At 36.5% G+C, this 69880-nt stretch overlaps 8 protein-coding genes, 1 long non-coding RNA gene and 1 other non-coding gene across 11 annotated transcripts in view; 6 read left to right on the top strand and 4 right to left on the bottom strand.

The window, feature by feature from the left end:
* Positions 1-2483, bottom strand: part of LOC130710704 (ABC transporter B family member 11-like) — a 6026-nt gene extending 3543 nt beyond the window's left edge. Inside the window, exons 1-7 of the mRNA XM_057560053.1 lie at positions 2316-2483; positions 1577-1941; positions 1329-1383; positions 1062-1237; positions 723-944; positions 405-643; positions 1-316 (exon numbers count right to left, since the gene is read on the bottom strand). The exon at positions 1-316 is cut by the window's left edge and continues 210 nt beyond it. Coding sequence (XP_057416036.1) covers positions 1-316; positions 405-643; positions 723-944; positions 1062-1237; positions 1329-1383; positions 1577-1873 — 1305 coding nt within the window. The 5' untranslated portion in view covers positions 1874-1941; positions 2316-2483. The remainder of the gene's footprint in view (positions 317-404; positions 644-722; positions 945-1061; positions 1238-1328; positions 1384-1576; positions 1942-2315) is intronic.
* Positions 2484-9266: 6783 nt separating this feature from the next.
* Positions 9267-9482, top strand: LOC130716428 (small nucleolar RNA U3). Its single transcript, XR_009012041.1, has one exon. It is a non-coding gene; the product is annotated as a small nucleolar RNA U3 (small nucleolar RNA).
* A 4383-nt stretch (positions 9483-13865) lies between these two features.
* Positions 13866-23471, top strand: LOC130711506 (uncharacterized). Its single transcript, XM_057561173.1, has 17 exons — positions 13866-14272; positions 14841-14923; positions 15988-16107; positions 16592-16681; positions 16778-16893; positions 17364-17463; positions 17597-17668; positions 17750-17797; positions 17883-17960; positions 18038-18157; positions 18300-18405; positions 20569-20732; positions 21001-21135; positions 22257-22387; positions 22723-22785; positions 22878-22956; positions 23053-23471. The coding sequence occupies exons 1-17, from the start codon at positions 13963-13965 to the stop codon at positions 23113-23115; spliced, it is 1878 nt and encodes a 625-aa protein (XP_057417156.1). The 5' UTR covers positions 13866-13962; the 3' UTR covers positions 23116-23471.
* A 1238-nt stretch (positions 23472-24709) lies between these two features.
* Positions 24710-36226, bottom strand: LOC130713244 (uncharacterized). The gene is made up of 8 exons (XM_057563029.1): positions 36120-36226; positions 34620-35206; positions 27575-27738; positions 27385-27487; positions 26025-26164; positions 25452-25814; positions 25265-25327; positions 24710-25148 (listed from the first exon to the last, which is right to left on the bottom strand). Exons 1-8 carry the CDS (start codon positions 36224-36226, stop codon positions 24912-24914), a joined length of 1764 nt encoding a protein of 587 aa, XP_057419012.1. The 3' UTR covers positions 24710-24911.
* A 634-nt stretch (positions 36227-36860) lies between these two features.
* On the top strand, positions 36861-41577 carry LOC130711003 (uncharacterized). Its single transcript, XM_057560431.1, has 4 exons — positions 36861-37017; positions 37573-37925; positions 38431-40341; positions 41258-41577. The coding sequence occupies exons 2-4, from the start codon at positions 37576-37578 to the stop codon at positions 41265-41267; spliced, it is 2271 nt and encodes a 756-aa protein (XP_057416414.1). The 5' UTR covers positions 36861-37017; positions 37573-37575; the 3' UTR covers positions 41268-41577.
* Positions 41578-42763: 1186 nt separating this feature from the next.
* Positions 42764-44648, top strand: LOC130711011 (late embryogenesis abundant protein D-29-like). Its single transcript, XM_057560441.1, has 2 exons — positions 42764-43869; positions 44309-44648. The coding sequence occupies exons 1-2, from the start codon at positions 43095-43097 to the stop codon at positions 44440-44442; spliced, it is 909 nt and encodes a 302-aa protein (XP_057416424.1). The 5' UTR covers positions 42764-43094; the 3' UTR covers positions 44443-44648.
* A 6526-nt stretch (positions 44649-51174) lies between these two features.
* On the top strand, positions 51175-55685 carry LOC130711008 (CBL-interacting serine/threonine-protein kinase 1). 2 transcript variants are annotated; one of them, XM_057560438.1, is made up of 12 exons: positions 51175-51759; positions 52039-52101; positions 53298-53369; positions 53469-53576; positions 53967-54047; positions 54129-54308; positions 54402-54614; positions 54754-54858; positions 54961-55077; positions 55180-55242; positions 55337-55411; positions 55494-55685. In XM_057560438.1, the coding sequence occupies exons 1-12, from the start codon at positions 51541-51543 to the stop codon at positions 55563-55565; spliced, it is 1368 nt and encodes a 455-aa protein (XP_057416421.1). In that variant the 5' UTR covers positions 51175-51540; the 3' UTR covers positions 55566-55685. The 2 variants fall into 2 exon arrangements, with proteins under 2 accessions (XP_057416421.1, XP_057416419.1); XM_057560436.1 differs by having other exon boundaries at positions 54751-54858.
* Positions 55686-56981: 1296 nt separating this feature from the next.
* On the bottom strand, positions 56982-60195 carry LOC130711004 (probable GTP diphosphokinase CRSH, chloroplastic). Its single transcript, XM_057560432.1, has 4 exons — positions 59728-60195; positions 57881-58813; positions 57407-57691; positions 56982-57252 (listed from the first exon to the last, which is right to left on the bottom strand). The coding sequence occupies exons 1-4, from the start codon at positions 60115-60117 to the stop codon at positions 57118-57120; spliced, it is 1743 nt and encodes a 580-aa protein (XP_057416415.1). The 5' UTR covers positions 60118-60195; the 3' UTR covers positions 56982-57117.
* A 1281-nt stretch (positions 60196-61476) lies between these two features.
* Positions 61477-64807, bottom strand: LOC130711010 (pyruvate dehydrogenase (acetyl-transferring) kinase, mitochondrial-like). Its single transcript, XM_057560440.1, has 6 exons — positions 64368-64807; positions 63520-63760; positions 63202-63382; positions 62902-63049; positions 62259-62472; positions 61477-61959 (listed from the first exon to the last, which is right to left on the bottom strand). The coding sequence occupies exons 1-6, from the start codon at positions 64470-64472 to the stop codon at positions 61901-61903; spliced, it is 948 nt and encodes a 315-aa protein (XP_057416423.1). The 5' UTR covers positions 64473-64807; the 3' UTR covers positions 61477-61900.
* A 1292-nt stretch (positions 64808-66099) lies between these two features.
* LOC130711013 (uncharacterized) lies at positions 66100-67384 on the top strand. Its single transcript, XR_009010534.1, has 3 exons — positions 66100-66325; positions 66645-66715; positions 66792-67384. It is a non-coding gene; the product is annotated as an uncharacterized LOC130711013 (long non-coding RNA).
* The last annotated feature ends 2496 nt before the right edge of the window (positions 67385-69880 follow it).

The raw sequence follows: 69880 nt of genomic DNA, 5'->3' as shown, positions 1-69880 counted from the left end.
GGCCTGCGGATCATAGAATCTCTCTAACAAGCTAACAACTGTGGATTTTCCACTCCCACTTTGCCCTACTAGAGCTGCAGTAGTACCACTTGGTATTGAAAGAGAAAATCCATTGAATATCAGTTCATCTGGTCTTGTAGGATAACTAAAACAAACCTCCCTGAGTTCTATATCCCCACGAATGTCTTCAGGCTGCAGACCAGTAGCATCATCAGCATCAATTTCTGGTTTCCTATTAATTGTCTCAAAGAGCTTATAAGCTGCAGCTTTTCCAGCAGCAAAAGCACTCAAGCTTGGAGATGCCTGCCCAAGAGAGCTGGGATCGGAAATAGAAATAAGGGGAAGAAATTAAATTTAGAAATTATAAGCTCATATCAAGAATGAAAAAGGAACACATAACTTACGTGGAGCCCATCAATACAGAAAAAATTACAGTGACAACAGTCCCTCCAGTATATCCTTTATCTATTACCAGTTTCCCACCAACCCATACAGCCAAACCGTAACTGGCGATAAAGAGAAAAAAGAGTATACTAAACCCCCAACCAGAAGCTATCGCTTCTTGCACGCCAGTCTTGTAAGCTATGTTTAAGGACTCATTATATTTTGCTATAGAGTGCTTCTCCCCAGTGAATGATGCAACCTGGATTGGGAAATGCAGTCATTTATATAATCTGCAATAACAGAAAGAAAAATTCGAGTTCTTTTGGCAGTGTGCGTACAGTTCGGATAGAACCTATGGTTTGCTCCACTACACTTGCTGCTTTAGAATAAGCTGTTTGTCCCTTGGATGATGCTTTTGTAATAGCCATGCTTGACGTAGCACCAGCCAAGATAAGAAGTGGAATAATTGATAGCATGATAACGGTTAGAAGCCACCCCTTAGTGAATGCTATGATAAACCCTCCAATGAAAGTTGCCACAAACTGAATAAATTGTCCGACCTGAAATGAGAGGGAAACAACAAAATTTTCCTTGAACTTTCCTTCTTTTCCTTTTTCGCTAGTTAGGGGAAAATAAAAAGGTGATTATTTAAGACTTGTATGGTGAATGATTAATACCTTCTCACCCATGGCATCTTGAATAAGAACTGTATCACCGGACATCCTTCCAACAACCTCTCCAGTATTAGTTTCCTTATCAAAGAAGCTCACATCTTGCCTCAGAATATTTTGAAGGTACAAGCCTCTAATTCTTGCAGCCTGTCTCTCACCAGTAATCATCCAGCAAGACAATTCTGATATGCAAAGCAAGCATTTCTTTGGGTCATAATGAGCCAAACTGATTAGTTAGATTGTAAGAACTAGCAGAGAATCTGATTTACTTACGCAAAAGTCCTTCAATAAATGCACCAACAGCCAAGTATACAAATTTCAGAGATACCTACACACAACAAGTCGTTATGAAGTGTTGAGAAATTCTGAGTTTCAAGTTCTAAAAGTTCACTTCAATGTCAAACTAATATTGCTGTATTAAACAGGTGCCATGAAGGATGTTGATGGTATACCAGAAGAACCCCAAAGCATGACCAATTTCACAAATATGGAATTGTGGTAAAGAGATTAGTTAGATTTACCTTGGAAACATCATCAACGAGTTCTTTGGTGTTTTTAGATCCTCCAAATGCATCGATCATGTCTCCAAGTATAAAAATCATCAAGGGCATGGTGACTCCACTGCCAATAGCACCCACAGTCCCCACAAACATCAATAAATGATCCAAAGAATCCGCAAATGAGAAAAGCTTGTGTAAGGGTACAGAGTTGATAGTTTCATCTTTGGCCTTGCTAGTCTCTGAATCTTGCTTGTTATCATGATCTACATCTAGTTGAAGACTCGCAATATCCCCATCCAAACTGTTATCCCCCACCATTTTCTTGGAGCAAGGAAAACTTCTTTTTCCTACTAACCTCTTTACCAGTGAAATTAAATGGAAAAAAGCTGCAGGAAAAGAATTTCAAGCTCAAAGTCAGTAACACACAACAAGATAGTGCTTTCCGATTTTAACTTTATCAGGGAATCTCATCTTTGTGTTTTGTTCAGCTGGTTTGTTCTGTTTGCCTTGAGTGTGTGATAAAGAAGATCATTTCATTTCATGTCATTTTCTTCTACAGCAGGGTTTAGAAGTTCAAGCTTAGTTGAGCACAAGTATTAATACTATACTCCAAAAAAAAAGTTGCAGCACAAGATGAGGAACTTATAAAATGGCAACAAGTTAACTAAAACAAAAGCCATATGAAACCATGAAGAAAATCAGAATCAAGAGAGAGAGAGTGCTAGTAGAGGAGTTATGCTTTAAAAGAAATTTAATGAACCTTTTGCAACTAAATTGGCTCTTCACAGCTCACAGAAGATGGGAAACTAGCCATAGTAAGCACAGAGGAATGAAGGAAAACACGAAATTTCAACTGGAAAGTGGAATCCAGTTGCAGACAAATTTAAGAGGTTAGTAAGTCAATGGAGCATATGCCTAGTTCTTACTTAAGTATATAACTCAATATTATACACTACTAGTCAAATCTGGAAGTTGCAACTTGCATCATCTGCACATTTCTTTGTTCTTAAGTTGATTGCACTCAATATTTATACTCATAATTCACTTTTTCAGATGTGAATTCTGAATTATTGATATATGTTGAATTTAAAACAAGGACCCTCTAGAAAAACTTGTCTTTCCATCATCATCAACATCATACAGAATTGGTCAAATAATTTTATTGGATAAATAAAATTGGAAGTTGAATATGCAAATTTCTTGATTCATACATTAACATTATTCTAATCCAATTAGTATTATATTTTTCTTTGCTGTCTATTCCAAATTAATTTGTTTATGTTAGTGTTTGAAAATTTGAGCATGTATCATAAAGAGTTCATGAGATCATGAACCGTACCAGCTTAACTTTTCTGCTATTTTATATAACATAGAATATTCAAGGAGAAAAGGTAAGTCCTTGATTTACCATGGTATACTGAAGCTTCTGAGCAGGTTTATGTTGCCACTTCCCTGAGCCACCGCTTGGTAAGGAGGCGCAACCGCGCTTAGGAGGAACATCGCCGTGTAATGCTGCTGAGACACTGATGCGAGAGGCTGAGCATGCATTGTGAACAACGTTGATGTTGTTTTGACGATGATGCTATTCTTCTCTGTTTGTCTCGGACCAAACTTCATTCACTGTGTTTTCCTGCAGAAAGGTGCGGGAATGGAATGTGAAAAAGGGGAGGACTAGTTATCGTTCATACACACCTTCACCTCTTTTTCAGCTTCATTTTTTATTTATTTCTTTTGTCTCTATCGATCAAATCATCTACCATATCCTTATTTTCACACTTAAAAAATAAAATGTGAATGAAAGATTATCCAAACTGACTTACAGCCACATACACTCCATTGTTATGACCGAACTCATGATTAAAAGACGAAGTAAGCTAACATTACATTGCTATAACACTAGTACATTAACAGCCTCTTAGAATAACCAAATTTGTCCATTTATGTGTCACCTTTTCTTTGTGTATTTTTCCCCTTAATTAAAAAAGTATAAAAAATCATTTTTCTTTTCAAACCGGCTAAGCAAATGAACACTAAATGACGAATGGAACTTTTTCCTCTAAGTTCAAGGTGAAATTAAGGATGATTGGATGCTATTAGTATGTTAGAAGGTTGTCCCCGGAGGATAGCTCAAGTGGTAAGAGCTAGGAATATAAGGGTTGGATTGGGTGAGGGTGAAGGGTCCCGGGTTCAAACCCGGTTGAGTGATTAATTTACTAACATTTCTAACAACTAACATTTGACTATCAAAAAAAAGTATGTTAGAAGGTTCACATGATTCAAAACACTTTCGTATGACATATTAAATGTGTTTGGTTTGATGTGAATTTCCATTTGGTTTTTGTGATCTCTCTCTTTGAGCACTGAGGCACATAAACTTAGGTTTACCCTAATTCATGTCTTTTGTCATGTTTTGTAAACCCATTTTTTAATGAAAATTGAGAAACAAATAACCTCTAAAATCTTCTAGAACTCTCTAACACCTCCCAATAATTTACCTTCTCGAATAATATTGGCTAAATACTTTGGTATTAGCCATTTATGTGTCACCTTTTCTTTGTGTATTTTTCCCCTTAACTAAAAAAGTATAAAAAATCATTTTTCTTTTCAAACCGGCTAAGCAAACGAACACTAAATGACGAATGGAACTTTTTCCTCTAAGTTCAAGGTGAAATTAAGGATGATTGGATGCTATTAGTATGTTAGAAGGTTGTCCCCGGAGGATAGCTCAAGTGGTAAGAGCTAGGAACATAAGGGTTGGATGGGGTGAGGGTGAAGGGTCCCGAGTTCAAACCCGGATGAGAGATTAATTTACTAACATTTCTAACAACTAACATTTGACTATCAAAAAAAAAAGTATGTTAGAAGGTTCACATGATTCAAAACATTTCGTATGACATATTAAATGTGTTTGGTTTGATGTGAATTTCCATTTGGTTTTTGTGATCTCTCTCTTTGAGCACTGAGGCACATAAACTTAGGTTTACCCTAATTCATGTCTTTTGTCATGTTTTGTAAATCCATTTTTTATTGAAAATTGAGAAACAAATAACCTCTACAATCTTCTAGAACTCTCTAACACCTCCCAATAATTTACCTTCTCGAATAATATTGGCTAAATACTTTGGTAGGCTGTAACATCTCGATCTGACGACTGGTCTCACGGTAACAACACGAGTCATTTCAGTGCGCTTTGTCCTCACTCGCGCACTTCCTGGGAAAACTTCCCAGGAGGTCACCCATCATAATATTGCTCCAAGGCTAGCACACTTAACCATGAAGTTCTTATGAGTTGGGCTCCCGAAAAGAAGTTGTAGCTTGTTGTTATGGGCAGTACAATCAAATCATATATGTCATCCTCAACTGTATAGTTCATCCCTACACAGTCTCAGAATACCTCTTGTTCGGGTGTGGTGCGTCCCTCCACATAGAAGGCGATCAATCCTCGCCCTCGTCAGCTCAAGGCGTCACAGGCCCACCAACTTCCGCTTGGTTCGTTCCCGAACCACACCGTACTGGGAGAGGTCGGCTCTGATACCAATTGTAACATCCTGACTTGACGATTGGCCTCACGGTAACAACACGAGTCTTTTCAGCGCGCTTTGTCCCCACTCGCGCGCTTCCCGGGAAAACTTCCCAGGAGGTCACCCATCATAATATTGCTCCAAGGCTAGCACACTTAACCATGGAGTTTTTATGAGTTGGGCTCCCGAAAAGAAGTTGCAACTTGTTGTTATGGGTAGTACAATCAAATCTTATATGCCCTCCTCAACTGTATAGTCCATCCCTACAAAGCCTCATAATACCTCTTGTTCGGGTGTGGTGCGTCCCTCCACATAGAAGGCGATCAATCCTCGCCCTCGTCAGCTCAAGGCGTCACAGGCTTGTAACGCCCCAATTTCTCAACTGAGGAGTCACATTAGTAACCTAACAAAGTCTAAGTACTATTTCGTAATCCTAAGAAAACACGATATATTTTTTCTTTTCAAAACAACTAAACATAGTTGAATACATAACATAGTCTTAAATAAACAACCCGTTCCCGACATATAATAATAGTGTCTTACAATATCATAAGCAAGTTTCCAAAATAAGTACGCACACTTAAACAGTGGCGAAAACAAGGTTTTAAGAGCAGGGTTTTCAGATAACGAAGAAGACTCAAAGCATAAACTACTAGGAGGAAACTATACAGCTTCTTCCATCCTTGCTCCGCCGGTTACTATTCCTCCTCCATCTCAGCATGGCTAAGCATCGTCGGAAGGCTCTCCATCGCCTAATAGCGTTAAGCGCTCAAACAACAAATAGCAAACGGAAAGGGTTAACTCCATACAACTACCACATATAAAAGAGAAAAGCATGCTATTGAATTTAATTACATAGCATGGTAAATAACTAGCAACTTAACTCAAGTTAGATGACAACTCATCCTATCAATCATGAAATCGAATCATATATTTAACAGAATCAAACGATATGGTTTTAAAACAGATATCAATAACTTAATAACATAAATTAACTCAGGAATCAATAACTTAACAGCATAGATAAATTCAGACAACAATAACTTCAACAGTATAGATGTAGATCAAATGTCAACAAAACCAACAATACAAATCAACTCATATATCAACAAAACCCACAATATAAATCAAATCAGATATCGTCAAAACAACAATTTAAACCAACCCAGATATCAATAGAACCAACAATATAATCAACTCGGATATCAATAACCTCAACAATATAACATCAAATCAGATATCGATAACCTCAACAATATAACATCAAATCAGATATCAACAACCTCAACAATATCAATCAAACAATAACGTCTCGCAAGACAGGACAATCACGTGGGACAAACCCACCTCATCGCCGCTTTAGCGTCTCAAAATACGGGACAATCACGCGGGACAAACCCACCTCATCGCCACTTTATAACGTCTCAAAAGACGAGACAATCCCGTGGGACAAACTCACCTCATCGCCACTTTAGCGTCTCAAAAGACGGGACAATCACGAGGGACAAACCCACCTCATCGCCACTTTATAACGTCTCGAAAAGACGGGACAATCCCGTGGGACAAACCCACCTCATCGCCACTTTAACGTCCCAAAAGACGGGACAATCGCGTGGGACAAATCCACCTCATTGCCACTTTATAACGCCTCGACAGACGGGACAATACCGTGGGACAAACCCACCTCATCGTCACTTCAAGCAAACCAAAACATCTCATCCAACTCAGTGGTCACTCAAACAACAATCTCAAATTCAATTATCAAATCAACATAATCACATGTTATTCATATTATCAACAAACATATGTCTCATCAAAATGCATACTAACTCAGCTCACTATTTCAACATAACAACAATCAAGGTATCAACAATAACCTTGTCATATCCACTAGAAAGCAGTAATGACAGAAACCAGTAAACGGCTGAAACCTCTCAGAAAACAGAGACACACGTCTCAATAAGTTCACTCGGCCGAAGCCTCCAGAAAACATCTGGCACAAGCCTCAGAAAACATTCAAAATAAGCAAGTATACAACATTGCAAAACATGCCAATATTTCAATCAATTGTCAATCAAATTAAACACCTTCATCTCAAACGCATGCAGTGCGATAAAAGCATGCAAAACTCAAAGACGCACTAAAACTGAGTTACCCTTACCTTCGTGAGTAGAAGTTGTGCATGGAAGTCGCGAACCTAGAACAAGGAAACACAATCATCAATACAAGCCCTACTAGAAGCTACACTGTATAATAACACAAATCAAAACCGGAAAGAAAGCTTTTAAAGCTTCAGAGTTCCTATTTAGGCACGAATTGACAATAGAACTTCGTTTGCTAAAACGCGCATAACTTGAGCTACAGAACTCGGAATGACACGAAACCAACGCTAAAATTTCGACAATTGAAAAAGCTACGCTATAGCTCAAGCCATACAGACCCAAAAATTATTTTTGGACAAGGTACCATAACACTAAGTTTCGGCCACTTTAGAAAATAGGGTTTCCGAACTTTTTCTTCGATCTAATTTAATTCCTAGGTATTCTTAGGCGACATCTAGGCCAGGGAAACTCTCAGAAAAATTATCGGGTCGAAAACTAGAATAGGGGTATTTTGGTCAGTGTTTTTAGCTCGGAAATTCAAAATTGGAATTTCGAAAAATAAATTTGATAAGCTTGATCCTAACGACATTTGTAACAACTAATCCTACTGACGCTAAGCTCAGTCGAGAGTTTTCGAACCAAAAAGCAAGGCTTTCTCATAAAAGTGGGTATTTCTACAGAATTTGATCTCTGCGGAGATTCGGCGAGATTCAACGGAAAACAACTGGATATTCATGTTCTTGGGCATGCAGGGAATAAGTTTAGACAGAAAAATCAAGTTATTTGGACACTTTTACAAAAAACTCAAAACTTTGAGCACAGAAAGACATAGAGAAAAGCGACAGAATTTACGATCAGAGGTAAGGAAAAGCACGAGTACCTCGAGGCCTACGTATAGCAACTGTCAGTGCGACGATCAGGCAAGAAACGACGAAAATCTTCCTCTCCCTCCTTCCTCTTGAGCTCGCGGCCTTGGTGGTGAAAATGGTGAGGATTTTGAGTTTTTATGCTATTTATAGGAGATGGAAAACGCGGGGAAATGAAAATTTCGCGATTTCGATTTTTCCTGTGCATTCTTCGGTGAATTATAAGATAGAATCCGGCGACAGAATTCCAGAACTCGAACCAGATTTCTTGGAATTTGAGCAAACGATTCACTAACGATGTTAATCGATTTAACCCGAAAAGTTACTTTTTGCAGTTGATGTCGGAAGAGAAAACTTCCTTCTAAAGAAAGGTCGAAAACATCGAAAAAAATGGGTGTGCGCGTGTGGAATCTTCATTTGAAGCTCCGAATAGAAAAAGTCTCCATCAACAGTTTACTTTAAGGTTCTTGAGCTATCAGGGATTCAGTTTCGGCAAACTTCCGAAAATTGAAATCGGTCGTTCGTACGGTCCAGGGTTTCGTGTCGAAATACTTGTCAAGGAAAGGAATAAGAGAAATTCTTATATTCCTCTGAATATTTTTGAATATCGTTTCTACAGTGCTTTAAGAGCAGATTAGTCATTTACTAACGTTTTTGCCCCAAGGCGGAAGTGAATAAGACTCGTGCTATAACCTATAGCGACTATAGAACTATTCTTAGTCATTTCGTGAACTCTCTTTCTCATAATACTAATCCAAACATCAAACATAAGTCAAGTTCCTCTCACGCTTACACAGAATTCTATGCGTGAGGTGGAAATTAATTAATTTATTTTAATTCTAAAATCCTGGGTCTTACAATACTACCCCCCAAAAAGAAAGTTTCGTCCCGAAACTTGGTGTCAGAGGAACTCGGGAGTGTCATCCCCTCACATAACATTTTCTAAGCTATCCTCAAGGTCTCGTTTACCCTTAGGTTCTTGGTGACTCTCCCACAGATAGCAACCTCTAGTCTGCAACTCAATGCTAGAACTTTCCGTCCTTAACCTGGTCACTCCTATGTCAATCACAGTCTCCAGGTTTTACCCACTTAGGACAAGAGTTCTCAGACTTAAAGTCTACACCTTTACTAAGTTTGGACCTCTATTATCCTTTCGCTCTCTCACACTCCTCAAGTGGAAGACTATTTCTTAAAACTACAACTTATCCGCAAGGAGAATCAAACATTTAACATAAACAATTGTAACGCCGATTAGTTCTATAGGCTCGTACAACTGTAAGGAGACAGGAACCAAAGTCTGGTTGATGAACCATGACCGTGTGATCAGAGCGTGATTAATAGTCGTCCGATTAACCTTCGAGTTCATCAGATCGACGGTGGAGGATCGTTCTCAGCTGGTATCATCGGCTGGGGTGGTCACACGGTTGTCTGACAGACTTCTACTTTCCTGTGACGCCTTGAGCTGACGAGGGCGAGGATTGATCGTCTTCTATGTGGAGGGACGCACCACACCCGAACAAGAGGTATTCCGAGACTGTGTGGGGATGGACTATACAGTTGAGGAGGGCATATATGATTTGATTGTACTACCCATAACAACAAGTTGTAACTTCTTTTCGGGAGCCCAACTCATAAGAACTTCATGGTTAAGTGTGCTAGCCTTGGAGCAATATTATGATAGGTGACCTCCTGGGAAGTTTTCCCAGGAAGTGCGCGAGTGAGGATAAAGCGCACTGAAAAGACTCGTATTGTTACCGTGAGGCCAGTTGTCAGATCGGGATGTTACAATTGGTATCAGAGCCGACGTCTCCTAGTACGGTGTGGTTCGAGGACGAACCAAGAGGAAGTTGGTGGGCCTGTGACGCCTTGAGCTGACGAGGGCGAGGATTGATCGCCTTCTATGTGGAGGGACGCACCACACCCGAACAAGAGGTATTCCGAGGCTGTGTAGGGATGGACTATATAGTTGAGGAGAGCATATAATATTTGATTGTACTACCCATAACAACAAGTTGCAACTTCTTTTCGGGAGCCCAACTCATAAAAACTCCATGGTTAAGTGTGATAGCCTTTGAGCAATATTATGATGGGTGACCTCCTGGGAAGTTTTCCCGGGAAGCGCGCGAGTGAGGACAAAACGCGCTGAAAAGACTCGTGTTGTTACCGTAAGACCAGTCGTCAAGTCAGGATGTTACATAGGCTATCTCTTGATTTTTCTTTTTCTTAGACAATGACACTTGGAATGATAGTCAAACAACGTTTGCGTCAAGAAAATAGAGGATAAATTCTATACAAAGTAGCAATGTCATAATCCTACTGAATTAAGCACTACATAAATATATAATATTTCCCATTAATTCAATGTGGTGGAATGCTCTATTCAAGAATTTGATAAAACATTCACTAAATTGATGGCTTCAGGCAGCCAGACTTTAGTATTTACAAACTCATTTTTACTGTTCAGATTTTATAATTTTGCTATTATTTTACAAAATATATAAGACCTTTCTTATTTTATTTTTCAGCCCTTGTCAAGGTATGTTCAACATCATGTTAGAGCAACTCCAACGGGAGTTGCTTAACCTGGTTGCTTAAATTAAGGAACGTTCCTTATTTTTCTGCTCCAATGGAGCTTGCTGAGGTGGCGTTGCTTATAGCTCAAAGCTAAGCAACGTTGCTTATTTAAGCAACGCTCTTTAGCTTGCTGCAGGTATTAAAAAATTGTTTTTCCTCTTTCCATTCAGCAACAGAAAATCGTTAAAAGGGGAGGGAAGAACCGATCAATGGATAAGCAGAAGCAAGAAACAGAGATAAAATACACAGATCAATGAACAAGCAGAGATCCAACAATACAAAGCAACCCAGAAAAGAGATTTAAATTTCAGAAATTTCAACAACAATCCAAAATTTCAGAAATATATTACAGTAGGGGAAGGGAGATGAACACAGATTAAACAATTAAAATACACATTTTTGAAACAAATCAAAAAAATTACACAAGGATCTCCGATTTGATGGCTGGAGTCTTGCAAGCCCTTTGAACCTTTGAGCCATTGAGCCTCTGATCTTCGATTTGGAACCTTGCATGTCCTCTGAACCTCTGAAACTTGCATGTCCTCCGATCTATAATGCCGAGAGAACGCGATGGGCTTCGAGAGAGTGGGTGGAGACGGCGGTTGTGAGGCTTGAGAGGGTTTCAGAGAGGCGGAGGCTTCAAGAGAGTGGGTGGAGGATTCGAGAGGCGGAGGCTTCGAGAGAGTGGGTGGAGACGGCGGTTGTGGTCTGAGACGGCGGTTTGAGAGGTCTGAGACGGCGGTTTGAGAGGCTTCGAGAGAGTGAGAGAGAGAAAGAGGGTTTCAGAGAAAGAGGGTTTGAGAGGGTGGAGTGGAGGGTTCGAGAGAGTTTGAGACGGTTGAGTGTGTGATGAAGCTTCGAGAATGAGTGTGTGAATGAGCATTTGACACGGTTTAAAACTCTGTCGTTTTGGGTGAGTGTGTGAATGGACTTTTTTAGTGAATGTGTTAATGGACTTTGGCCCAAATTAAGAAAAAGAGAATCAGATAAATTGAATATTGTACCCAAGAAAAAAGATAAGTTGAAATATATAGTTTTTTTTAAATCAAATTGAAATATATAGTTAGTTTGTTATTTTGTTTTTGAAACCCTTGTTATATTTGAAAAAAGAAATTGAATTTGTTATGCTGTAAAATTTGAGCATAGTTTAGAAATATGTTAATTCAAAAATTAGATAATATAATTTAAATACAATATTGTTATAAATGTTTAAATTTAAATCATGTTTGGTGGAACTAAAAAATATAAATATGGCTTAATTACAACTTTGGTCCCCGACGTTTACCAATGCCACGATTTTGGTCCCTCACCTAATTTAATTACATGAATGGTCCCCGACATTGTAGGTTGTGTACAACGTTAATCCTACTGTTTATTTCTTAATGGGGGAGACTTACGTGGACGTCTAGTTGGAGAGAAAAAAGAGGTATGAGAAGAGAGGGAAGCAGTTCTAGGGAGATCAGGGGTTTGGGTATAATGAGTTCAGATAAGGGTCACGTGATACTCACGTGCTTCCCTCTCTCTTCATACCTCCTTTCTCTCTCCAATTGGACGTCCACGTAAGTCTCCTCCATTAAGAAATAAACGGTAGGACTAACGTTGCACACGATCTACAACGTCGGGGACCATCCATGTAATTAAATTAGGTGGGGGACCAAAATCATGGTATTGGTAAACGTCGGGGACCAAAGTTGCAATTAAGCCTATAAATATATGAGGTATAGTAGGACCCAACTAAAAGTAAAATAAGCAACCTTGCATTGGAGTAAAATTTGCATGGGTTGCTTATGAGTTGCTTAAATCCTATGTGGCAGTTGGACCCACCAGAATGGAGTTTAAGCAACCCAAGTAGTAACTTTGTATTGAAGATACTCTTAGGTAACATTGGAACTTAATTATCTTGCGGACCCGTTATGAAAAGTGGTATTCATGTGAGCTAAAGATGAAGACTTTAGAACCCAACAATCTTGCATGCGACATTAGTATTGATTGGTACCAATATGTGATAGACAACAAGATAAGTTGGTAAAAGGGTTCATTTCAAGTCTGACAGTACTGCTAACAACATTGCGAGAGGCTGAGAATGAAGCATCACTTTGTGTATATTGGGGATTGGTGCAACTTTTGATTTTTCAAACAAAATTTTGATTAACAAAACTTCACTTGAGCTGGGGACTCTCATCTCGACTAATGTATTGATTTGACAAGTCTTATTGCAAAAATATATTTCAATCACTTAAAAAAATGAAGTGTATTACAATAAGCCTTTATATGCATAGTCTTTACTATTTTAACCTCCCAGTCAGACGGAAGTCTTTCCCTCCTCGTGGGAGGCCCCTACCCACTTTTAAGTGGTTGTTTTTCCCTCACTGGATTCTCTCTCCCTCATGAAAGGTCCCTTAATATTTTCATTCTTATGACTCCTTTCTTCGTTCTCTAACCACCACATGCCATTCTCATACTCTTCTCAATTTATTGGACCCTACGTTATTTTTCACTTCTTTCAGCCACCCCCTTTCATTTTAACATCTCAATCGTATTATAACTTCATCCTACTTATTTAAAACTTTTGTTTTAGTGCAAGCGCGCTGATTGTTTTATGATTAGCCTCATCCGTAGTAGTTTTGAAAGATCTGATGAGCCAGGGGTTTTGAAGAAAAGTGAATGAGGAGATACAAGAAGGATATTAGTTAGAGACATAGCTTTAATGTCAAGTTAGTTTGAAGATGATTTATTAGAATATCAAGACTAATCTCATACGAGAAATCATAACATCTTTTCAACAAATGATTTTTCAGAATTTGAACTTGTGTCTTGATCCTCAAACGAGTCTAATTTACCTATCCCACATGCTACACCAACACCAATGTCATAACTTACCTTATTTGATTACTTTATTAAAAATACATTAAGTCCCCGAATGATAGCTCAAGTGGTAAGAGATAGAGACATAAGGGTTGAGTGAGATGAAGGGTGAAGGATCTAGGATTCGAACATTGAGGATGACTAATATACTAATATTCCTAACAACTAACATTTGTCTTTAAAAAAAAAATTAAAAATACATTGAGTTTATAAAATAATCAATTTAGAAAGGATTTGGCTAATTCCTCATAATTTTGTTTTCATTAAAATTTTCAAACCCAATCTATATAGATTTGGGCCTTAACTAAACACATCAAATCCAAATCCAAAATCCAAAAAGAAAAAAAAAATACTAGATTCTGTGTCAGTGTTCTATCTTCCACGACCAAGTCTCACTCACTCACACTTTCACTTTCACTTTCACTTTCAGTGTTCTCCGACACACATTCATTCTCCTTTTACTTTGCTCCATCCAACACATGTATGCGGCGGAGCTTCTCAGCATCTTCGCCGTGCACGGCGGAGGAGATGCCACGCTCTCAGTTACCGCCGCCGCCGCCGCCAACAACAGATTTTTCAAAACCTCAGCTTTCACGACACCCACTTCCCACAACGCTGCGAATGTGAGGCTGGCCAAGGCATTGACGCGTTGTCGCTGCACCGTTGACTCCAAGCCCGTCGGCGGCGACGTTTTCTCTGTGACGCCGCCGAACAAGTATGACGTGGATTACCTCGGCGAGAGCACCAAAGGGGATTTGAATGTCAAGTTGGAGCATCTTGAGGCTTTTGGTAAATTTTGAAACTTTTCAAAATTCCCAGTTTGGTCCTCAGTTTTATTCTCAATTCGGTTTTAGACTTTATTTGTTGCTTGTGGTTTTCGGTTTGTTGTTGTGTTGCTTAATAGCTTGATTGCTTACAGGAACAAGACATTGAACAATATTGCTGTTCATTTATGTGCTAAAAAACATAGCTTGGACCAGATTCATTTGTTTGTAGCACAACCAACTATACTATGCTACATTATTTTTACCTTTATTTTAATATTTGCTTAAAAATGATGAATATAATACTTATGGTTACAAAAATATCAAATTGCTTTCATTTATTGTTTTTGAAGATTTTATTTTCATCCTTTCATGGACTAATTTTTGAAAACAGAAATAAAGTGAGAACAAGGTGATGTTTTTGTGTTAGTAAAAGCAGAAAATGTTTACTCAAACTAAATATGTACTTAATTTCTCTATGAATATTAATGTCCTTTGTAATATTTACAAAATATCAGTCATAATTACGGATATGGCTTTCGTAATTTTGTGATAACAAGACAAATATTGGTCTCCACTCTCCTCCATTGTAGGAATTGATGGGCAGGCGATTGAGGAAGTGGCCAGAGCAGAGGCAAGAGAAGCAGAAGACTTGCTAAAAGACCTCGGTATTCCGGTGCAGTAAACTCACTCCCTCTGCTTACTTGCTCCTTTTCTAGTTAGTTGATATTTTTGGTTTGGAATATAGTGGTCTACACTTGTGTCTTCTATGGTATTAGTTGGCGAACAATTATTAGTGTATGTAGTGGCTTCTGTGTACTACTCCCTCCGTTCCTATATATAAGTCACAAATAACTAATTCTCTTAGATTAAGAAAAGTAGTTACTAGTAATAAATTTGTAAAAAAAAATGATTTACTTTCCTAGATTACCCTTATTTACTTTCCTATAATTTTCTCTCTCCAAGTTAATATTCTAAAGTTTATCATCTCTTTCATATTAAATATGAGGGTGAACTTGGAAAAAATTATTTAATGCTTCCTAGATATTAGAAAATGACTTATATTTTGTAACAATTTTTTTTCAAAAAATGTGACTTATAATAGGGAACGGAGGGAGTACTATATGGACTTTTGTACTAATCTTCCTCCTTATCAAAGCAGCCTCTTAAAATAGGCATTGAGGGATAATGGAGAATGGATATTAGTATTACATATACCATAAGTTCTCATTTTGTGAAGATGCATGCTTTATATTTAAGCTAAGCCTCTGAGTGTCAAGTTATAAAGGAAATTTCACCATCCTGAACCTAGGTTTACAAAACCTGCGTAAACAACCTATCTAGTTTGAGAAATTGCGTTGCCATTTCCTCTTTTAAATATCTGTTGGAGTCCTTCATTTACAATGAACATAGATTGTGTTTGCAAAGGTTTCATAAACGTCTTCAAAGGTTGATACTTTATGTAATCCGCTTTATCATTTACTTATCTCCTTATCATTATATCCCCTTCCCCTAGCTGATTTTATTTTTCCCTTTGGGTCATACTAGTGTCAAACTTGCATGTGAATGTGTTATGTCAATATCTTTCTGACACGCAACAGCCTACTATTTACTTCACCACTTGTTATTTTCTTCATCTCATTATTGTTTCTGACTATCACTCTGATTTTGTCATATGCTATTTTTGCTAGCGTAGTTTGATGTCCAGAAAGTAAATATCACTGTTATGTCCTTATGTAGAGCCCTTCTTCGTCCAGAAATTCACCTCGTGGAATATTCTGCACCCGTACATTGAATCTGCGGTCGATCAGTGTAATTGGATATGACATGGACTATACTTTGGTCCAGTATAATGTGAGGGTATGTCTCTGTTCCATGTATCATATAGTTTATGTAAACTATTATAATTTTAATGACATTGCCTGCAGATATAAGTATATGATTTCCTTTTTTCAATTTTCAGTTGCATGACATGTGCAACATTTGTCAACAATTTTATGCACTATAAGACTTTTGAAATTTTGGCATTATGTTATACTGACTCTGACTGAGCCATCACAAAAGTCAATATACTCAATACTCAATAGTACTATTTTATACTCATTCGTCCTTTGATATTTGTTAGTTCTTATGTTACACACTAGTAAAAGTCCAAAGTATTTCCCCCTTAATCTGTGCTTGAAGTTTTTATTTTTGTGTGTTAAAAACATGAAATCATTAGCATAGTACTACAAATCATATCAGTCTGAAAGAGGTTATTTATTGTTTTGTATTTCTTATGGAACTTCAGTTTTATTTCTATTTATTTAAATTGTCTTTTCTGATATTGACAATGCTCTTACAGGCTTGGGAAGGGCGGGCTTATGACTACTGTATGGAAAACCTTAAGAATATGGGCTTCCCTGTTGATGGGCTTGAATTTGATCCTGACCTGGTAACGTGTTCTCTCTAGCAAGCTGAAGGCACTTGGCAATCCATATCATCTCATGTTTGGTGAAATGATCTTTGCATTCCATTATAAATTGTTCAGGTAATTAGAGGCCTTGTCATAGACAAAGAGAAAGGCAATTTGGTTAAAGCTGATCGATTTGGTTATATAAAAAGAGCCATGCACGGCACCAAAATGTTATCTACTCGAGCTGTTAGGTAAGTGTCTGGCATTGTAATTTTGATTGCTGATAGAAATCTATGCAGAACCCTCTTGCTCACTCATTATATCAACACAACACACTCTGCACTAACTCATAGAAACACATCACTTTAGGCTACCAAGAAAGTGCATTCAAGATAAATATGTTGTTCTACACTGGTTAGTAATGAAGTATGGAAATTGACACTTTATTCAAATAGCCAGACCAACACAATCAAGTTTTCACCTTAGGTTTCTGTTTAACACAGAAAGTCTTCTGAAATAACCCTAGATTGGTGCAGTATACGTTTGCACATGGATCATTTCATTGAGTCATTGCCTTGCAGCACAGCCTTCACATTGATATATGTATACACAATTACACACCTGTGTGCGTGTGCGCACAGTAATAGCTCTGTAGATGTCATTTATCAAAAATTGGAGTTAAAGTTTCTGTAGTGCTACTTAATTTTATATGCAATGGAAGTGAGATGTACGGGAGAGAACTGGTGGACCTGCGAAAGGAGAGTAGATGGGAGTTTCTCAATACACTGTTCTCTGTGTCTGAAGCTGTAGCCTACATGCAGGTATGTCATCGCGTTGAAGATCACTCAGCTTTCAGTGATGTAGATATATTCAGCTATAATAGTCTTTTTAAAGTAGCATTCAAGTCTTAGTTCATGTGATGAGACTTCACTGATGATGTATAATTTCTATCAGATGGTTGACAGATTGGATGATGGGACAATACCATCGGATCTTGGCCCCTTGGATTATAAAGGACTTTATAAGGTAATATGGTGCATATGTTTTTGTAAACATTATATTTGATTAGGGATGTTATTTTTTCCTTACCATTGGCAATATTTTCAGGCTGTTGGAAAAGCTCTCTTTTGGGCACATGTAGAAGGTCGTCTTAAGGTGAACATATTCATGTTGTCGTTGACCACTATGAAATTTCAATATTTTACTGTATTCATACCTATTACTTATAAAAATGATGCAGAGTGAGATCATGTCTAAGCCTGAACAGTTTGTGGAGCCAGATCCAGAATTACCTCTGGCACTTTTGGATCAGAAGGAGGTATTACCTCTAAGGTGTTATTTTTGCAAAACATGTGTTTTCCTTGTACTCCTTACTCAGTTGTCTTCATGAAACAGGCTGGTAAAAAACTATTGCTCATTACCAACTCGGATTATCATTACACAGACAAAATGATGCGGCATTCTTTTAATCGATTCCTTCCAAATGATATGGATTGGCGAGATCTATTTGACATAGTAAGTACTTGTAAATATTTGCTTCCATAAACAATAATCTCTTGACATTGATTAGAGTAGTACAAAATACTTTATATTACAACCTTGTTTTGTTATGAAATAAACCTTGCATTTTATGGATGTGGCTCCTTTTCATGGATAGGTAATTGTGTCAGCGAGAAAACCAGAGTTCTTCCAAACGTCACATCCCATGTATGAAGTGGTCACAGGCGAGGGTCTGATGCGTCCATGCTTCAAGGCTAAATTTGGTAAGTAGTACTCCCTTTTTTTTCCTTAGGGTTAAGCATCATATTAGCCCCTGTCTTTGTGTCGCCGTCTGACCTAGGTCCCTCCCCGGAAAAATTATTAGAAAAGGTCCTCTTCTTTGTAAAACGTTTGGAGCAAGTCCTCGCCGGAGCTCCGGGCTCCGGCGAGTGATGATTTGGAACGCTGACTAAGCTAAATGTGCTGACATTGATTTAAAAAAAATTAAAAAATAATAACACATCAGAAATTTAAATTTAATTAATAAAAATAAAACAAATTAAAAAATCTAACCCTAAATTAGTAATAAACAAAATCAAATTCCTCCCAAATAAAAAACTAATCCTGTAATCCACCATCTTCATCCCCAATTTCCCCAAATTAGGGTTTCTTCTTCTTCTTCTACAATTTCCTCTCCATTCTCTCTTTTTCTTCACCACCCCAACCCCAACAGCCACCACCACCAACCACTAGCCAACGCCCACCACCACCTACCAAGATTCCAACCTCCACCCCGACCCCATCCCCTACCACGAAGATCTGTCTGAGTGCGACGGAAAGAAGAAATTGAGAGGGAAAGAGCAAGACGGCTGGGTGCGATGGAGGACGGATCTTCTTCCCTAGATCCGGTGCCGCCACGCCACCACTGTCTTCTCTTCTCTGCGACTGCTCTTCTTCATCTTCTGGCCGAGAGGACCAGACTCGACAAGGGCTTGAAGAGAAGGTTGTGGACCTAATTAAATTCAGGTCTTGGAAATGGCTTAAATAAATGTAAGGATAAAGGATTCAATTTCTCGTCCTAGTGAATGCTTAGGGAAAAACACAAACTGGAAGAACAACTAATTCTCCTCTTGATGGCAACTTACCAAACTCTGTTTTGAGCTCTTCGTGTGCTCTGTTTCGGTTCGCCAGGAGCTTGAAAATTGCTAGTCCGGTGCGTGTATTGCAGGTGTAGGAAGGGACTGTAAGCTGCTTTGTTTTATTGCTTTTCTCTTTGGTGTTTCAATTTACTCTTATTGTATCTGGCTTGTGGAGCCACTGGATAGATATTTCGTTGGTATTAAGGCACACACTTGTAAAGATGAAGAATTGTATTATTATGATTTTGAAGAGTGGAGAGATTAATTGATGAATTGAAGAAGAATGTGGATGGGTGGGTATGCTTTCCTGGGTTACGGTTTGATTTTCTGAGAAATCCCAAATTGATTTAGGTTTTTTTTTTATTTGGGGAAATTGATTTTATTAATTAGATTTGTTAATATATGTAATTTTAGTTGATTTGATTAATAAGTCTGACTTCTTATTTAATTTTTAATTTTTTTTAAATCCATGTCAGCACATTTAGCTTAGTCAGCGTTCCAAATCATCACTCGTCGGAGCTCCGGGCTCCGGCGAGGACTTGCTCCAAACGTTTTACAAAGAAGAGGACCTTTTACAATAATTTTTCCGGCGAGGGACCTAGATCAGATGGCGACACAAAGACAGGGACTAATATGATGTTTAACCCTTTTCCTTATCTATGATTTTTTGTTTAGTTTTGAATATTGTGGAAGTAGTACTCCCAGCGAAAGACTAGTTTTGAACATTGTGCTCAAGTTTCATGAATTAAAAAGTTATGGACAATTGAGTTTCAAAATGAGAAATACATTATTTTGAGACATCCAGAAATGGAATGCACCATACATATTGAGGCAGATGAAGTTTTCCATCCCTTTAACAAAGCCAGAAAGGCTCTATGTTTGTATTTTGGCATTTCCTATCTCGAATACATCTTTCGCTGATAGTTTTCGGGTCTGCTGCTACCTTATTGGAAATAGGAGGGACACTTCACAGATTGTAGATGTAGACTGTAGACAGGTTTGCTACTAATACAAAGAAAACTCCATCAATACAAAGAAGGAAAAGCACTGATGATATATTTTGATGCGTTAATAATATCTATTTAGCACTTGATTCTGCATAATTTAGGGTTGATTAGGTTCTGATATAATGATTGAATTGTTTCTGTCATGATAATATGTAGCTGAAATGTCAAATGGTTGATGTTTTTGGAAAAAAAAAAATTATAATACTACTCAAACAACTGGCATGCTAATTTTTACTGAGGATATTTAAGCTGCTAATTTTACTACTTATGATCATGGTACTTTATGTATCATCTTCTGCAGGTGGTTTATACTCAGGGGGAAGTGCACAGATGGTTGAAAATTCTCTTGATATCCATGGAGATGAGATATTATATGTTGGTGACCATATTTACACAGATGTCAGTCAATCCAAGGTTAATTTGCGATGGCGAACAGCATTGGTTTGTCGTGAACTGGAAGAAGAGGTTGGTACAATCAGTTTATATTTGACTCGTAATTTTTAGTAAAAAATCTTGAAAACTTCCTCTTATGAAAAGAATATTCCTTGTTATGAAAAGAGTGTTTGACTCCTATTGGACTTGTTATGAAAAGAATACTCCTTGTTTTGAGTAAAAAATGATTGTATTTCTTGTTAACTCAGCTGAGATGCAAATCATTTTCGGTAACTTTTAATGTTGAACTTACGTACTGTTTAAAGCAAAAGTAATGCCTTGACTGGATCCTAAACTGCAGTACAGTGCCTTGATTCATAGCCGGAGTCAGAGAGAATCATTAGTGGAGCTTATAAATCAAAAGGAGGTTCTAGGGGATCTCTTTAACCAACTTCGGCTGGCTCTGCAAAGGCGAAGCAAAGACCGTCCTGCTCAAGTAAATATTGGTTTTATAATCCTATTTTATATTCTGTTTTTTATGCTTTATTTGTACTGACATCACACCTCATACCATTGTTAAAGTATTAGCCACTAAAGAATTTTCTTTTGCATTCTTATGATAGTATGTGGTCAACCTTTGCTGCTACTGCTATTATGTTCTTGCCTCATTCAGTTCCCTTTAACCTTCCTAATCTAAAATCTAAATATTAATGCAGTAATTAATCTTCCCAAACATCTCAATAATTAATCCTGGTTTAGTAGCGTGTTATTCACTTATGGATCATTAGCCTAATTAGTAACTTTCTTGGATTTTGGAAGCCTTTTCCTTCCATATATTGAAACCTTCTTAACTTTTTAACTACCCCTAGGTTGACCTTATCTGACTACTTGGTTCCCTGTTTAGAGGTATCAAGAATACCTTTTCTTTATATTTATTTTGAAGCTGTGTTGTGTGTGTACACACGCATATAGACCTAATAATTAAATACTAACTGTAAGCAAGGTTGCCGTCTTGCCGATAGTACGCTACAGGGCTGTCAGTGCGTAGCAAAACTGGCCACTCCTCAATCCTAATTGCTGTGCAGTGTCACGGTTTAATGTAGCAGTCATTGTGGCCTCTAATGTGAAAACCCTCACTCCTTCACACATTTCTTCCTTTAACTCTCTGAGCTAAACTATCGAGTGACCGAGCTGTGATAGTAGTTTTTTTTCAATAAGCAAGCTGTGATAGTAGTGGAAATGATAAAGAGGAAGACTTGGATCTAGTAGAAGATGATTGATGATTATTATATAAGAAACTTTTATTTGAACTTTCATGCTTTTAGACAGTTTGGTTTAAGCCCTAGAGGCTTAAACTTATTGGTTACCTTGACTTTTCTTGGTATTTACTTGATGTTTTGTTTAATAGACCTATGGCTTTTTATTGTTAATTATGAGTGTTATGAATTTTGAGTTGTTTTAAATAATTTTTTTAGCATTTGTATATGCATTTATTATAAATCATAACTGAATTAAAATTGAAGTATAGAACCGCTATAGCATTTTTGGGTCAGCGACACTATGTTCCACTATTCATGATTGACAACTAATTGTAAGATTTTTCATTGTACTTGAAAGACACTTGCAGCAACCAACATGAAAGATGAAGACCTCACTGAAAGCATGCAAAAGCTACTTATTGTTATGCAAAGACTGGATGAGAAAATTGCTCCAATGCTGGAGGAAGATGGGGAGCTCTTCAATTCAAGGTAAGCTCAGAGAATAGAACTCTCGATTTTTTTATGTCTGCCCACATGGCTATTTCAATAACTGAGTTGCCATGGGAAAGAGTTATTGGTGATCTTGTTCTGTCAATATGCTCCAGGACGAACAAAGCTTAGACACAGTTCTATACATTGTATTTTTATTGTTGTCCAATTACAACATGACACTTGTGTTGGAAAATGAGAAGTTGATAGAAGTTATAACATTATTAAAAATATTTAAAAAGTGGGTACCCGATTTTGTCATTGCTGCTGGTCTTGCTTTTTGGTCATTTTACCGCATGCATTTGTTATTCACTTGGATTATTTGTCTGCATTAGGTGGGGCTATCTATCTCGTGCTGGACTGTGGGATAAAAGTCACTTGATGAGACAAATTGAAAAGTAAGTGCTTTCTTTTTTATGCCACTGATCTCTATTTTAGCGTGATTACTCTCTGAATTCTGAATTAATTGAGTTTAAATTTATTATGGCAGATATGCTGATATTTATACATCTAGAGTGTCAAACTTTTTATATTACACCCCCTTCATGTATTTCCGCTCTCAGGAACAGGTATCCAGATAACCTTCTCTTTACCTTGTCATTTATAGCCATGAACGATTAAGTTATTATTGTGTTGTTTGAATTGACTTTGATTTGTTTCTGTAGAATCTTGCGCATGACTCATACTCACACTACTGTTCAGCACTCAATGATGACTTTTCTTCTTAGGGAAAAATTGCGGGAAGAAAAACGGATTAGTATAAGAAATAAAGAATCTGTTGTTGACATTGTTAGCAGATGTATCATTGTAACAGTATCCAATGCTGTGATGATGATGATACCTTGTATTATTTGAAACTCATATAATATCCACGGAAGACTCATGTAGCATTTTTACCTTGGCCAAGTGGTGCTAAGTGGCCCCTGGTTATAGGAGAGCAAAGCCCCACCAGGCAAAGAAGGGAAACACAAATGGCTAGAGATTTTGTTTCCAACTGATTGTGAATTTGGTGTTGATTTCAGCAATTTACATGATGTAATCAGATTGACAATTTGGCAATGCATTGTTAGAAATCATTGAACAAGTTCGTATTCCCATATGTTTGGTTTAAATTCAAAGTTGATGTTAACCAATTTCTATTTGATTATTTTATGTTTTTTCTCCTATGAGAGTGTGAACAACAAAAAAACCTAGGACTAGCAATTAATTCATGAAATGTAAAAATTGAATCAAACAACTGAAATGAAATCAATTGCAACCCTTAATAATGAGAAAAAATAAGTGAAAATGGATAGAAAAAGCGAATCAATTGCAAACCCAAATTGTCGATGAACCCTTGCTCCACCACTACCATGGTCGACGAAATGATGCAACACCGGCGCGAAGCCTTCTGAACTTACAGATCTAGAATCTACGGTGTTGGTACTTCTGCGGGTGAAGGTCTCAGGGTTTGATATTCTGGACATGGTGATCTGTAACCTGGGTTTGGGTGTGACCTCAGAAACCCGTATGTTGATAAAGAACATAAATTATTTGATGTGTTGAAGTTTTTACTTTGAAGGGGTGACCACCGCACCGGAACGCTGCGGCCGCCGCTGCGGTGGCACGTTTGCTGTGAAGAGGTTGGAGGAGACTACACATAAGGGCTTTAATGTCATCACCATATTCTATTCCAATTTTATATAACATCTATTAACAAGACCAACTGGTAAACAGTTGAAAAATACTCTACCAACTGGTAACATGTATGGCACCGGTTCATGACCCAACAACTATTTATAGCTTTCTTATTTTGATTTTCATCTTTGTAAAATTCAAGCAGCGGAACAAATTAATCGTAGAAACTTGTTTTATTTGTATTTGTCAAAGGCTTGCTGCGAGTCAGCAACTAAAATGATACAGGATAATACTGTCCCAGAATGAGCTTTAAATTTTAAACAAGTTATTTTCCCTTCCCTTACTGAACCAAACGTAATAAGCATTAAAATCCTTCCCCTCCCCTCCTTCGGACCAAACAAGTAACCCCTATTTTACATGCTCACAATTAATTCAAATTCAATTGTTTGGATAAAATTATGAAATTCCCTCAATTGAAAAATAATTTGAATTTCCTTCATTTAGATTATTTTCTATTAATACATTTTTTTATAAGTCGAAACACTACAATCGACATAAAATCCGTGAAAACCCGAATTGAACCCTAAATTTGGCCGAAAAAACAAAAGAGAAACCTAATGACGACCCCAAACCTAAACCCTAAATCCTAAACCCTAAATCCTAATATGAACTTTCTATTAGAAAACAGTTGGTGCTTGTGAAAAGTAGTCATCATCAAACTGCTTTTTTGGATTAAACAGAGAGAACTTCAACACAATTTCATCTTTGAAACAACTCTACAAGCTAAATCACTATTTTAGGCTCCATCAATTTACAGATTAAGAATCATGAAGCACAAAAATTAAATAAAAATGTCAAAAAAATCAGTCCTAAGATATTTAGACCTTTGTTCTGTTGCCTAGCATTATCAATAGAATGGAACCTTGCACTTTCTTATTGTATGATGCCTACCAAAACTGTTTGCTGGGCAACCTGGTGGAGGCAATAGGTGACTTTCATTATAGTTGATAGAAACAAGACAAAGGCCATGAGGTGGAGCAAACAAGGCGTATTTTGCAAGTTCCTTGCGATCACGACTCGCCAAAATATGTTGAATAATATCAGGAGGGAGAGCTTCCTTGCCAATTTGAACCAACAAAGCCGCCTGGAAAAGCAAACAGGTACATGTCTTGGCCATCATAATAGTGGTTTAACAATACAGTAATTTTGCAATTGCAGAATAATATTTTAACCGAATTAGGGACAAGCATAACTATCTACCATGTTTCGGACTTGTCGATATAAGAAACCTGAACCTTCAACTTCTAGCTGCAAAAGAGCTCCCTGCACATGGATATTGAAGTACTTGGCTTTAACAGGGTAAATATAGTGCAAATTGCTAAAATGAGGAGTAATACTAGTGGAAAAAAGCTAAAAAAGCTTGTCTAAGAAAGAACCAGTTAAGTACCATTTCTTTCACATCAAATCGGAAAATATGCTTCACTGGATCCGGTACCCCATCATTGTGGGATGCGTTTGCAAAAGCAGAGAAATTATGCTTCCCAACATAATATTGTGCAGCTTCTCTCATAACAGCACTATTGAGTTTATACGGACTATGGTAAGCAAAATGGCGCTGGAATGGGTCCATGATGGTATCATTGTATATCTTGTAATGGTAAATCTTACTTTTGGCCGAAAACCGAGCATGGAATTCTTCTGGAACAGGGCTGATTTCTCTGACTCGGATATCGGAAGGAAGAAGACCATTCAAAGCTGCATGAATATCTTCTAACTTGTCATAGTTAAATGGAGTAACAAAATGTGCAACCTGCAGTCACAGTAAGTAATGAATTACCCATGGTTGCCACTTGAAACTTGGAACCCCACACAAGGAACAATTAGCATGTTTGGAAATCCTTTTACAATTGATTCTAAAGCCAAAATCGATGATGTGAAGAAGCTTCTATGAGTAGCTTCTGACTGCCAAAATTGATTATGAGACAAAAATAAGTTGATTCAAACATCCCAAATGTCTGACCTGACCCCAGGCATGGACTCCAGCATCAGTCCTGCTTGCACCAACCAAACAGAGATCCTTCCTTTGAAGCTTTGTTGCTCGAGTTAAAGCTCTTTCCACAACGCATTGTACAGTTGGGGGAGACATCTGATATTGCCACCCTGAAGTATAAATAACCATTCAAAGTAATGGAGAAAAAGAAAGATTTCAATGTTTAAGCTATATTTTTATCACACCACTGGAAAGCTGCACCTTGAATAGCCCAAGGAGATTTGGTACACCTATAAAGTACACTGAATATCATTACATTAAGGTGGAAACTTCATTCAATAGTTTCGGACTTTGACCTTTCCCCACCATGGATTTTGACGACAAAGAGATTCATAGCATGTTGGGCTTCAAGATTTGCACAGAATCGAAAGCACGTTTATTCAAAAGTCAAGTGTGTTTTGGATCAGCGTTCATTATCAACATTGATTTTAGATAGAAATGATTTTGGTAGAACTGAATATGATAAAAGTGAGTTGAAGACTTGAAGTTAGTTGGAAGTGAAGTGATTTATGTTTGGATAAATTTACGAAAAAAGTGATATCTATAGGGTAATGTTGTGAAACTCAAATGTAAAATCTCACAATTGATTATGTTCACCGTAGAAGCTACCCTCCCTAGCTTCTACAGAAAATTGATTTTGTGACTAAAATCATTCTCCGAGACAATTCCCAAATATCTATGTAATAATCAAAAGTGATGTTGCCCAATGAGAATTGATTCTTAGTATGTTTGGATTCACATCAACATCACATATAATTTACTTAAAACAGAAGCTACAATAGATAGCTTTTACACTTCACGTGCTTTGAATTATATACGTGTTGTAAATCCAAACACACTCTGAAGTTTCCCTACGGCGAACCAAACATGCCCCTAAGACTTGTAGCTTCTAACCAAAAGTGATTGATTATATAGCATTTCTCCATGGAACCAAACATACTATAAACCATTTAAATAATAAGATAAAGCCAAGTCAACCCAACAGATACAAACCTGAAATTTATAAATTCAACACCTGATGATACATAATCACTGTTTGAGATTATACAAATAAAATAAAAACAGAATATATGCAATACATAGTCATGCAAATGATCATTCTCCAGCACTTAGAGCCTATATTAACAAAAGCAGTCTCACTGATATTGTGATTAGTACAATAGACACAGACACTGAAGAGAAAGAAAAAAATGAAACACTCAGAAACACACACACAACAAAGACAAGACCCAGAAACAGATAATGACCCATGTCAAAATGTTTGAAAAATTTAACAGCTTTATAGATGAAATGGAATGCCCAGAATGTGAAAACGAAAAGAGAAGCAAACCTGCGTATCGGGTACCCTCATAAGCCAAAACCAGACGCCATTTATACACATCTTGAATGGGCTTCACCCCATTTTCCACTTCCACAAAATCAGCAGAATTCAACTGAAATCCACACCAAAAAAAAACAAAAGAAACTGTTATGAACAAAAGGAAGAAGACATAGAGAAGAGAGATTAGAGAGGTTCATACAGATAGAAGGGAACTTGGAGGTGAAGATGGAACAACAAGAGTTGCTACTGCGCAACTCATCGTAAGAAGAAGCTGCACCTTCTTCTTCTTCTTCTTCAATCCATTACATTGCCAATAACACCAGATAATAATAAGAATATGTTTTTTTTTTTCTTTTACTGAAATACAAATTATTTACTTGGTTGAAAATACAAAATCACAATTAGTCTTGGAAGGGGGGAAGGGTTCGTGAGCTAGTGAGCTAAGGGAATGAAGATATTTGCAGGGTGAAGGGTCAAGGTTTGAATTATGGCGAAGGAAGCCTATAAAAAAAAACAAATAGTCTTGGAAAATAATTTTTTTTGGCCTTAGTTCATAAAAATATAAGATAAAGTTTTCAACATAGCTCGAAACATAAGTACAAAATAAGGGTTTGCACCTTATCCGCAACTTATAAAGTGTTTGAGAATGACAAAAGTGAAACTCATTGAAACAGAAGTGTTCAAGATCAGGTTGGTGATCACTTGCATCCCCACTATAATTAGCTTCATCTAGTGTTTGTGCATTAGTCAACCCAATTCAAAAGCAATAACTGGGAGTGGATATCAAATTTCATCAAAGATCTATACTTGCATATGGTCTGAGATCCTCCTAAATAGCCCTCTTTAGATACGCCTTAAACCCTAAACCTTAAACCCCTACTCTTAAATAAAAGATCTTAAGTCATTCCTCGTCATTTAAACTGTGTAGTTTTGAACTTTGTATAGCCCCTCGAGTATAGTAGGCGTTGTTAGTTTCTTATTTAAGAAGCACAATGAAGCATGAAGTATGTGCCCACACGATATTAAAGTCTAGTCTTTTCAAAAATCCTGAACTGAGTATAAAGAATAGGCTTAATTAAGTTTTTGGTCCTTATATTTTGCTATAACTATGGTTTTAGTCCCTCACTGGTATAAGTGTGGGGACTGGTCCCCAATTTTTGTGCAAATGTTTGGTTTTGGTCCCTTCTGCCGCCTCGATCAATGCCGGAGCTTCGAAAGCTCATGTGGCATTGTCACGTCAATAAATGAGCCTTGGTGGATTTTTTATTTATTAAATAATTTAAAGTTTAAGACACACTAACTAATCTCCTTTTAATTAACCTCCTTCTTAATTAACTATATACATATTTTAATAAATAAAAGGCACATTAAAGAGAACCCCAAAGCTTCTTCTTTCATCTCGTCTTCTTCATCATGCTAAACAAGAATTAGGGTTCCTCATCTATGTTCTTCAAAGCTTTCATCTCGCCTTGTTCTTCATTTCTCGTCGTCATTCTCCTTTGTTCCTCATCGTTCCTCATTCTTTTCCGTTGTCTTGTGCCAATGTCTCAAATGTCAAGGGAATCTCGATCTGGTTCAAGATCTTGTTCTAGGATCTATGTTCGACGCAAAATAGTACAACGTGGGAGGTGTAATTGCAGAGAGATGCTGATGTATTTGACTTCCCACACTGATTCGAACCCGGATATAAATTTTTGGAGATGCAGACATTTCTTGGTAAGTCATTTTTGTCTTTGTTACTGAAATTATCATTGTTAATTTGTGAGCCTAATTACTAAAGTCCTTTTATTGGATTAATTCTGAGAAACCAAATGACTATGTTTTTTTTTATGATGAGTATGGCTTAGATGTGCAAACAGACAAAATGTAACTGAAGTCATGAAAACATTTGAAGAATTAGAGGATATTGACAGATAGAAAGAGAGAATTGGAGGATACCAAGAGGAAGTTGGAGGACACGAAAAACAAATTGGAGGATAGCAAGATGAAGATTGTCAATCTCCAACGGAACCTTCCATGTGAAATTCAGAAGAAGAATGTAACACCCCGATTTCGGTGGCGTCACTTTAGTAATCAAAAGAAAGTTTAAGCGGAAAAACGTGAATATTTTTTTCGATAATAGAACCAAAGACTGAAAGAAGTAAACTCCCACCAAAAGATAACAGAACTAATATACAATATAAATCACAGCCCCCGCTGTAAGTACCCAACCTCGTCACGAGTAACCTCCAGTGACGGAAAGTAAAAGAGAGTAACGCCCGTAGACAATAAGTACAGACCAAAGTAGAGGTGAAGTGTCCGCAACACAAACCTCAAAAATGAGAATAAGTTAGCCCAATCGGCCTGAAACAAGACCTCCTAAGTCCAACCAACTCTCTGTGATTCCCGTAAAGAAACCACACAAAAAGCTATAGGTGGGAAACTACCCTGTCCCCAAAGAAATAAATGATGTTCAGAGCTAAGACTACTCCTACACTAATCCCATCTCGAGGAGCTCACACCAGCACTAAAACCTACATGCTAGCATGATCGTCGTCCGAATTCGAAATCCAGAACGACCTAGTCTATGTACACCATCCGTCCTCCTCTCGCTACCGCGATGCGCTCCTGTTCCAGCATCTCAACCCTAGTTCCCCCCGAAGGGTGAACCGTCGTGAACCAGCCCGCCAAAGACATCTGACAAAGGGCGTAGTCCGCCAAAGCACACACAGAAGACGCGAGGGTCAACTCCAAAGAATTATGTAATTAATAGCACCGATAGATACAGATAATAGAGGAGTCACTTAGGCTTATAGCTAGGGATAACATCCTAGGGTTGCATATTCCACAATGAACATAAAAGACAGTAATAACAAATAGCATGCATCAAATAGGATTATCAATTATCAATCACACTCAGCAACTAAGTCAGTATGCATGTTGCATGAAATGATATGACGGTTAACCCAGTTAACCAAATGCATTCCGGAAACGGATGGACATCAAACGGATCAATCCTAGTACCAGCAACGGTGGGACCATTTCTGCCCGCGTGCCTCTTACTCCAACAACAACGGTAGTCAGATCAGCCGTAACCCGTAGGTCTGCCATTTCGGTCTGCTACAAGAGTCGTCTACAAACGCTCTTACACGGAAATCCGGGTCTTATGACCATTTTGGAATCCGACGAAGGTCCGGTAATCACGCCGTGTATTAACCTCCTATGTGTGCATAAATGCAATGGGATTAGCCAAACAACGTCTCCGACCTCACTCGACACGTCGCCACGTGTTCTAGCTAACTTAATGTCTCTATAAAGAATACCCTAAGGTAAAAGTCGATTCTGCGACAAAATACAATAATCGTAAAATGAGTGCAAACACTCACGATAACTCTTCAAGTCATCCATGCTCTCACGAAGTCTCACGCTTCAGTGGAGTCTCACACATTCACAAAGTCTCACGCTTCAGTGAAGTTTTATGCTTTCACGGGGTCTCACGCCCCAGTGAATTTACACACTTGCACGAAGTCTCACGCTTCAGTGAAGTTTCATGCTATTCACGAGGTCTCACGCCTCAGTGAAGATCCATGCTTTTCATAAGGTCTCACGCCTTAGTGAAGTATCCCGCATTCACAAGGTCTCACGCCTCAGTGAAGCTTCATGCTGTTCACGAGGTCTCACACCTCAGTGAAGATTCATGCTTTCCACAAGGTCTCACGCCTCAGTGGAGTATCCCGCATTCACAAGGTCTCACGCCTCAGTGAAGCTTCTCGGCACATCCCTTGGATGGCTAAACAAACTGCTCAAAGAGCGAAGGAGTATCAACATACTCAGAACTTACAAATTTCTCAACACTTGGATCCGACGACACTTCTCGTTTTCCAAAACTAAGATTTTACTTCCAAGCTTCCCTTCGAGATTATTATCATTATTAAAAAGTTTAAAGGTTGTTTAATGTCTTATGAGTTTTCCTTACAAAATAGTATCCTTTTAGTCTTATCGCAAAACTTATAAGTTCTCGGGATCTCCTAATCCCCAAATGACTCCAGAGAATGTCTCGATCCATGAAACACCATAACAAGGCCCGAATCTCATTCTTCCTATCAAACTTTCTCAAAACTCTCAAGATAAAATCGACATGACCTGCCCGCTATTCTCACTACTCAGAAACACAGATATCAGCGAAAGACGTAATTACATCATCACAGTCAACAAACATGTCATATATCAATACATCTCAGAATAAACACGTAGCACTTAGCATATAAAGCATGCACCACACATCCTAGATTACCCACATAGCACATAGCATGTAAGTCAATCTCAAAAACAGTCAGTAGATGAATCATTTACATTGTCAGCCGAAGCCTCAGAAAACATTTTTCTCAATCAAACACAAACAAGTGCATAAACAATAAATCAATGTCGAAAGTATCGACCCTAAGCATTAACTAGAGATTCAGTGAGTAGCCCTCACCTGTAGATTCTCCAGGGTGATCTTCTAACTCCTCTTCACAAGCAAAGCCTTGTTCCTCGGGAAACTCTTCAAATGAACCTTTAAAGTAAAACCACAGAATTCTATCAAAATCTATCGGAAACTAAGCTATCAATACTCACTAAGGTTACACGAAGTAGTACATACTTCGAGGTACGATAATCTAGCGCGAAAGGACAAGTTTTCGAAAAAGGAATTTTCCTCCTCCCCCTCTATAGCTCTCGGCCACTATTCACAAATAGGTGGGTCGATTTTTCTTCGATCAAACTTGGTTCCTAGGTTATTATTAGCCGTAACTAAGGGTATTCTAAACTCGGAAAAATTATCGGATCAAAAACTGTCGCAGGGGTATTTTGGCCAATATTTTAGCTCAGAAATTCAAAACTGAAATTTCGAAAAGCAAATTAGATGGGGACGTCACCAACGACGTTTATGACAACTAATCCTACTAGAACTAAGCTAAGGCGATAGTTTTCAGCCCAAAGGTTGCGACTTTGCTTAAAAATGGGTATTTGATGCTAAGATTGATTCCGGCGGAATTTCGGCGACATTACGGAAAAACTAATCCGGCAGAAGTGCTCTTGGGCACGTAGGGAAGATGTTTAGACAGAGAAATCAAGCTATTTGGACAATTTTCCAAAAACCTCAAAACTTTGAACTCAGAAAAGTCTAGAGAAAAGCTATGGAAAAAGCGATCAGAGGTAAGGATTAGCGACTATACCTCGAAACCTTGAAGTAGCAACTGTTCAATCGATGATCAAGCAAGAAATGAACAAAATCTCTTCTTCCTCTTCCTTCTATGGAGCTCGCGGCCTTGGAGAGAAAATGGAGGAGTTTTTGTGATTTTTCTCACCTTTCTTGCTATATATAGAGGATGAAAAAACGCGGTAAAATGAAAGTTTCGCGATTCTGATTTTTCCGGCTTCATTCTCCATGAATTCTAAGATAGGTTTTGGCGAAAGAATTCCAAAACTAAAATGAGGTCTCCTTGTATTTTTGGTAACTAATGCAAAGTCGGTGTAAAACTATTTTACCCGATAAGTTGCTTTTTGCATCGGATGTCGGAATAGAAAACTTCCTTCTGAAGAAAGATTGAAATCATCAAGAGAAATGGGTGTACGCGTGTAGAATCTTCATTTGAAGCTCTGAATAGAAAAAGTCTTCATCGTCGGTTGATTCTAGGGTTTTTGAACTATCAGGGTTTTGGTTTCGGCAAACTTCCGATGATTGGAATCGGACGTTCGTAGATTCTAGATTTTCGCCTTGAAACGATTGTGATATATGGATTAAGAGGAATTCTAACATTTCTCTGAAGATTTTTGGAATTAGTTTCCATCGTGACTTTAAGTGAAAACTAGCTATTTACTAGGGTTTCTGACCTAGGTTTAAGCGTAGAACGATCGTACTATACCTTTTATCGATCATGATGCAATCCTTAGACTTTTCCTGAACTTTCTCCTTCACAAATTTATTCCATTCGATAAACTCTTGTTCAGGTTTCCCTTCACGAAACATCAAGCCTAATCGTAAATGAAAATCTCTTCCACTTATTCTAAGCTTAAAAACTTGGGTCTTACAAAGAACTTGGCAATTTTCACATGTATTATGTTGTTTGTAGTGTCTCTATGGGTTGTGTGTAATGGAAAGTCCATTTCTTTGTATGGATTGTAGTGAATGTGTAGCAAAGTCTCTCAGGATGTAACCTTAATGGATTGTATTGTTTTACCTAAATCTTGGCTAAATGTAAAGATTGTACAACCTCATAATGGAATTAATATTTTTGGATCTTATCCTTGTGTCTAAACTTTTTTTTGGTATTCGTCCCTACTAAGAGATTTTAAGTTGGATCCCATCCTTATGTATGATAATAAATTTGGTTTTCATCCCTCAAATGCCTAAAATTGTTGGAAACATGAAGTTGGTTTTAGTCCTTATATACAAAAAAAATGGCATCAGTCTCTTCCTTTAGATACTATTTGTTGGACCTAGTCCTCATAAAGTAATTTATGCATTGACTAAATTTGTTATAAGTCCCTGCCAGTATACATGGATCAAATTGGAGCAATTAATGAAGAGGAAGGTAAAGACATTAACATCAACATTATAACTTAGTCATAATGGTCAGAGCCACAGGTTTAAATAGTATTACAAAATGATAGTGGTCCATCCACTACAAATCCTAAATAGCCAAAGTGACATTACTTGTCCACATTTCAAACATTAAAAAAACTATGTAACCATGTGCATTTCTAATAATTTATTACATCATATTTGAAGGAAATATTCCCTTTGAAGCAAACAAAAAGTTTTAGACCCTTCTTCAATTATTGTCCCCCAACTTCTCTATTTCCAGTAGTTGGAACCTGAGTCGCCTCCTCCACTGGTTCTGCATTCTCTCCAGCATTAGCTTGAATTTCTTGCACAACTATTGGACCCATTCCAAATTAACCTATTGGACCTCCTCAAAGGTTGTGTAGCAGGCCTCTTAGAGGGAGTGACTTTTTTGGGTGCAGAAACTGGTTGGCTACAAGTCTTCTTTATTGGTGTAGTATTTGGAGGGGCTCCTGTAGCTTCATCAACATTTGATGGGCCAACTTTGGGTGGGACATTTTTGGTTGAGAGGCTTTAGGTGGGATAGTTTTGGCTTGTGAGGCTTGTGGGGGGGGGGGGGGGTCAATTTTGGCTTGAGAGGCTTGTTTTGCTTTGGGTGGGGCAATTTTGGGTTGCTTTGCTTTGGGTGCGGCTTTAGGTGGGCCAGATTTGGGTTCACAGGGTTTAGAGTTATTTGTTGGGCCATATTTGGTTTGAGGAGGCTTTGTTGGGCCACATTTGGGTTGAGCAGTTTTTGCTGGTCCTGGTTTGGATGGGTCAGGATTCTTGGATGGAGGCTCGAAGGGCTTTGGTTGACAGCCTTTGATTTGAGGAAGCTTTGGAGGGGCATTCTTGGGTTGAGCGGGCATTGATGGGCTAGGATTCTTGAATGGAGGGTTGCAAGGTGGTTTGATCACTGTTATTGGCGTGCAAAGCACACTAAAGGGAAGTTCTTCATAATCATGCTCCACAAACACATCCACATTCTGCTTCTTATGCTCAGCATATGACCCAAGCTGCATGGCATGCTCATCATTCAACAATGGCCTAATTTTGTGATTCTCAACATCATCTTCTTTCCTCCACCACAACTTGAACTTTCCTACAGTGTAGCCCAAATCATTCACAAGATTCTGACACCCAAAGAAGTTCCAGGTGTCAAGATCAATCCTAGAATGCACATTAACATGTCCCACTCTGTAATGCAGGTGTGGCAGCTTATAATCAAAAAATCCCATATGATGGATAAGGACAGTGAAAGTCATACTGCATAAGACATCAAAGGCAACAAATATTCAAATTCAACCCCGAATCGATCAAATAACAATACCCAGAATTGAAAATGGAAACCGTAACCAAAAACCCAAATAATCAAGGCCAATAATCAATACCCAAAATTGAAAATGGAAAACCCTAACCAAAAACCCAAATAATCAATACCCTGATTTGCAAATCGAAAACCCTAACCAAAACCCGAATCTAATACCCTAAATCAACTCAACACCCATAACAATAACCCAAGTAACAATAAACCCAATAACAATGCATTACCCAAAACTCGTAGTCGAACACGAAATCCAACTTAAAAACACCATTTCCCCCATTTACGAAAGCAATACCATTTCCCCCTTTTATGAAGGCAAATAGGTAAGCGATAACGAAGGGAGAGCGAAGTATTAACTTTGCAAGCTTCTGGGTTATTTGTCTTCTTCTTCGATTATGGGTTCTTCATCGTCAGCTTCTTTCTTCCTTCTTTCTTTCTTTCTTTCTTTCTTCTTCGATTCTGGTGAGTTTCTTTAGTCCCTCATTGGAGTGTTTTAATGAGTGTTATATTCAGTCAATGTTAATTAGTGTGTTAAAATTAGGAATGAGATTAATTATTAATTAATGTGTCTTAAATAAATGAAAAACAAAATTCCACCGAGGCTCATTAATTGACGTGGCAATGCCACATGAGCTTTTCGGAGCTTCGGCGTTGACCGAGGCGGCTGGAGGGACCAAAACCAAACATTTGCACAAAAATTAGGGACCAGTCCCCACACTTACGCCAACGAAGGACTAAAGCCATATTTATAATAAAACATAGGGTCCAAAATCTTAATTAAGCCTAAAAAATAAACTGAAGGTATTTGGCTAGTATCATGCTAAATACATAACAAATAAATTTACTATAACATACCCAGGGTAATAGTTATAGATGCACCGACAAGACAAATTGCCAGAGCAGAGTCTCCTAGTCTCCTCTACATAAGGTAGCTTCTTCCTTCTAATATCATTCCTCTTCATTGTCAAGACTTACTATACAATTGTAGTACTGTTTCTTGCTTTTAATCTTCAAGTTTAACAAAACAAAAATTACTCAACTAATAAGGATCCAAAATTCAATCAAATGGACTTCATACTATATGTATTCTAAAACCATAGCTATTTTAAAAAGATCATTTTTTTCTTTGGGCTTGAAGCCCAAATCATAAAAGATAATTTTTATACAGAAAAAGATAATTTACGGTATGACTACTCTTTTCCGGCCGCTTTCCATTAGTGTTCATTACAGAGTGATCGCTCACTATCTGGCTGGAAAAGGTGGTCCACGATCTCAAGAGGAGCCGAAGGGAGATGGCGAAGAGATTCACTTGCTTTTTACCTTTTGTATTCGGCGCAACTTTTTCAGATTAGCTAGGGCCACCCGCACGCTTTAAGGATATATATTCACAAGGAAGATATACATCACTCTCTGTTTTATAACATATAAAAATATAGATTCAAATATAGTAATCCATTCACGTTAAATAAAGAGCTTTTATAATAAATCAAGAAATACTATTGTTTATTTGGTAAAATAGTCATTGATTTTAATAGTATCTTTAATTGGGAAAAAAAATATTTGAAAAACAATCCCTTTTTTGTGTTGTGAGGACGCAAAACGTCGTCGTTCAGGGAGATATCAAGGTTTCAGAAATTTGCCCCTTTTTTATTACTTCGATGACCCACGCCTCCAAAAGTCTTCAACTTTCACCCCCTTTTGCAAACCCCAGAAATTCAATTGCACCTTGCACTGTGGATTTTCATTCTTCCAGGTTCCCCATCTTCATTATTGTTTCATTCTTGCCCTGTTTTTTACTTCAATCATTCTTTTGTTTTTCTCTATCATTGGTGTTTTGTGTTCTTTTCTGAAAAATCGTTGCTTTCTCATGTGGGCAGTGTTTTTTTCTTAATTTCTTGATAATTGAACCTTAATTATCAATTTCTGTATCAGATTATTTTGTGTTTGTTTGTTGCATGTGAATTTTGCTTCTGAGATTTCACACTCAATGAGACTTTGTTGATTCTGGCCAGTGAAATTTACCTTTTGGAACATTTGCAAATTAAGGGTTCAAAATGCTGAATGCAAGCCCTTTCACTGTTTATTATCTACCCTGATATTTGTTTGTTGGGAGAGGCCTACCCACTTAACGTGATCTTAGAGCCTCGGGGATCAGTCTCATGGCTGACGAATGTGGGGATACCTTGGGAAACCAAAAAATAAAAATCTACCCTGATATTTGAGTTCTGGCAGCTGCATTTTCTCACTACTAGTCACTTTTCTTTTTTTATTTAATTTTTTTTGTATATATTTGCTACTTGGTATGTAGGGCATGGCTTCAAGGAAAGTCATAGCTATATGTCAATCAGGAGGTGAGTTTGTGACGAAACCAGATGGATCGTTGTCATACAATGGAGGGGATGCTTATGCGATTGACATTGATAAGGAAACAAAGCTGAGTGATTTGAAGTCAGAAATTGCAGAAAATTTCAGCTGCAATGTAGACACGTTGATTATCAAGTACTTCCTTCCGGGCAACAAGAAAACACTCATCACAGTATCTAAAGACAAGGATTTGCAACGCATGGTCAGTTTCGTTGGCGATGCTCACACAGTTGATGTGTTTGTTTCAGAGGAAGGAGCAGCTCGAAACACACCCAATGCGCCTGTTGCTGTTAGTAGGTAGTTGTTTACCAGTTCTGTTTGGTTGTCACTCTTGCTCATGTTCAGTTCACATAGACTTCCCTAGATTGCAGATATTGCTGCTTGTTTGCTTTATAGTTTATCACTTGTTATGTTCATTCTCATAGACACTTATATAGGGTGCGCTTGAGTAAAGAGCTTAATTAAGCGCTTATGGAAATAAGTGCTTATTCATAAGCTAATTTGAGAAGTAAGTGCTTATAACGTAATGCAGATTACGAAAATGGGTTCAAAACAGCTTATATATAGGTAAGCTATTTACATAAGCTCTCACAAACGATGCCATAGTTCAGTTTGGCCTATAATATGATGATAGGGAGTTGTACTCTTTTGTTTCAAGTTTTCCTGTTGTCTCAACTCTCAAGATTGGGATGCTGATGCCATGACCAAAATAAATGCCCGTAGAATATATTAGATAATTTAGATTCATTTGCATTCACTTGGTTATTGTTCGGAAAATCTTATAGAATATATGGTGTTGCAGGTCAAGCAGGACAACCGTGTCAGAAGCCCTTGATGTTCCTATTGTTGCCCCTATTGATGTCATCCTTGATCCCGCCCAAGCCCAATCCCCTGATCAAGTTGAGGGGGAGGTAGCTAATGCAGCCCCTGCACCTTCTGTTTGTTCTGGGGCCAATGATGACAAGCATCGTAAAGCTGCACAACAGTGGGAAAATACCATCACTGGTGTGGGCCAAAGGTTTAACAGTTTTAGTGAACTGCGAGAAGCATTGCACAAATACTCTATTGCCCATGGGTTTGCTTACAGATACAAAAAGAATGACAGTCACCGTATCTCCGTCAAATGTAAAACTGAAGGTTGTCCCTGGAGAATATATGCATCAAAGTTGTCAACCACCCAGTTAGTTTGCATTAAGAAAATGGAAAGCACTCACACATGTGAAGGATCTGTCCTCAAAGCTGGGTACCGGTCAACAAGGGGTTGGGTGGGAAATATCATAAAAGAAAAATTGAAAGCTTCACCCAGTTATAAGCCAAAGGATATTGCAGATGACATAAAGCGGGAGTATGGGATTCAGTTAAATTATTCTCAAGCGTGGCGCGCGAAAGAAATTGCTAGAGAGCAACTTCAAGGCTCCTATAAGGATGCATATACCCAATTACCATACTTCTGTGAGAAGATAAAAGAGACCAATCCAGGGAGTTTTGCAACATTCACGACCAAAGAAGACTCAAGCTTCCATCGTCTCTTTGTATCATTTTATGCGTCAATATCTGGTTTCCATAAAGGCTGTCGCCCTCTTCTTTTTCTTGACAGTTCTCCTTTAAACTTAAAGTACCAAGGGGAATTATTAGCTGCAACAGCTATGGATGGAAACGATAACGTTTTTCCCGTAGCCTTTGCTGTTGTAGATGCTGAGACCGAAGATAACTGGCATTGGTTTCTTCAGGAACTGAAATCAGCAATATCAACATCTGAGCCAATTACATTTGTTGCTAATTGTCAGAATGGTTTAAAAAAGTCACTGTCTGAGATTTTTGAAAAATGCCACCACAGCTATTGTTTACGCTACCTAGCTGAGAAGCTGAACAAGGACTTGAAAGGACAATTCTCTCATGAGGCTAGACGTTTCATGATTAATGATTTTTATGCTGCTGCTTATGCACCCAAGCAGGAGACTTTTGAACGTAGTGTTGAAAATATGAAAGGGATCTCTCCTGAAGCCTTCAACTGGGTCATGCAAAATGAGCCAGAGCACTGGGCCAATGCATTCTTTAATGGAGCAAGGTATAATCATCTGACATCAAATTTTGGACAACAATTCTACAATTGGATGTCCGAGGCACACGAGTTGCCAATTACTCAAATGATTGATGTGTTGCGAGGAAAGATAATGGAAACAATTTGCTCACGACGGGCGGAATCGGATCAATGGATGACAAAATTGACACCGTCCAAGGAGGAAATGCTCCAAAAGGAAAGATCAGTTGCTAATTCATTTCAAGTGTTCTCACAGGGTAACACATTTGAAGTCCGTGGAGAATCTGTTGATTTTGTTGATATTGATCATTGGAGTTGTAGCTGCAAGGGATGGCAACTTACTGGCCTGCCTTGTTGTCATGCCATTGCTGTACTGGAATGTGTTGGGAGGAACCCATATGATTATTGCTCCAGATACTTCACAGTTGAGAATTACCGATTAACATATGCAGAAACGATTCACCCTTTGCCGGATCTTGACAGACCAAATGAGGGTGAATTGGCTCTACCAGCAGTTACTGTAACCCCTCCACCAACTAAACGCCCTCCTGGTCGGCCAAAGATGAAGCCGGTTGAGTCAATAGACATGATCAAACGTCAGCTTCAGTGCAGTAAGTGCAAGGAGCTTGGTCACAATAAGAAGACATGCAAAAATTCACTGCCTCTTGAACAGTAAGTGTTCTCTCTCTGTCTCTGTTATGCATGAATCAGGATTCTCTCATGTTTGACATTTTGTGTCTATCTCTATTGTAACCTATTAAGTTGGTGGGCCCTCTGGATATTTATGAAAAGAAATAGACACAAAGTTCACATAACAATGTGATGTGATGAGAGGATCTGAATATGTTCTTGCACTTGGATGAGCTCTCTGTATATAATGTATGACTTCCAGTTCCACATATCTGCATGTCTGTTGCTAGGTTAGATCTTTCATCTTTGCACTAAGTTACTGGAAGGAATTCATGCATTATTTAGACCTTTCTAACTAGTTATGCAAACCCACTTCCACACACCTTCCAACCCAACCTTTACATAAAATAGAAAAAATCCCCTTCCCTCGAGTATTTAGCAGCATTTAGGAAAACCTAGATACAGACAGGGCCATGTATGAGCAAGTGGCTTCCATGCAAAAATTGTGTGAGGATCTGTATATCGGTTATGGTTTTTTCCGCGAGGACAAAGCTTGCGTGACATGCGGATAGCTTTTTAAATTTTAACAACAAATTCTTAATGAATGTTATTTATTGTTAGAAAATTTCCTCATCTGAATGTTTGAGTGGAGAACTTTACAGCAAAGGTATAAGGAACTTGATTTAAGTTATGTTTTTTTTTTCTGACTCTTCCAGCACTTTTTTACCTGATAGGTCTTCAGATACTAACAGTATGCTATGCACACTCTGAATGTATAGCATGTTGGGTACTTCCTAAAATATTGAATGTCAACTTTGGGTATTTCTTCTCATTAATTCATGCAGCACTCTGTCTTAAAAGTTTGACCATCCATATAGATGCTTAATACTAGTTATTTGGAATGTGATTCTTTTTTGTCCTGCTACAATGCATAATTTGTCTGAAATTTGTGACACAGGGATACTTGAGCTATTTCCAACCACAGCAGAGACTTAGTTAACAAGACTTTGCGGGGTTGGAGCTGCTTTCAGTCAACACACTTGGACTAGAATCATGTGATTTCTCCTGAACATCATGACCGGTAGAATAGAAGACATAGATATTTGCGGATTATATTTGGATTTATCTTTATGTTGATTTGAGATTATTATTTTTATCCTTAGCTAGAGACAGATTTAGCTTCCATTTCAGCTAAAAAGTAGATCTTGATGTGGTTTTGCTCACCCAACTGTCGCAGTCGTTATAAATTTAAGTAATTGGACAAATTTTGTAGCTCAATATGTTGTGTGGTTTTGATGGTTCTCCTAAACTTGCATACGCTCTATGCTTCGTGGGTTCGATCACTAGGCGGTGTGTATGGAGAATTTGTTGGGAGAAATTTACCCACTTAATGTGATCTCCGAGTCTCGAAAGGATAAGTCTCATGGCTGATGGTCAGGGGGATACGTTTGAAATACCAAAAGTTTGTATGCTCATGTTATGATTGATGAGTTTTTGCTATCCATCCGGGGGTTTGGTTTGTATTCTATTTGCTTGCATTGTCTCCTACATGCAGAGTGGTTTGAAGGAGGAAAAGGGTGGGGGAAGGAAAATAAAGTTTCTCTTGTTAGGTTTGGAGAAGGGTAAGGGGAGGGAAAATAATTTCCTTCGTTTAGTTTAATGCTGCATGAATTAATGAGAAGAAATACCGAAAGTTGACACTTCCACAACATACAAGCCGAAAGTTGATACTTCCACAACATACGAGTCAAGAATCTCATAGACATGAAGTAGTATTGGTTATACTAGTAGAGAAGCGCTAGGGGTATATGTACGGTTATTTTTGAAATTGATAAAGATTGCAATTCACAAATTTTGAGTCATTCCTTTTCTTCTAATATCCCAATTTTAGAGGAGAGCTAAAAATGAGTTACAATTCACATACTTTTAGTCATTCACTTTGGTAGATGAAACACTTTGAACAGAGCTGACTACAAAAAATTGCCCAAAAGATCAATTCTACCAATTAACTATGACAGTCGTATATAGTTAACAAGTTTTCCATAATGTCAATTTTCCTCTATCATCATCACCATCATCAAATTATTAAGTATGTAACCGGTGTTGTGGTAGTTGCTCATCTCATCGCTTAATTATGAGATCAAGTGTTTGATCCTAGTCCATACAAAAAAATATTTTGTGATTAGTTGTTTACTAGTTATGAGATCAAGTGTTTGATCCTAGTCCATATGAAAAATCTTTTGTGATCAATTGTTTAGTGTTTAGTAATAGTATGTCGACCGTGGATATATGGACTAAAAAACTTCAAGTATGTATGTAATAAAATATCTAAAATGAAAAGCAGCCTCGGGAAGAAACCAGTGGCGGTGGCAAGGATAGAAATGAAGAAGCAAAAACAATAAAGAAGCTGTAAGAAAAGTGCTTCTTCCAATTTGCCTTCCTTTTACTCGGTGCTTCTCTGTTCCATCCTTGCACTGACACGTTCCAACTAGTAAGAAACCGCAAAACACCAAACCAAATCAAACGCTGCTAAGTCGACATCTTTCCTCTTTCTCTAACTGACACGTAACATTTGACATGTTTCTACCATGCCACGTTGCATCTTAGACTCACCATGTTCTTCATTATTCTTCAACTCAACTCCCTTATAAACCCCCCACACCCCAACCTCTCTTCAAACCCACTAGCAATCTTCTCCATTGTGAACTACAAAACACTGAAAGTTTTGTTTTATATTTTCCAGTTCCCTCATTTGAGTTTTTCATATTGTTGTTACATTTGGTGTAGATATAGCCATGGCTTTAAAGGTGGTTTTTGTGATGGCGATGTTGGTGGTTTTTGCCATGATTTGTAACTGTTCTAGTGTTGGCCACATGCCTTCAAACACAGAGGAGGCTCAGGATTTTGAAGAGGTGAAAGTCAAGGCAGGGGAAACAGCAAACAAGGCAGCAGAAACTGCATACAAAGCAGGGGAAACAGAGGAGAAGCAGGGGAAAGATTCAACAACAGGGTCATGGACAGAGTGGGCTAAAGAGAGACTCACTGGAGGGCTTGGTTTGAAGCATGATGATGATGATGATGAGACCAAGGACAACAAGGAGACAACCACCACCACTGGGAAAGTCTCTGAATATGCTTCTGACACTGCACAGAAGATCAAGGACTATGCAACTGGTTCTGCTGAGAAAACCAAGGACTATGCTGGTGATGCTGCACAAAAGACTAAGGATTATGCTGGTGATGCTGCTCAGAAACCCACAGACTATGCTACTGAGAAAACCAAGGAATATGCAGGTGGTGCTACTGAGAAAACCAAGGAGTATGCAGGGGATGCTGCTCAAAAGTCCAAGGAATATGCTGGTGATGCTGCTCAGAAGGCTAGAGATACTGCCAATGATGCTGCTCAGAAATCCAAAGAGTATGCTGGTGATGCAGCACAGAAATCCAAAGACACAGCACAGGAGTCCAAAGAGTATGCTGGGGATGCAGCACAGAAGATTAAAGAGGCTTCTAGTTATGCCAGTGACACTTCTCAGAAGACCAAGGAAAAGCTCCAAGAAGTTGCATCTGGTTTGTATCTAAATTTCAAGCTTTTTAGAAATATTTCTAGTGTGCACATTGTGAAGGGGTAAAACTTGCATATTCACACACTTTTTTGGTATGTACTGGCATGTACTAGTTCCTACTTGATCATGGTCATTAGTAAGTTTCACATAGCAAATAATGAGAATTATCATAGTTAGTGAGATTGAAACATGTTGCAATGTTTATGTCTTGATTCCATATAGTTGAAATTACATTAGGACCTTTATTTTAATAGGATTTTAAATGTGTTCAAGGTTTAGGACAAAATTAAATTAAATTTCCTATTGTAGTAGTTAAAACATTTTGTCAAATTATATAGCTTAAAATCAAATGCTTGGATCAGTTTTCTCGAATTGATTCTGGTTTTTAGAATGGATTTTGAAAAAAATTGTTAGTTTGTTCATGTTGATTGTATGATGAGCAGGGGCAAGTGAATACAGTGCAGAGAAGGCTAGAGACATGACAAATGCAGTTAAGGACACATTTGAGGCTGCCAGGCAAAAATCACAGGAAATGAAGGACAGTGCAGGTGGACAACGCCGTGATGCTGAGCTTTGAAGTGATTATGATTTTCACCATGTTATGTATACCTCTTCTTATGCCACAAGATTGTCCAATTCTACCAGAAAATAGATGTTTTGCATAAATACTGAGAGTGTGTGTCTTTGTGTAACATAGCTAGCTTAAGTTGGAATATTTTGTATCATCTCATGTTTCTCAACAATAATAGTTGCAAACCTACCCACATGTGGCATTTCTTTGAATGTTTCTCTCTCCCATATAATGATATTATACAGGTGATTGGGTTCCAGAATTGATTTTTGAGATTGAATAATTCTGAAGAATTAATTCTAACGAGTAACAAATCATAATGAAATTCAAATTCAAATACTACTAAAGTTGGAACATTTTGCATCACTCATGTTTTCTCACAAGAATTGATTCGAAGTTCTAAATGAGAATTAAATATAGTTTTAACATAAGCTCTCCATCTCAGATGGGGTCTCTCTTGGGCAAGAGATTAGTATCAATTATGTTTTCCTCTTCATCTCCAGTATTTTTAGTGAAAATTTGGTTCCTCTTTTTTCCAACTGTAATCTGAGGCCATGGGTCAATTTTGTTTGCTGACTAAGGAGTTAGCTTTTGTTTATATTCCTTTTCATAAACATGACATAATTATTCAAATGAAAATAAATTCTGTTTTTGCCCAACAGTGAGTCAAGCCCATTTTTAATAGGTAGTACTAAGATTTACATGGAGCAAAGCCCAAGTGATTTTTGAACCCACTTCCCGTAGCGTGGGCTGCTGTTTCTACGTTGCCCATTTTCACTAGTATGCTGAATGTTTCCATGTTTTTAAAAAATAATTTTTTTTTTCTGTCATCTAATGCAATGGTACAATTACATGATAAATTAATGTTGATTTATTTTCATAATATTTATTTCAGAAGTTATAGAAATTTTATTTTCATTTTTTTAAAAATAAAATTTGATCTTAATGCAGGATGAGAATATATTAGACTATCCATATATATAGGCACATAACTTACATTAAGTCTAATTTACCTTTGGCTATGCATATTTATTGGATAAGTTAAGTTCTTTTTTTAATTATATTGTGTTAAAAATAAGCTTTTAGAGCATTTAAATTTTCTTTTGAGCGTGCATCCATATTTAGATAAAAATAAAAATATAATATTATTGTTTAAGTGCTAAAGACCTAAACCCATTAGCCTAAATTAAATTATACCAATTATATATCTAGAGATAGGATTATGAACTATTTAAAGGTCTGACGGTGAAAGTAATCATATATATAATTAAATAGGTTCTTAGGTGAATAGGCCTTACTACAAAAGTCTAACTTGGCATTATGAAAAAAAATTATATCACATGATTTAGGTTTAGTTTTTATATTTGAGAAATAAGTCAAGGTTGTTTTAGGTTGAGTTTGGCTCGACACGTATTTTCTCACCTATAAACTTTAGTTGGTTGTAAAACCTTTTATATATACGTCAAACAAAATATTGTTGGATGTAAACTAAATTAGTCGGTAAAATAAAAATAAAAAAATGGAAATTTAAGTTTTAAAATCAAGCTCATGAAAAAGTTGTCAAAGAAAATGTGTGAACTCCTCCAACAAATAGTATACCGAGTGTTGTTACAGTTTAAGGGAAGAAGCATCCTGAGTTTGTTTCTACTTGTGGTACCTGCTATATGAAATGAAAGAAAGAAAAGAAAGATTTCAGAAGCAAAGAAAAAGACAGTTATGATTTTGCTTCCCATCATGTCCTATTTTATTGGTCCAGGCTGAGACTTCCATCAAATTAGCAAGTCAATAGAGAGGTATAAGAAAATGGCACGATTTACTCATGCAAAGAGAGATATATTTATGTTTAAGAGAAAATTTAAAAGTTTTAGATAATATTAACTAAAAAAATAACCACTAAAATGAATTAGCAATGAATTTTATTTGGAATTACTAGAATATTTTAGAGCTGTCAGTCATAAAAGACTAATATATTTTTCCAAGACTCGAATTAGATCACATTGAATTAATAAGTCTCTTTCAACAAATCATTTTTCATATACACTTATAAGGAATCGAATCATATATCAATTGGATATTTAAGGAGACCAGTAAATAATGTGTTGCCACTTGTAATGAATTTTGAGTTGAATAGCTATACACAATTGAAAGTGATTACAACTTTCACATTTATCTTATCATGCAAAATTATGAAAATCAAATTCAATATTTTTAATTGTCGTTTATATGTAACATTTTTTCTCTATAAAGAATCTGAACTAGAATTATTTACACTGAACGGATGGAGTCAATATCAAGAAACAGAGGACACATGGGTGAGTGAAGACCATGAGAAACATGTGGTACAGGAAATAAATACACTGTGAATGAGTGAGTTAGGCCAACACCGGCCACACAAGAAAAGATAATTTTATTTTATTGTGTTTAGATTTTTGAGAAAAAGTTTGATGCACCGACGGTGTAAAATTTTTTTACACCGTCAACCAATCAGATTTTAAGAAGGTGAGAAAATCTCTCTTTTCATTTAATTTCTTTAATTCACATGTCACATCTTAAAATCTGATTGGTTGACTTTACACCGTCAGTGCATCAAAATTAAACTCTAGATTTTTACAGCTTGTGGACAAGTATTATTATTGTAAAGGTGCGGAAAACACGTGATGCTGTGAGAAAGCATGGCTTGAGGTTTGAGGTCTAAGTGGTTGGACAACTAGGGAGAAAAAGAAATCAAAGGAATGGTAGTTTGGACAACAGAGTAAATGGTTATGGGTGATATGCTCCTTTCGTTGCGCGCATGATTCCAAAAACTTATCTCAAGAATGCGATTTGTGGCCACAATTTGATTTCATTTTTGCTACTATGCTATCAGCTAGTCAATCCTCAATAATGCCAACATAACACATGGCATGTATGCATGATTTACGAGCTAGGATAATCAGCTCATTCAGCTGGAAACAGATAGTAGTACTCATAAATTTGTGGGGGCAATTGAATTATAATTTAAATGCATTAATATGTGATCATGCTAGCTAATGCTTATGCATTAACATATGAGTTTATCTATTTGAAGAGCCTAGCTTATCAGACGAGTTTGACCAAATCATTTAAGAGAGTGTTGGAAGTGATGACTACCGGTGAGTAATGATGAGCAGTGATGGTTCTTCTCATCTCGATGTGTTTTGAAAGACTTTGAAGGTGCTTCTCCATTGTCGGGATACATCGATGAGGGAACTACAAAAATACTCTAATACTCAAGTCATAACATAGGTGAGAAGCCGGAAAAAGATGAAGATGGGTGTACCTTAATTATGTTTTGGTTAAGTTAGGGAAGTTTGAGTTGGATAAGTTGTGCATGATGGGTACCAGGGCCAATGATAAGGTCTTGAATTCTTTGACACGTCACTTAATAAGACGGATAGGGAGCGGGCTTGCGTACCGTATGAGATCTTTGAGTGTTGTGCCTATACATGAAGCAAAGAGTCGTTAACTTTGAGAAAAGTGTAGTAAATCATGACACACATCAAGTTACGCATGCTCGATCTTGGTATGGACGACTAGTCATGGTAAGGACTCGATCATCATGGTTATTGTAGAGATCGGTAATAATTAGGGGTAACAAACATTCATTGTTGGATGCATGACGACTGAATAAGTTCTTAATGTGACAAAAGCATGTCGTGTGTGGAATTTTCTCAAGCATTATGACTCAAGGATATTTGTAATTTGAACAGAGTACTCTTTGTAAGGGACCTATGAGTCTATGACCTTTTAGTTCTTATCATCCCTTCAACTATTAGCTTTGCCTGAGCTGCTTGTTAATTAGATGTAAGCATGCCAGCATAAATTGTAGGGTTGAGTTTTCTTAGTAGTCTTCAATGTTGGCTCATGGGCTCTCCCAATCTTCTCACAATTGCTACTTTGGCAATGCTATGGAATTAAGAATTAGAATGAGGTTTCATTCAAATTAAGAAAAAATTGAATACTAGAATTATGAAGAAAAAAAAACTCCGTCACCATCGTATCTTCATCAAATCATCATACAATGCTAGCTAGATCAAAATTAACAAAAGCCTCCCCAAAACAAAAAAACAAAAGACGTTTTGCTTCGTAAATAATGCTTGATGTTTTATGAAATATTTAAAGGCCAAAACTAAAACGTTTTTTTTTAAATAATATCTTCATTCATGGTTTCAGTAAAATACAGCGCATTTGTATTGTGCGGTGCCGACCTACCTATGACTAATGTTACTCTTTGGTTTTGGTTTTAACTCTAAGCACAGCTAAGCATGTTTACATTTTCATTTAGAATTTTAAATTTTAAAATCATGATATGTGATAGTAATATTAATATAGTTTGGTCAAAAGTTATAAGAGACAAAAAAAAAATTATATTAAATTACGGTTTGGTTTTAAGCACGTCAAGTAACACTAAAAAAAATTGTGGCGGTAAAGTTTTAATTTAGATATTACAGCAGTTCAAACCGTCCAAATTTGGCAATTTTGGAAACCGTCTTAAGTACCTCTACCATTCAGTTTGAAACATCTTAAAAGGAACTTTCATATTATACATTGTATTAATCAAATTTCGTAAAATAGGACGGTTTAAAATGTTGTAATATAGTATTGAAGTTGCATTTTACTTGAAAATAGCGACGCTTAAAACTGCCGCAAAGTTCAGCATATAGCGTCAACTTTTATACTACATAACAGCTGAAACTTTCAGTTGTTAAGTAGTATAATTTTTCTTAACTGATGTAAATTACAGCGGTTTGAAGCACCGTAAAATTCAGTATAAGGGAGTGATTTGGTATGTGGATGATATGCATTGTTATCATCTTACCTGACTGGGACACTTAAACATCTAGTAAGTGATAATTTAAAAGTGGGGATTAATGAACTCTCACGTGCCTTGCTTTTTATTATATGTAGTCCAACTTTGGGTATCACTCCTATATAATTTCTGATGGTTTACGATTGAGAGTGGGAATTGGGAAAGGTCCAACAATGAAGAAATTTCGCATGGGCAGCAGGAAATTTCAAAGGGTCCCATGAAAACAATCTAAGATTACCGAGTGTTCAAAAATAAGTTGATCATTCCAATTCTTCAGAATTAATTTTTCTATTCCTTATTAATTGCCAACTTAAAGATTTTTTTTATATTTATCCATTTAAAATTTCAAGAAGTATTAAATCATGATGCACTTATAAGAAGAATAAATAAGAAGAGATAAAAATATGAGTTTAATTTATATGCACTATGAGAGTGTAAAAAAAATTACACAATCATTCAATTACAGTCTTCTATATATATTTTAAATATTATTAAATTTAAAATTAATTATGAGTCAGTAAAATGGAGGAATGTGATTGAATGATTTTGTAAAATTTAATTACATCGTCAGTGCATAGAAATTAATCTCTAAAAATATTTCATTCGTTCATATTTATAAGATCATCTTAAGATAATTATGCTTAATAAAAAAACATGTAATGAGATAAAATATTGCATTAATTTTTTAAAATAATTATGCTTTATATAATCTTCAATGTTTACCTTTTTTTTTTTAATAAGCCTTCAATGTTTACCCTTAATTAATGAATTGGATAGTGTGGAAGATAGTTAATATAATCAATAGTGTAGTCAAAACTTTGAATTTTTTTTAACATCAGAAATATAAATTACACGCTTTAGGGATTGATCTCTAGATCTTTCTCTCACAAACACACATGTCCTCCAATTTTTACCACTTTTAAGCTATCATTCAGGGACCAAGCTTTGAAATTATAAAAGCTAAATAAGTAAAATGGATAAATATGGAAGAAGATAATAATGCTCTTAAAAATCTAGTAGGGTGTCTTATATTAAAGAACACAAACAATGTCTCTAGGGGGTCTTATAAAAGGGAACAAATGAAGAAGTAATATGTTTTTAAAAGTTAACCATATTAATTGCATTTCTCAATATCTATTTTTTTTCTTTCCAGACAATTAATAAAGAACATAAATAGTAATTAAATATACTCTTTTAGATTAAGAAAAGTAGTTATTAGTAATAAATTTGTAAAATAATTTATTAAATTTCTTAAATTACCTTCATTTATTTTTCTATGCATTTCTCACTCTAAGTTAATATTTCAAAATCACATTAACTTTTCATATTAAATATGAGGTAGTTTTGGAAAAAAATATTAAATACTTCATTAATAATGTAAATTGACCGATATTTAAGAACAATTTTTTTCATAAAAAATGGCTTATGGATAGGAACAAAATGGAATATAAATTTGTTAGGTTTTTTTTGTGTCTCAAGGTATTTCCATAGTCGACTGACATGAGACTAATACCTTTGATGCTGCTTCATAGTAAGAGATTTTTTTTGTGTCTCAAGGTTTTTTTTGTGTCTCAAGGTATTTCCATAGTAAGAGATTACATTAAATAAATAGACATCTTTCAACAAATCATTTTTCATACGCATCAATTGTAAAAATGTTCCAGTGTTTTAAAACAAGCAATTTAGGACCACAATTCAAAACTATTTTTTTAAATTTAATTAAAATAAAATATATTTTTTGATGTGCTGGAAATTAATAAATTTGCATTAATAGTGTGTAAACATTTTTCTCATTTCAAATCAAACTCATTTAATGAATAAATAAATGAGTATTGTAAATTGAAAGGTAACTTATGAAAACTCATTCATGACCTTGTCTATTTATATGGAAATAATGCAATAGGCAAGTAAGTAAAAAACCACAAGGGTAGTGTGGTGTTTCTGTTACATTTCTCTGTCTCCATTCTTTCTTCTCTTCATTGTCGCCACACACACATTCACACTGTTGCTTTATAACTTCTTCTCCACCGTGTCAACCACCGTGTCACGCGTCATGTATTGAATAAAGGAAAAAGCAGAAACACGAGATTCACAGTTCACACTGCACAAAACAACAATCTTTGCAATATAACTCTGTTTTGGAATCAGTTTACTCTGTTCTGTAATCAGTTAAACTCTGTTTTTGGAACCAGTTTTGGAGAAAACTAGGAACGGTTTGGCCAAAAGGGTATTTATCTATTGATTCATTGTGTCAGAGCAGAAGAAGGAGAAGAAAAATGGTGTTGGTAAACAACTTTGGTGTGAACAAGAACAACAACAACAAGAACAACCAGAGTCATGAGGGAATGAGACTTGGGAAATATGAATTGGGTAGAACTCTTGGTGAAGGCAATTTTGGCAAAGTCAAGTTTGCTAAGAACATTGATTCTGATCAACCTTTTGCCATTAAGATCATTGACAAGAACAAGATCATTGATCTCAATATCACCAACCAGGTATGGCTTGTTCTATTTTTTCTCCAATTTTTCTTCTGACAAAATGAAATTGTGTGGTCTTTCTTATGGGGTTTGCCCTCTGATTTTGATTTGATTAGCAAAATTCATGTCCATTGAACATCTATTTGTTCTTTGTGTAAGTTATAACTTATAACTCAAATGTTAAGTCATTGTTATGAAGATAAAAGTAACTGTTAAGTATTTAAGTTATTGTATTAATTTATGATTAATGATTATAACACCACACTGTTAAATGTCTAATGGTGGTGAAAATTGCAGATAAAGAGGGAAATAGCTGCCTTGAAGCTTCTCAGACATCCTAATGTTGTTAAATTATACGAGGTAATGTTTGAATCAGCTTCTCTTTCATTAAAATCAAAATAAAAAACTCGAATGTTACTCCTCATATAAGCTTCTTCTGAGAACTAATTTTGACTTTAGAATCAATTGTGAAAGAATATTATCAGACATGATTCTATTGACTTGCTTCTTTCTCTTATTTGTCTTCTGGAAATTTCTTTTATGAGTTATTGTTGGATCTTGCAGACAATCAACCCCAATCAGTCATGGAATATGATTGTTTTTAATAAATTACAACTGGCTATGAAACGATCCAAGAGATATTTTTTAAGCACCCTCCATTATTTGATAAATCTGCCAGATTTTTTTTATTTTTAGCTGACAGCTACAACTCCAACTATAATTCTGATCCTCATTTTTTCTTCAAGGCATATTAATCTCATGATATGAAAGGAAAATATAAATTAGCATTAATATCTTCTTCTCATTAAATTTTCAAAAAACAATAATATTTTCTTTATTCCCCATTCATAAGGTGACTATCACATCCTTGTTTTTTGAAGAAATCATAATTATAAGGTGATGCTTCAAATACATTATTGCTCGTATTATGCTTCAAACTACTTTAGGAGCTACTCATAGCATGTTTGGATCAACTTATTTTTCCTCTGAACTAATTTAGGCACCCAGAAGTTATTTACCTAAGTTTCTCCTCATATTTTGCTTTGGCTTTTAAAATCAGTTGCGAAAGGATTTCCAAACATACACTTATAAGAACTTCTCCCTAGAATTAATTATGGCTTCATAATTAATTGTAGAAAAGTTTCAAAAGATGCATTTGGATTTTGTTTTCCAGCTGTTTGTGTAGTAGTTCAAAATGATGATTTGTATTATTCTTGCGTGGACTGCACCTTTGAATCAAATTTATCCATTGAAAATCATGACTCTGATTAAAATATGGCATAGGTGCTTATTTAGATTCTGATCCATTTCCTCTCAACTGGGATAAAGCCCCAAATAAAACAGAAAGAATTATTATTATTTGGAAAAAAATCATGGATATATGGCCCTCCATGCATTATTTAGCATGATTATGCTATGAGGGTCCCTAAGGGCCCCATGTTATCACATGGTTAACTACTATCATCACTAGACTTATTGCATTTACAACTTGCATTTGTATTATTCATGTTTCTGTCTTCCTAATATGAGTATGATTTATAATCATAATTATGCAGGTCTTGGCTAGCAAAACAAAAATTTATATGGTACTTGAGTATGTCACAGGAGAGGAGTTATTTGACAAAATTGTAAGAATCAGTTACTTGTTATGTCACCTGCTATGATATGTATGACAGTATGTATAACAGTATAAGCATTGACATTAATGAGGTTAATTATATTCTTAGGTATCCAAGGGTAAACTTAATGAAGATAAAGGTAGAAAGCTGTTCCAACAGTTGATTGATGGTGTGAGCTACTGCCACAGTAAAGGTGTCTTTCATCGGGATCTTAAGGTACTTTATAAGACTTTGAACTGATACAATTAGTAATGATACATAAACATCCAAACACTTGGACACACTACAAAGTACAGACACATCATTTCTTTCTTTATCTCTTATCCACGCATTTTGAACCGTTTGATTAAGATTGGTTGGTTCATATATTTCATCAAAATTTGATGGTAGATATTAGTAAAATTTGAGCCGACCGATCTGAATCGAACGACTCAGATTGCATGACTGTATGAATTTAGAAAATCTCTGACTGCAGAGAATCCAAAGATGTCTGCACTATGTGAATGTTCACAAATCATTTTCACTTATACAATAAATGTTGAGCTGGAGTTGAAGTTTATTGCTTGATTTTTTATTTTTCACACTAGCGATGCTATGTTCTTGCAGCTCGAGAATGTACTGGTGGATACCAAAGGAAATGTAGAGATAACAGATTTTGGCCTTAGTGCTATGCAGCAGCAGTTTAGGGTGAGATTTTCTTTGCACCACACCTTAATGCAAAATATATAATCATTTTAGCTTATGTGATAACTGTGTGAAAATTTTCAGGCAGATGGATTGCTGCATACAACTTGTGGAAGTCCCAATTATGTTGCGCCGGAGATTATTGCTAATAGGGGCTATGACGGTGCAACATCAGATGTGTGGTCATGTGGCGTTATCTTGTATGTGATCCTAACCGGATACCTACCTTTTGATGATAGAAATCTTGCAGTTCTCTATCAAAAGGTATTAAGTTGATGAAACTCACTTTTTATATAGCTTGTATAGTCATTTTATGAAGTAATTCTCATTTTCTTGTTTTGCTATGAGGGATAACAGATTTTTAAAGGAGATGTTCAGATACCAAAATGGCTATCAGCTGGTGCACAGAACATTATAAAGAGGATTCTTGATCCCAACCCTGAGACGCGGATAACAATGGCCGGTATCAAAGAAGATCCATGGTTCAAGCAGGACTATACTCCAGCAGATCCTGATGATGAGGAAGATGATGTATATATTGACGACGACGCCTTTTCCATCCATGAATTGGTATATACCCGAGCAAATCGTCGGTCGGTACTGCAGTACCGAAGACTCAGTGCTCCCTCTCTCACAAACAGACAGTTATCTTCAACTTTTCTTTCTTTCTTTCTGTTGTAACCCAAAACTATTCTCTTGGTAATAGCAGCATGAAGAAGAACATAGGAGTCCAGGATCGCCGACCCAAATCAACGCATTTCAGTTGATAGGGATGTCTTCATTCCTAGACCTCTCTGGATTTTTTGAGCAAGAGGTGAGAATGGAAGATAACTAGCAGGATTTTTTGGAGATTCACCACTTCATGAGGAAATTTCACTCATGTTCACGCTTAATGTGGTTTGTGACTGATTTACAGCATGTCTCTGAGAGGAAGATAAGGTTTACATCAAATCTTTCAGCCAAAGATCTGATAGAGAGGATTGAGGATACTGTGACAGAAATGGGATTTAGAGTCCAGAAGAAAAATGGCAAAGTTAGTTAGTACTGTTGCTTTTGTTTACCAAAAAGTTGCTTCTATTTCTGATAAAGTTGCAACTAAACTTGTACTAGTTTGACTAACATTAATTTTTTTCAGTTGAAAGTGATCCAAGAGAACAAGGTGCAAAAATCTCTAGGCTGTCTCTCAGTGATAGTAGAGGTAATGCTTGTTTTTTTAAGAATGAGCTAAACCATCATAACTGATTTTTTCACCTTAATATCTGCATAGTTTGCTGATGTTAGAAATATAACAGGTCTTTGAAATAAGCCCATCACTGTTTGTAGTGGAATTGAGGAAGTCTTGTGGAGATGCCTCTGTATATAGACAGGTATTCATTCTCTCTCTCTCTCTCTCTCTCTCTCTCTCTCTAAGTTAGAGTTTGATGACTATATATTCTTCATATTGTGCAGTTATGCAAGAAGTTATTGAATGATTTGAGTGTTCCTCCAAGGCAAGCACTAGTAAGCTCAGAAGTGAATTAGAAGCCAGATTTTTTTGACATCATTTTTCCAGTTGGAGAGATATATAGATGATTTTGAAATCAATTGTAAATGACTTATAAATTAAAGAGTAATAGTATGTTTCTGCGTGATTCCTCATAATCGCACATTTTTCATATAAGCTATGCGGATTTTGCCCTCGATGTGGTGGGCAGACACCATATTAAACATGATTTCTCAAATCACGGCGCAAAAATGGAGAAGCGGATTTTGTAGCACGAAACTCAACTTGAATTGACATTAAGTTCAATGGAAATTTAATAGATAAAGCTTTGGATGTTCAAGTAGCTTGTCAGGCAAAGTTAGATTGCTCACTAAGACAATTCAATATGATTGCAAATTTGCAATGCAAGCCTAATTTCATTTTGACAATTAAGATTTAAGAACAGAACATGCCCATGCATGCAAGCACACCCCTGCCCCTAAGTTCATTAACTCCTCAATCTTCATAGCGGGAAAATGTTGAAAAAAAAGAGTAGCAGTGAGGATGGCACGAAAGGGTGGAAACAACTTAGTCGGACGGATAGGGTTAGGCTTGCGTTACGTGCCTGCATGACATATTAAGTTATACTCCTAGTATAGTCTAGTGGCAGTAGAGATGCAACTGGTCATGGAATGGGTCTGATTGCTACGATCTTTTGTAGAGGCCGATAGTGACTTGGGGGGCAATCAGCTTTCGTAGTTGGATGTCTCATAGCGGAGTCTTGCTGTCTTGGTGGAAAACAATGTCGATCTAGGAATGGTCATCAGGTGTTAGTCGGGTCAGAGGATTATGTGGGCCTTCTTTCATGGCCCTCAGGCCCTATGACATCAGCTCTTATGGCCGTGTATCAGTTTTGCATGAATTGCCCGTTGGGGTAATGGCGTTGGTGTGGTTCATGTGGTGTTGGATACTGTGTACAGGAACAATATATTGCTGCTGTCAAAAATAAGATGGGTACCAAGATTGATACTGACCAGAACTTGACTAAGTGATGATAATCGGCACCCGGTAGAGGCATGTGTTACCGGGTACCAAAATAAAAGCCCTAAACCCTTTAGCTATAGGTATGCGCGAATGCAGGTGTTAAGAGGTATGAGTATTTGATTGTGACAGACATTATTTTCGAAGCACAAGGACGTTAGGTTGTAGCCGGGTAAATTTACCAGGGATCAGAACAATAGTCCATCAGCTCTGGTATGCATGGAAGCCGATGCCAAGAGGTATTAATACTTGACAGTGACAGGTGTAGTGATGATAATTGGTACCCGATAATGGCCTCACTGGCGTGTGTTAACGGTACCGGAACAGTAATTAAGCCTTGTTTTTATACCTCATTTGAGTCTGGGTTGTGTTTAATAACTACGGCCTAGTGATTGCATCCATTTGATTGCATCAATTTGCAATCATTCCTATCATTTGGACTATGAAGATAACATTGAATTATAAAACAATAGGTCAGAGTAAGCATGATTTTGAAACAATTTCTTAATCACTGGAACTTCACTATGCAATCAATTAATTTACATGGAAAATACATACATCACTTACACACTAGCTTACAAGCCTGTTGCCGAACTCCTTATTATATACCTGAATTAATCCACTGTCATCTGCCATATGAAGCTTCTCATCCAACATTTTCTTGTACTGATCATCTCGGTCCTCTAAATTGTGCACCAACTCAATCTACAAAATCAAATACCAGTGAAGCTAAAATTGATGAGACAGGAGATTTAGCTAGCATTCATTGTAATAAGAAAGAAATGAAAATTCAGAAAAAGGCATGAAAGTGCACATAAAAAAATCAAATCAAACGTTAAGTGACAAAATTATCAATCACCTGGTTTTGGAACATATGAAATTCATCAGAACTCAGAGAGCCATCACTATTCGAGTCAAGGAGCTGCATCATGTCTTTGGCATCTTCTCCTGGTGCACCAAGCTCCTCCATCACCTCTGCAAGTTCCTCAATGCTAATTTTACCATCTCCATTCTTGTCAAGAAGGCGAAACACTCTATCCCTCTGGTCAATCTCGATCCCTTTATGAATTGCGCCTGGAAGATCTCTAAGGCGCAGAGCAGCAAGCTCAGCTGCAGCCAGCATGATTGTCTTCAGACGCTTTGCCTGAGCATCAACAACTAAAAAATAAATGCCAGTTTGCTACTTTGTCTTCCCTTTGGACTCAATGGGACATAAATTCAAGATAAGTTTTTCTCACAGTAACTAAAAACTAAATCTTCTTTCAACATTTTGCTAAAGGGATCAATTATTTGTGTGTATATTTAAATTTTCATTTTAAAAAGAAGAACTGACCTCTTGTGGATCAGTAAGACCAGCCTTATATAATGAGTGTGAAGCTGTTCCACCAACAGCTAACCTGTCCATTTCTGTTGTTCTTATCTGTATTTCCATCAATGGTCTTGTCCTACAATTGTCACTCACATCCACTGCCATATGCAAACTTCTATACCCATTTGCTTTTGGCCTGGCAATATAATCTTTTGTCCTGTAAGGGATTTCTTTCCACATGGACTGAATGATCTCATGAGCCCTATAGCAAGCTCTCTCTCCAGCTTCCAATGCACCATCACCAGGTTTAGGATTCAACACGACTCGCAGCCCAAGCACATCATTCACATCTTCTGGCCTCCTACCATCCTTCAAGAGCTTCTTCATCGTGCTGTAACGACTCTTATAGCGACCTTTAATTGAGATATCATCCACAAGTTCCGCAATCAATGGGTCAGCTTCTAGTGTCTGGAGCAGTTCTTCCTTGTACACATCAATAAGAGGTTTATCCCCAGTCTCATGACTCGTCAACCACGTATCAACATAAAGGTATGAGTAAGGAAACAAATACTGAAAGGACAGATCTTCCAACTCCAGTGACAAGTAGGTAGTCCCCAGAGCATGAGCAAGGGGGGCATGAATTTTCATCACTTGTAGGGAAAGGATCTGCTGCTGGTACCTAGGGAGATAAGCAATATGTCTCATCATGTCAAGCTTCAAGGCCAGGTCCAAGATCAAAGCCCTGATGTCATAATAAGTGAGGCAGAACTTCCTCAGCGCAGCAGCATTGTCATCATCCAGAACATCAATCCTGGACGGGATGTTCTTCACACGCAAACTCTCGTACACCAAATGAGCAGTGGCAGCACCTATCTCGCTCTGAATTTCATTGATACTCAATGCACCTACCTCCAACACCTCTCTCAATATTCCAGCCGATATAACTTCAGCATCCATCTGCAATCATACTTACTATAAACAAAAAATAAACAGCAATGACATCATGTAACTAATCTAATCCAGCTAACAAATATGTGTGTGGATAACAGTTGAGCGCAAAGTGAATGGACATTCAACTCAATCCCTAAGAAATGTTCCTTTTACCTTTTGGTCTTGAAGTGTGTGTCAAAAACAGATTGCAAATAGATGTCCAAACACAGCCTAGATAGCTAGAGATGCAAATATTTAAAATCAATAGTATTATTAACTGTGATGATTACACCTAACTAAACTAATTATGCAAGTGTTATGCAAATACCTTATCGCCTATCTATAAGTTGTTTTGAACTTATTTTCATAAGTTGTTTAGATTAACTTATGAATACAAACTTATGCTTATCTATAATCTATTTTCAACTTATTTCAATAAGTTTCTCAAATTAGCTTATGACAATCAGTGCTTATGCGCTTAATTAAGCTATCTACCTAAATGCATCCCAGATATACATTCTTATAAGCTATTTTGAGCTTATTTCATTAAATTTCTCTAACAAGTTTATGAATAAACCTTACATGATAAGTGTTTGTTAATTTGTCATAAGCACTTAATTAAACTAAACTGTTTCCCAAATCGCATTCTCAGTTAGTTATTTTCCGTTAGATCTGTAACCAGGGTTCTTAATGGTGGATAGCCTAGCGTAGCAACAAGCCCAAAAAACGTTATTTCGAGCGCTATTGCGGCAAATAGCGGACAATAGCGTCAAATATTGGAGTAGCGGTGAACCCCCAGGGCGCTACGTTATAGCGCTATCGCGTCGCTATAGCGCGCTATTAACAAGTCTGTCTGTAACATGATTTTCTGTTTGCATAACTGTATATATTTGATTTCTGATTCTCCAAAGTAAGCAGTGTAGTTATGTTATGTTATGTACCTGGAGATCAGCGAGGATCATGGCGAGGGACAGTGCTTTGGAAAGGGGAGAGCGGCCATCGGCGGAGACAGGGGAGGTTTGAAGAACAGGGATGGAGAGCTTGAGGGACTTGAAGAGAAGGCCGGAGGAGCTCGTCGACAGCACCTTCATCCTCTCGGTGAGTTCGTTGAAGGCTCCGACCAACTCCATCACCATCTTCCCTCCGCCGGTGACCTCCGCCGCCGCGCACGCCCTCGGAGCTGACCATCGGAGACGCGTGCGGCGGCGGCGGTGGTGACGGAGGATGAAGAGTGGTATGAGAATGAATGGAGAAGTGGTGGGGGTTTTGGGGAGAGAATAGTGTGTGGTGGGGAAATCGTGAGCGTGGAGGTTTAACTGCGAGAGCTCCATTTTTGTTTGGTTGTTGGGTGCAAGCAGAGAAGAGTAGAGTAGAGGATGATGCTTCGGTTTCTTTCTTTCTTCTCTCAACAATTAATATTTGTGGTTGAAACTTGTTCTGGTATAGTCGTTATTATTTCCTATTTCAATTTTATTGTATCAATTTTTTTTTTTAAATCCAATACAATAATCAACTTTGTTAAATGTTTTATTAGCAAAACTAATTGTCTTAATGATGTTGTATAATTAGAAATAGAATGTGTATTAGCCTTTGTTTCATAAAGTTTGTTGTTTATGCCCAGCTCTACACATGCATCTGTCATCACCATCGGTGCCAGTGTTGCCGGCGCGACTCCTCCTATCATTGAAGCCAAGAGGCAAGCTTCGTCAAAGGCTTTACAAATACAACTTCGGTGGAGTTGTAAGAGTTGCAAAATAGAGCGGCTGTTTTTAAACAAAAATATATATTATTGCCCGGAAAGTCAGTTTGGTTCACTAATACACTTAGGAATTTCAAATCTGTGTTTGGTTGTTAGTTTGTTGACTATATTGTATCAACATGATGAAGAGCGAGAATGCTTTGATCAATAATGTTTTATTTGTTATGCTTTGTAATGTCACTCTTAGGTTGTTTTGCAAGTGAACTACTTTGAGTTTCTCGCGTCTGTAGTCATAGAGACATATGAGTACTGAGCTCAGCTCCTCTTGATTATGTTTGCTTGTAACATGGTTGGGCTTTTGACCCCGATTCTATAAAGCGGTTTCCCCGACAAAAAAAATTATAAAATGTAAAAATGATGAAAAAAAGTTGGGCGTAAAAATATTCCGGTGAAAAATATGGCATTCTCAAACGTTAAGCTTTAGTAATGAAGTGAGAAGCATCAATTATTGATAAATCTTATTGAGTACAGTTTTTTTTTTTTTTTTAAATTGAGTACAACTTTTTTTTTTGCATTAAAATTGAGTACAACTTTGTTGCATTGTAATTGTAAAATAATTTTATACTGAGATTCAATCACAATATATTACATAGGACTAAATAATTACATTTTTTAATTAAAATTATAATTTATGAACTACATAGCACACGATGCAGCACGATACTGTTAAGATACTAACAAATCAAATTTTTAAATAACATAATAATCATGCCCAAAAATGAAAATCTATGAAAGTGGGTTGGTTGATATGTTTTGTGGTAACATTATAGTTTCAACAACATATATAGAGCGAGCATTTTCTTCAATGAAAATTGTTAAGGTCCGGTTTGGTATTAAACTAGAAGGTAATTATTTTAGGAGTTGATACAATATAATGTTTTTTTATAAGAAATACAATAAATGTACTTGAACCATGAAACACCACGAGCTCTATTTGAATAAATTTTTATTTAAAGTATGTTTCATATTTATTAGTTACAATTCACCCCAATGGAGAAATTATGAATATGCCTCAAGCACCCTTAACAAAAAACTCTTCATTTAAGTATTTACTGCAAAATAGCTCAAATTTCATATCACTAGTAAGTTGGATAAAATTCTACTGGTGGATGAGGCTTTTCGTGTCTTTCAGCTCATGCCCCAAAAGGACTCTGCCATTGATTCTTGGAATGCCATGACTGCTTCTTTTGTCCAATGCTTAACATGTATCTATGTATCTAATCACCAGTGTCCATATTTATGATAATGCTATGATTGAAGAAGAAGCTTAACATGTATGTACTAGTAAAATATTTACTGGCTTCACTTGTAGTAAATCAGATAATGGGTAAAACGGAACCACCCTATACTTTGATTCAGGGCAAAGGCTCTTGTGAATCTCCCAAACGACACAAATGTAGATATGCATCAGTCCCTGTGAACAATCAACATAAGAATGCATCAGAAAATGAGATAAAGAAGTTACACAATATTGTACAAGTATAACAGGTATAAGATTTACAAGTACACATCAAGATGGTAGCTCTTGAAGCTGTAAGGTACCATAGTGCTTACTACACATTTGGATACGGGCTAAAGAGTATTTATTGTTACTTATCTACTAACTAAAAAACATTGAATAAACTCTGATAAGTGCTCTTTGGTCCGCATCTCAGTACATAAAATTCAAAACTCATCCTACCGGAATAATGATATCAGTAACAGTTTACTCACCATATCCTTCCATAGAGATTACTTGAAGATCACCCCCAAAATACCTAGCATACAAGCGGCTAATAGGAAGCCCATAACCATATCCAGCCATTGTTACATTATCGGCAGTTCCAAATTCTGAATGTTCATCCAATGGGTTTTCGGCTGTACTGTAGAGGTATGTGAAGATTTTCGGAAGACCGCTTCGTGGTATTCCACCTCCCTCATCTGAGACCTACAAGGCCATTTAGATAAATAACTCATCTTCTGATTATAAAGGGAAAACCTGGTACTATAAAGCTCCCATTATGCGTGAGGTCTAGGGAGGAGCCGAATCCACTTTGTGGATCTAATGTAGGTAGCCTTGCCTTGCCTTGCGATTTTGCAAGAAACTGAATCCGCGACTCAAACCTGTGACCGCTAAGTCACATGGCAGCAACCTTACTGTTGCGCCGAGGCTTACCCTCTAAAAGTTACCCAACAAAAATCCCAGACAAAGGATTTCTCCAAAAACTATCAGTAAAAGTTGGATCTTTCTATGGTACCTCTTGCAATCAATAGCACTGCTAACAGGGCAGGGTACCACAACAAAGAGGTACCATAGAGTTCTCCTTAAAAGTTACAGAAACTATGTTCCTTTTATTTGGTAATAGAAACTAGGTACCTTTATGGTAACATCTTCTATTCCATCAGCAACTACTATTCTAACTGGAGGAGCAACTTTGTCAGAATCCATAAAACGCTCTTCGACAGCACGCAGTGAGTTCTTAACCAACTCAAACACCATAAGATGCAAGTGAGCTGGAACATACCTGATTTACAACAAGATAGAATTTAAGAGAAAAGGAACAGAAAAAACTACTTATCTATAATAAAAATTTCAATGAGTTAACCAATCCTAGCAAAAGAAACAAGCAGGGTTCTCTGAAAAACAAAAGCAAATGAATTGACGGATGTTGCTCACGGAAAAGTAAAATCAGGGTCCCCATAGATATGAACATCAGGGGCACTTCCGTATTCACGACAACACATAGCACGTGCATCCTCACTAGCATTCTTCGCCACATCCACAGGAGACAAATGTGTGTGTATATAACCTACACAGTTGGGAAGCGGGTGGGGGTTGTGCAACTCAACATGTTGCCCTGAATCCATTAAAATGAAAAACAATACAAAAACTTTAGACTTCATAACAACTCTAAAAAGATTTGAATAGAAAAATTTCGAAGCAAATACACTGACTAGCCTCATAGGAGACAGACAGTATGTTTCGAGAACTAACCGATTAGCATACGGATTCCAATTCTTGACATGTAAAAGCGATCAAGGAACTGATCAATCTCATCAGGATCCTCGTAAACAATCTTCAATTGCTGAACACCCGAGGCCATCGTGGGAATCACATTGTTGTGTCTCACCTTGATGGCCTTAATCATTTCAGTGAATTCTTTCTCATCATTCATATTCTTGACCTCAGGGAAGGATCTAAGGTCACGGAAAGAATCCAAGTACCAATCTCTCACCTAATAACATAAAAATGCAGCACAAAGTTCAATAATCAATAACTATCTGCAAGACCAGAAGATAACTTCAAAGCAAGTCCTTCTCCCTTATCTTTGCTAAAATTGCCATAAATCACACCACTGAATCCAACATCACTCCAAGGGCATCATAAACAAACATATTATCAAGCTAAGAGATGTAAAACTGAGCAGGGCTAAGAGAACTATGATATATGGAATCACTAAGGATCATTAAATAAAAAGTCAAGCAATGATTCTAATTTGGAAGTACAAGTTGGGGGAATGTGGTTGCGAAAAAAATAAACATTCCAGCAGAATGATAACTAATAACAATGATATACAGTGATTAAACAATATATCCTCCCCCAATTAGTATCAAGCTTGGGAAAGAAGATGTTCAATATCAATTTTGAAAACAGATTACTAAGCTGCTCAGAAACACCGAAAGCTTCACCCAACAATCTTAAAGATAGGAATAGTTTACAACATTGAAGTCAGGCAGAACTTCACATGCTTATAGACCAAATGTCTTCAAAACAAAAGACTAAGGTGATCCCTTCCCAAACACCACATGTTGGGAACATGAACAAGAATATCTAAAACTCACCCCTGTCTGCTTCAGACAACCCCATTTATGCACCTCCTCATCCATCATCATCAACCTCTTGCACAATGACACTGACTCCACCATTTTCTTAACCTTCGCCGCCATCTGCCTCTGCCTCTAGACCCAATAACTAATCACCAATGTGGCAATGTGAATAACAAAGAATGACATATATAACCGAAACCAAATGCAGTGCGTGAGAGAAGCTGAGAAACTGGCGACATTGGTAAATAAAAACTGACTGACCAAGTGTCGAAATCACGGAGATAGAAAGTGACAGGAACCACAACAGGGTTCTCCGTAGAGACAGAAAATGACAAGTGGGGTGGGAAAGATGAGTCTGAGAAAACAAGGGTTGGGTTTGAACTGATGAGTTGATGACAAAGTTTCAATCTTTGTTACTTCGGATCAACAGCAGATTGTTATTAGGAGACTCTGCTCTTGACACTTGGAGCTCTGTATTTCTCTGAATGAACGGTTAAATTAGGAATAATTATATCTTCACACCTCAAAAATGAGGTGTGGAGAGGTGGAGGAAGAGAGAGATAGAAAGAAATAAGAGAGAAAGTAAAGATGTGATAGATGATTTGATTGATAGAGAAAAGAGAAATAGATATAAATGAAGGTGGAAAAGGAGTAGAGAGGTGTATATAACTCGTTAAATTAGTCTTAAAAAGTGAAGTATTGGATGTTGATAAATTCGTGTATGAACTTAGGAAAAGTTTCCTTGATCCCTAATTGTGTAAAATATCGGTCATGATAGTCCATGTGGTTATCTATAACTACTACAAAGGATAACATTTTTGCCACTATTCACATTAGGGTTTTTCATAAATGTTGCTGAGGTGCACCATAAGGAACCTTTTTTTGTTACTTTTTGGTTTTTTATTTGGTTTAAATTGAAGTTTTAAAATTATTAGGTTATACTTCAAAAGTTATTTTTTGTTTGTATTTACTTTGGTTGGGTTTGATGGAAATAATTTCATATTGTTTATTTTTAGCCCTATGTAGTAATTCTTTTAATAGATGATATTTGTTAATATTTATTATGTGGATATTAATATTGATAGTATAGAGTATTAAAAAAAATATTGATAGTATAAATAATTGTAGGCCTAAATAATAGAAATAAAAAATTATGAAATTAAGTATTGAGATTATTATTAATTTGATAATATGATACAAATGAATAATTAGGGAAAAACTTAAATCAAGCTCCTTATCTCCATATTTTTAAGGACTCCATGGTAAAATTGACAAATGAACATTATTTGTAAAAATAAGAGATATTTATTAAGACTTAATTATAAAATCTATAACTACTACAAAGGAGAGTCAATATGTAACTATTTCTGTTCAAAAAAAATATTGTAACTATTCATTCCTGTTCATGGTGCTTTTTTTTTTTATCTTTTGGTATTTTAAAAATATATATAGTTTACTTTTCCCGGTTTTTTTGTGGAAGGACTATATGATATATCGGTTTGTAGCTAATTAAGGTTACTTTTGATGTTACTTTTTTCACTCGAAAGTTGTCGGACAAACTTTTGATGTTACTTTTTTCACTCGAAAGTTGTCGGACAAATTTGCAATACAAATGACTTTGCGGGACACTTTTGATATTACTTTTTTCACTCAAAATATGTCGGACTCATTTGCAATAGAAATTACTTTGTGGGGAACTTTTTAAAGGAAAAAGTTGTGCGAATGTGATGTGTGTGATTTTGCCCCCATTGTATGGCTATATAAGTGTTTGAGTCTTGGTTTTGTGAGGCAAATATCGTTGGTTCTATTTTGCTTGCTGTTACTTTACTCTGGTATTTCATAATTGGAATTCTCTATGTTATCTGGGAGGATTATTCTAATGACTTCATTTGTTGATTCACCTGTGGATTGCTGATTCTTTTATTAGAGAAAATAAGCTTGTGTCCATGAAGCTGATTCTGCTTGACCAACATGTAAGTGTGATTTTTGTATATATTATTGTGATATTGTTTGGCTGTTATGCAACTGTTGTAATTGTTCGATTATATTGTATGATGTAGCCATTGAATTTGTTTTTTTTTAATGGTTTGTCATTGAAGCTGCACGGTTTGTTCTCTTTTTCTCTATTTTCCAGTTATGCAGTTAATGTTTTTTTAATTTGGTGTGTTATTTTGAATTTCTGGGGTAACTCTCTTTTGTTGGTGTATGGAGAGGTGATCATGCATACGTGTGATCAATTTGTGTGATCAATTCAATTGACTAACATGTTTTGATTTTTTTCTTCCTTTGTAGTTGAATTGAAGAAGCAAAGTTCATGCTCAGTTCAGTTGACTAACAATACTTACCACTATGTTGCTTTTAAGGTTCGAACAATGCCCCTTTCTTCGTTTCAGGCATGAAATAATGGAGAGATTTATCGTTTTGGTGTGAAATTTGCAGGTCAAGACCACATCGCCGAAGAAATATATCAGGTTGAGGTTTGTCTGCAGCAGAGTTTTTTCTTCCCCCTCTGCGGTGCCGTGCTTTTTTGTGCAAGGATTGGTGATATTCTTGTACTGCTCTCGGGTTTTACCATTTTACTTGAAGACCTGTTTCTGGTTGCTTCTCGTTGATTTGAGTGGCAAGTTTGGTTTGAATTGGTCGCACATGTTGTGCGTAGGTTGTTGGGGTGGGAATGCAAATCAGTTTGTGTGTTATTTGGAGAGATAATGATTGACTGAGTATTTAAATTTGGGGAGTTGAATTGAGGCGCAAGATTAGGAGCAAGGGGTGGGTTATTTGCTGACACAGTATTTTGTGGAAGAGAGTGGGGAAGTGAGGTTGAATTTGAATTAGAAGATGAGGCAGGTAAAGAAGAGTAAGGAAAAATATTCTTAACAAACCTTACATGTTGTGATCAGTGATGTATACAGTTTTTCCTTATATTCTTGAGTTTGTTCTTTTCAGATTTTTTTCCTCTTTAGCCTTTGGCTTTCTTTTGTATTTTGGTTGAGGTACCCATAGTCCCATAGTACCTCCTTCAATATATTATCTTTGGCTAAAAAAAAAGACTTATATTGTTTTATCTTTTTTATGGGGTGAAAAAATACAAGCAACTGTGAGAAAATTGATGTTTAGGAAGTAGGGTGAGCAGTATGTGGAAGGCAATGTGAGAAAACTGATATACAGTTAAGATTTTATTTAGTTTTTTTTTTAAATGAGATTTGTTAGATTTTGATTTTGCTTTTGGATGTTTTTTTATACGGGATGTGATAAAATTTCATAGAATAAAGTACAATCTTTAAAAAAAATTCATAATATAAATCATAGACTTATTGCTAAATAATTATAATTAGAATAAACCAAATCTTATTTTTGTATGTGCAGATTATTATTTTTTTCACAAAGTGTATGTGCGAAATAAGATAAAACCAAATCGTTAATTTTTTAAAAATTAATTAATTCTTCGCAGTTGTTAAACTTTAAGATTAATTACTTTTATAAATTTAGAGGCTGCTAAATTTAATTGATTATTAGATTTGAGATATCATACGTAATTCATATGGAAATGCTCTTATTTATTGTGTATTTGAGATAAATTATTTTTCATTGTGCATGTGTGAAATATGTTATTCAAAAGATTTATAAGATGAGTCCTAATTATTGTTATATTTGTGAAAAAAGTATAATTGTTTTTACACCGATAATGGATATCCAGTGACCTGTTTTGTGTTAGTGAGTTGTTAGATTTTAATCACATTCTAAACTGTTTTACACCGATAGTGAATTTTTTTCTTTGATGTATGAGAGTTTGTTTTCAGTGAAAATTTATCATTGTCAAAATAACAAGGTTGAAAAATATATTAAAATTCGTTCTTGTTTATTTAGACGGATAGGTTTTAATATTTTGTCATTTTATTTGATTTACTCTTTTTTGTATGACATCATAATTAGATCAAATTATATATCAAAAATAGGAAAATAAAAAATGATCAAATATGATTGATTCTTATTATATTCGATAGAATGGATATGTTATTTATTTTTGAGTTTAATGTATATGCATAGTTACACTGACAACCATTACACCATGCCCCATAGGTGGAATAATAAATTTCACCTTAAATTTTAATTAAAACCGTAATATACTTGCTGATGTGATAGAATTCAATTGAGTTATTGTGTAAATAAAAGTTATACTAACGGTGCATACACATTAAATTCTTAATTTTTAGTGCGAAACAAAATCAAAATATGTGCACTGATATACTTATATTTTATTTTTAACTTATCATGTTATAATATTATATTTATAAAAAAAAATCAGCAACCGTGCATCGCACGGGATGCTACCTAGTATAAAACATCGGTTGAGTTGGTCTCTCACCGACAGGAACCATGTGCGTATTTGGTAGAACATTTTTATTTAGAAATGAACTTCCCAACGTCATATTTCAGGATCAATTTGACAATTCACTCTTATTTCTTTACATTTTTCATTTTTTTAAAATTACATTTTTACAGTTTTATTACACTTCTCACATATGAGCTCAGTTTAATTAAATATAAGATTTTTATTCAAATAAGTAGGAAAGCAAGAGCCCTAGTAGATATCGGAAGATTCTACTCGTAACTCCGAACTATTCTTCCTATAAAAACATTTTTTGTTGTAGTAAATTCCGGATTTATATACCCACCACTCCGGCTAGATCCTTTGACACCAGACTCTATTGGTCTAGTCGGTGGTAAGGGGCATCCTAACAGCTCCGACCGCTTCATTACTCATTCTTTCAAAGTTGTTAGCCACATTTTCTTAACAGAACTTCGATAGACTCCATTATATGACAAAAAAAGATATTGTCGCGAGATGGATTTGAACACGAAAAAACGAGGACAGTCTTCATGGAACAATAGTTATACAATAGTTAATTTTTTTTTCTTCTAAATATATTGTGAAGCATACTCAGACTCAGAGAAGCCCTCCAACTCAATTTGCAAGTAAAGGTGCTTTGAAATTTCGTTGACCACAACATTGATCAACGACGAAGCATGTTTTGAATTTTCGTTAACCACATTTCTTTCTTCTAGAAAAAAAAAAAACTCAATGGTACCAAAGGGATAGATGAGGGAATTTACTTTTATTTTCCCCCAATTTTTAATTGAACACACACTTAGTCAAGTGATAAAATTTTGCTTCTCTAATATATTAAGATGTATGTTTTCTCATTTTCATCAACGCTTGGATAGTTGGATACTTGGATGGACTCTAAATTATGAATTTAATATAAATTTTTTATTTTTGATAATATAAACTTACAAATATTTTTTTGTAATTTGATTCGGAAAAAATATAGTGCCCAACACTAGTTATACTTTATCATTTAAACTACATCTCTAACATTAGACGAATTGGATCCTAAGTTATATAATGAAACAAAAGGGAGAAGGGTGAGTTCTGAGTAGTGAGGCAATGTGATGTGCATGTGCTGTTCTGTTGGCAATTGGTAAATGTTTGAAATTAGTGAAACAAATTTTTTTTATTTGAGATT

The sequence above is a fragment of the Lotus japonicus genome, chromosome 4 (genome assembly GCF_012489685.1).
Source record: "Lotus japonicus ecotype B-129 chromosome 4, LjGifu_v1.2".
Taxonomy (NCBI): domain Eukaryota; kingdom Viridiplantae; phylum Streptophyta; class Magnoliopsida; order Fabales; family Fabaceae; genus Lotus; species Lotus japonicus.
This window is presented reverse-complemented; position numbering and strand designations above follow the sequence as displayed.

Coding starts and splice junctions, on each gene's coding strand:
- LOC130711506 (XM_057561173.1), top strand. CDS start 13,963: ATGTATGCGGCGGAGCTTCTCAGCATCTTCGCCGTGCACGGCGGAGGA. Junction 17,669..17,749: donor ATTATAAAGGACTTTATAAG/GTAATATGGTGC, acceptor CAATATTTTCAG/GCTGTTGGAAAAGCTCTCTT. Junction 18,406..20,568: donor ATGCTTCAAGGCTAAATTTG/GTAAGTAGTACT, acceptor CATCTTCTGCAG/GTGGTTTATACTCAGGGGGA.
- LOC130713244 (XM_057563029.1), bottom strand. CDS start 36,226: ATGAAGAGGAATGATATTAGAAGGAAGAAGCTACCTTATGTAGAGGAG. Junction 27,739..34,619: donor AACAAATAACTCTAAACCCT/GTGAACCCAAAT, acceptor AAATAATTTGTA/TTTCAGTAAAAGAAAAAAAA. Junction 25,328..25,451: donor GATTTGATGTGAAAGAAATG/GTACTTAACTGG, acceptor ATCCATGTGCAG/GGAGCTCTTTTGCAGCTAGA.
- LOC130711003 (XM_057560431.1), top strand. CDS start 37,576: ATGGCTTCAAGGAAAGTCATAGCTATATGTCAATCAGGAGGTGAGTTT. Junction 37,926..38,430: donor GCGCCTGTTGCTGTTAGTAG/GTAGTTGTTTAC, acceptor ATGGTGTTGCAG/GTCAAGCAGGACAACCGTGT.
- LOC130711011 (XM_057560441.1), top strand. CDS start 43,095: ATGGCTTTAAAGGTGGTTTTTGTGATGGCGATGTTGGTGGTTTTTGCC. Junction 43,870..44,308: donor GCTCCAAGAAGTTGCATCTG/GTTTGTATCTAA, acceptor TATGATGAGCAG/GGGCAAGTGAATACAGTGCA.
- LOC130711008 (XM_057560436.1), top strand. CDS start 51,541: ATGGTGTTGGTAAACAACTTTGGTGTGAACAAGAACAACAACAACAAG. Junction 53,370..53,468: donor AGGAGTTATTTGACAAAATT/GTAAGAATCAGT, acceptor TTATATTCTTAG/GTATCCAAGGGTAAACTTAA. Junction 55,412..55,493: donor ATGCCTCTGTATATAGACAG/GTATTCATTCTC, acceptor CATATTGTGCAG/TTATGCAAGAAGTTATTGAA.
- LOC130711004 (XM_057560432.1), bottom strand. CDS start 60,117: ATGGAGCTCTCGCAGTTAAACCTCCACGCTCACGATTTCCCCACCACA. Junction 58,814..59,727: donor TGATCCTCGCTGATCTCCAG/GTACATAACATA, acceptor GTATGATTGCAG/ATGGATGCTGAAGTTATATC. Junction 57,253..57,406: donor TTCATATGTTCCAAAACCAG/GTGATTGATAAT, acceptor TTGATTTTGTAG/ATTGAGTTGGTGCACAATTT.
- LOC130711010 (XM_057560440.1), bottom strand. CDS start 64,472: ATGGCGGCGAAGGTTAAGAAAATGGTGGAGTCAGTGTCATTGTGCAAG. Junction 62,473..62,901: donor TAGAAGATGTTACCATAAAG/GTACCTAGTTTC, acceptor ATGGCCTTGTAG/GTCTCAGATGAGGGAGGTGG. Junction 61,960..62,258: donor AATCTCTATGGAAGGATATG/GTGAGTAAACTG, acceptor GATTGTTCACAG/GGACTGATGCATATCTACAT.